The sequence below is a fragment of the Arachis hypogaea genome, chromosome 11 (assembly GCF_003086295.3).
Source record: "Arachis hypogaea cultivar Tifrunner chromosome 11, arahy.Tifrunner.gnm2.J5K5, whole genome shotgun sequence".
Taxonomy (NCBI): domain Eukaryota; kingdom Viridiplantae; phylum Streptophyta; class Magnoliopsida; order Fabales; family Fabaceae; genus Arachis; species Arachis hypogaea.
The window spans coordinates 149,098,812-149,159,759 of record NC_092046.1 but is presented as its reverse complement, the minus strand read 5'-3'; the positions used below and the strand labels follow the sequence as shown (position 1 = coordinate 149,159,759).

The window sequence follows — 60,948 nt, the reverse complement described above, 5'->3', positions numbered from 1 at the left end:
TTTTTATTAATTATTTTTAATACAAAACTTAAAAAAAATATATAAAAGAGATGTATATACAAAAATAATGTTTATAGTATTTCTGTTAAATTACTACTTAGCAGGACATCATCACAATAATCATGTTCAAGGCACATAAAGCTCTTATATTATAAGTGTAGGCAGCAAATTAAAAAGAATAATGACTAATGAAGAAAGACATTGTTAAGTTAGGAATACGCAACTCATAGTTGCTTTGTATGCATATCTATCGCATCAGCTAGTTGATGTGAGGTGGGTTTAGTGGGATTTGGCATATCATATCATGTTTCAGAATTGACACATTCATATCAACCTATCAGACCGGATGGGATGTAATAATAAAATTGATAACTGACAACTGCTATAACACACTGCATTTGAGAGAAGTTTGTTTTTTAGTGCAAAATTAAAATAATGAATGTTATGGTATCTATTAAGTTGTACTTAAATTACTAAAAAATGTAAATAAATAATATTTAATAAATTTTAAATAATTTATTTTTTATTTTAAAAAATAAATTAAATAATTTAGACACCACAACAAAAACACTATAAAATTCACCCATTAAAATTATGGGAGAATGAATTCTAAGAAATACTAGGAAGTGACATTTCATAATATTTTTAACTTGCTTAGCTTAAAGATTTTGGTACGAAACTCGTTTGTTCAAATAAGATACCAATAATGAAGTAGCTAAAGTGCTCCTTCTTTCACCAACCCTAATTAGTTAATTTACCATTTGTGTATCATGTGTACTGAATTTTATGCAACTATTCAGCATTGTTCTTTTAGAATATTATCACAGCTGCGAAAAATATATATTAGAGTAAAGTAACAATTATATCCTCAAGGATTTCGATCGACTTCAGATTAATTAGTTCTTAAAAAAAAAAAATATCAATTAGGTCCTTCATAATAGTGTGGACATCATATATTTTCTTCCGTTAATGGATAATACGAAACAAAATTGAGTTGTTCATGTATTTTATTATTTACATATGGTTCGTGTTTTGTTGCTACACTAGTGTGAAAATATAGTTTTAGATAATAAAACATTCATTATTTTTTGAATTTCTATATAATATTTATTAATTGTTCTCGATTTATCACGAATCCTATCAATACAGATAAAATTTTACTCCAAAAAAGTTATTATCTAAGTAATTATCTTTTATAAATAAACACGTCACATTAATTAACACTACATATAAATATCACCGTTAAATTTTATGTGATAAATTAATAGAATGGCACAACATATCCACCATGCTATTGTAAAAAATCAAATTGATATTTTAAAAAAAAAAAAACTAATTAGTTTGAAGTCAAAAACTTCAAGAGCATAATTATTACCTTAGTCTATGTATTAATATATAAGTTTGTAACCAACAAAGTCTCGAGATTTTTTTTTTTTAATCTCAATACCACTGAAGATTCAATCAAATGATAATACACTTATCTCAAAATAATAAGAAAACCATTACATTTTAAAAAAAATAAAATCTTAATAACGGCTTGTTCAAAACAAAAAAGGTAGATACTCATATGAAAAAGTTTATAGATAAAAATAATAGTTAAAATATAACAAACAATTTAGTTAAATATCTAAAATTATCTAACAGTTTTTAATTATAATTTTTTTATGAAAATATTTTCACGTGAAAAGTTATGGATTAAAAAATATATTTTGATGATATTTAAAATTGTATGAATAAACAAAATTACTCAACACATGCAACTAATGTTTATTCAGTATAGTTACAAAATTAAGAATTTATAAAAAAGAATTGAAAATAATAGTAAAAATGATTAGAGGCGAAGTAGTAGTAGAGTGATGTTATATTAGGGGTGTACATGGTCGGGCCACACTGGGTTTGTCTTAATTCAGACCCGACCCGAAATATAGACCGGACCTAATTTTTAAACCCTAATCCGATCCTAAACCCGATGAAACATATGCACCTTCAGGCCGGGTGAAAACCGGGCCTTTAGCATGTAAAAATCTCCTAATCTTCATCCATTATTTCACAATTCACATAGTAAAATTCACTTAAAAAAATATAACAAGAACTAACCATTCTCTAAATTTATAGCATAACCATAATCAATACTAATATTGTCTAATAACACCAAATATTTAAATCAATACAAATAACACAATATTATGCATTAGTCTAAAGTCTTATACATTTTAAACATAAAACATTAACTTATAATCTTATAATGACTAATAACACAAAATATTAAGGTTTATAATATTTAAATTTCACATAAGAATAGCCATTATCCATCACTAATAACACAAAATATTAATTGTGTATGATGATCGGGCCGAGTTCGGGTGACCCGAACTATGGCCCGAAGCCGACCCAAAATAATGACCGGATCTATTTTGAGACCCTTACACGGCCCTAGACCCGATGAAATCACACTAAGTTAGCCCTTAAAGTCTTCGGGCCGGGTTGGGTCATGTACACCCCTATTAGTCTATACATAGATGCTAATTAAATAGTGAGGACCATGTCTTGAATGCTTTGCAAATTGAAATGATAAAGAAGAGGGGACCAGAGTTTGTGAATGGAGTAATTAATAGTAGCTTACAAGTAATTTGATGGAGGCAAACACTAGTGTCCTCAAATTAAATAAAGTAATCACAGCAGAGAGATTAGTATAGTAATTAAGTGCATCAAAGCTTCTAAGATGGGGAGAAGCCCTTGTTGCTCAAAAGATGAGGACTTGAAAAGAGGTGCTTGGACTGCTGAAGAAGACAAAATCCTCATAGACTACATTAGGGTCCATGGCCATGGAAGATGGAGAAACCTCCCCCAAAAAGCAGGTACTTAATTAGTTACTGCATAGTACATACTTCATTATTATTGTCAATGTTTTTTATAATTTGGTATATATATATGTATGTGAATGTTGGTTGACACAAACAGGTTTAAAAAGATGTGGCAAAAGTTGTAGACTGCGATGGTTGAACTATCTAGGACCAGACATCAAAAGAGGCAATATATCCTCTGATGAAGAAGAACTCATCATCAGACTTCACAACCTCCTGGGAAATAGGTACCTACCTTATTAGCTTATTAATTTCTCGAATAATACTACACATCTAAGTCTTTTTGTTAACCAAATCTAACTAAGTTGGTCTAACATAACAAAAATCAGTTATAACTAGCATTACTTATAACTTATTATTTAATTTGGTTGGACTTAGTTCATAAAAAGATTTGGATGTGTAGCATTACTCTAATTTCTCTCCCCATCACCATTAATCACTATTATATATAACTTCATTCATAGGTGGTCTCTAATAGCTGGGAGGCTTCCGGGGAGAACAGACAATGAGATCAAGAACTATTGGAACACCAACTTGAGTAAGAGGATGAAAGATAACAAGGATCACAACAAAGAAACAACCACCTCTTCTTCGAATCCAAAACACCCTCAAACAGAACCAACCCCTTTTAAGATTGACTTACCTGTAATCCGAACAAAGGCTACAAAGTGCTCAAAGCCATTACTTATAAATAACAATGCACAACAATCAACACCAATACCTTTGCTTCTGGATGCTTCTGCTGCTGCTGCTGGTTCTGAAGCCAACAACAATAAGAATATCGTTTCATCAATAGCAAGTAACCACAAAGAACTACTCTCAAAGAACTACAATAGTAATGATGAGTTTTTGCCCTTCTTCAGTGAAGATGATGACAAAGAAATACTCTCAATGACAGATTTGCTAATAGACGATTATTGTAATCTTACCGATGCTGATGGCGGCTTAAATGATCTTCTCATCAACTCTGATGTCTCTGATCTCTGTTATGAGGTATTATTATCGCCTTATTCGGACCAACCCACCACCATCTTCTCCGATGACATCCTCAATCAATGGACACATAGCTATTTCGATGATGCTGATGATCACATTAATCATGATGATGACTCAATCGTCGACCGTCATTGTCACCAGTCAAATGACAAGGAGATAGAATAACGGCAATGCCTCCGCGAAGAATTGTTATTCACACTCCCATGTTTTTAGCAAGAAAAATTAGGTGATATATTTACTACCCTTTCTCTCTTTTAAACCCTTCTCTCACTATTTGTAAACATTGTTTTTCTTTGAATGTACTTCCAAAAAATATTTAGGTTTCATTCACAAGTATCATGTTATATATATATTTGGTAGGATGAGATAATTAGGGAATCTGCAATTTGAATGAAAATGGTACAACATATATCACATGGTTGGGATAGCAACATATCACCAAGCATTAGATACCATAACATGAAAGATCAAGCTGTTGCTGCAGATACAACTAAGAATTTCTCCTGTACCTAGTACCTACATTTATACCACTAACTTAAGCTTAAGTTTAAAATTGTTTTAAAATATTTAACACCCGTAACCTGCTCAAATCTGATTTGCAGATTTTCTCCCTCAACTTTGTTCTAAATATTCAATTTTGAACTCTAAAGTTTGCTAAATGTGTGTTAGTTTTCATGCAAACTACTTTCTATATAAATTAAAGAAACTTGATGTAGATCAGAAAAAGCATGATCATGATTTGCAGCCAGAACAATTGGGAAAAATAGTTACTCCTCCAAATACATGCATAATACCTTATTAAATGAGCACATAGAAACTCAAGGACATTGATCAAACAGTTGGAGTGCATGTTCAATCAAAGGCTAGCAGATTGAGTAGGTGGAACAACATAATCAACCACCACCACACTCTCTATGTGATCCCTAACCTTATCCTTCTCAGCATTCACCACATCCTCATTTGAAACCACCGCCTCCAGTTCCTCCACCCCCGGAAAAACCCCCAGGGACGCAATCGAGTAACCCTTCGCCCTCGCCGGCGAGAAATTCTCACCGACACTCAGCTGACTGATCTGCTTGAATCTCTCCGTCATCCCTCCGATAACCCCCAAGATCTCGTCCTTGGAGTGATCGCCGGCGTTCTCCTTAAGCTTCAGGAAGCTCACGCGGATGGCCGATCCCGGCGGGGTGAGTAGGTGGTCGGCGGGGAGGGCAGGGGAGACCCAATCGACGGCCATGATGTCATCGATAATGGGAAGGACATTTCCCTTGACGACACTGACGTGGCTAGGGTGGGCGGAGTAGGCGTCGAGGTCCTGCTTTGTGGCGTAGCGGCTGTGGAGCATGTGAGTGAAGGTTAGGGTGGAGGAGCGGCTGCGGAGGACGGGGCCCACCGTGAGATGGAGTACCTGGTCGAGGGAGAGGAGGGAGCTGAGACCGTTGACCATCGCAGAGACCTTGGAAGGCTTAGTGTCATCTTTGACCTTGAAGAGCACGATGTGCTCCACCACTGACTGGGTTGGTGTTGATGATGACGTCATCTTGATTGAGGGTCTAGATGCTGATGCAGATGAGTAGGAGTGGGGTTTTAGATGCTGACGGAGAAGGTGTTTGGAGGATGAGAAAGCCGGCACTGACAGATGAGTTCTGACACCCAGCATTTTACAGCTTAGCGTAATTGCAACTGGGTGATTTCTCCACCTTTTTATTTCCGACCACACCTTAGGCCCATGGAATATTTCATGGGCTCATGGAATCCCTGTAAATCCGGTGTAATATATTGGGCCCCAGCCCATGCTCATAAAACAGCTCTAGTTGCAGAGGCTAAGAAGGCAATTACTACTTCCTAATTAGACTGAAACCTTGTCCAAGTTTATTCATTAAGTAAGCAAATACTATACCATTTAATATTAAAATATTATTACAGCAAAGCACCAATACACTAATTAGAAGCTGTGAGTGAAGGTACCACAAAATCAACGACCATAACGCACTCAAGATAGTCCTTAATCTTATGATTCTTGTGTATATCTACATGAGAATCCGAAGCCTCCAATTCCTTCAAGCCAGGAAAAACCACAAGCAAAGCCATGGAGAATCCTTTGGCTCTGCCAGGAGAAAAATTGTCCCCGCAAGTCACCTGAACAGCGCCTTTGGTTTTCAGCTCCTCTTGAATTTCCATTACTGCCCTCAGAATCTCATCAACACGATCTTCCAAACCCTCCTTCAACTTGAAGAACGTGACCTGAACGGCCGATCCCGGTGCCAGAATTACCGATTCACCCCGGAGGTTTTCATTGGCGACCCAATCAAGAGCCATGATGTCTTGGCACAAGGGAGCGTTGACCTTGACGACTGCCACGTGGCTGGGGTGCACCGTGTATTCCTCAAGGTCGTGCTTGGAGTTGTAGCGGGCGTGGAGGATGTGAGTGAAGTTCAAGGAAGCTTGTGTGGATCGGAAGCTTAGGAGTGGGGCCATGGTGAGGTGAAGGGTCTGATCGAGGGAGTTCAGGGAGTTGATTCGGTTGACCATGGCGTCCACCTCCGAAGGGGCAACATCGTCCTTCACCTTGAACAACACCACATGCTCGATTATATTGTTTGACATCGTTGCTGTATCAGCCTGTGAGATTGGTTGATCCTGAATCCTTATCACTATAAACGTCTACGTTTTCTTCACTTCCTCATATTTTGTGGTCTCAACTAATATTTGTGATTGTGGGTTATAATAATAATAATTTACATTATATTATAATTTATACATGTTACTAAAATTTCGATAAAGGTGCTGCTTAGACTTTAACAATAAACTAAGAATTTTCCCCCCTTTTTTTATATAATATAATAAGTAACACAAAATTGCTTTACTTCTCTTTTTTTTTTGTCGACTCACACACCCACTCACACACACTAACCTAGCCACCTGCTAAGATTCGAACTCTTGTGGCTTTGGATTGAGGCAAATACTTTTGCCATTGAACCACATGCCTCGGCCACAAAATTGCTTTACTTCTATTTCGGGCATCTTTTGTAAATGATTTCGGTTAAGTTGGGCCTTGACTACAAGAAGTGGATTTTGGACTATCTAAGTCCTCAAAGCTAAAAGATGAATTTTGGAAAGAAAAAACGCGTTCATATTAGCTCACAAACAATTATGCGGCCCAACAAAACTATGGTTAACAAAGTTGAACTTAAAATGCCATCCGATGGTCAGTAATTGTTATTTCAGTAGGTAGTTTTGGTCTTATATCTTTTGTTGTTTGTGCTTTTTGTGTGGGTTGGGCTGCCCATACTTTTGACCAAAAATACACTTAAAATGCCATTATTCAACTAGTCCAAAACAAAATTTCGTTTACAAATAAGATTAGAAAAATATTAGATAGTCATGAGAATTTATTATTTTTTACCATCAAAATCAAAATTATTAACTCAGTTTTTTTAGTTTGATTTCTTTAGTTTAGTAACTCAACATTATACTTTTAGCATTTATCGTAAAATTAAGCTATCTGACAAAATAAAATAAAATTAAGCTTATGATATACAATCTCAGCACATGATTAGACAAAACATAGTTCTTATGTCAAATCCCCCCTTTTTAGTTACATTTGAAATTGATGTATTAAATTATTGTGAAACTGAGGTAATATTTCTTTTTCTTTGGAGGGATCCCTCATGCCCACTGGCCCTAAACTACTGAAGCATTTGTGTTGAAATGTGGACGTGTCTCTAACTGAGATAACCAATTCTGGTGATTTCAGATAATCATTGTTATCACTGAGACTTTTAAATTAGTTAAAATTACAATATATGTCAGCATATGATGCACGGTTACGTCCTTTGATACCCTTTCTTTTTCATTGTTTTCTTGTGCCGCAGCAGCATACAGCCATAGCAAATCGTGAAAGCAAAAGAAGCCTTCATTGATTAGGTGCAAATTGCAAAAAACAAAGCACCTGCTGTCGGAAAATGCTACACTACTAGGCTTAGAGCATAGGTATTTTCTTTGGATAATTTCTTAAATTTTTAAATAGTATTAAGTGGTGCTCATTTTATTTTATTTATCAAATTAAGTGGTTGTTATAATTTATTTGGTTCAAAGATTAATATCATGATCTCTTGGAAAAACATTGGCGTTTTCAACTTCTTGTTATAATAAGTTAGGTTAGCTGAAACCTTACATCAAGCATCGAAGGTTGATCAACATATCATGATTGATTGGTGATTATAACATGTCAAAGTAATGTTGAAATGAATATTGCAGTCGTACTTATGAGTTACTTATGACACTGTTTGCTAACAGTGCCACTGAAAGGGGAAGAGAGGGTCTCACCCTCTTTTGTGAAGCCAAAGTAGCGGAGAGTGTGAAGAACAGCAGAGGGTGGCATCCGTGTGGGGAAGCGTATCCACTCACTCAATCTCGAACTCCCATTGGTGTCGTCGCCGTGAGCGTCACACACTTCATTCATGGACCCCACTTTCTTCAACATTCTTCTTTCTTCATTGCCTAATCAAATAATGTTTCCACAGCTAAAGAAAATATCATTCAATTATTTTATTATATTTAAATTTCCTAATTTTTTAATAAACAAATTATTTTCAAGTTTTTAGGTGATATTTACATAAATTGTTTTTTATATGATGATAAAAATAGTATTATAATTCAATATTGATATTTAAAATATATTATAGTATTGTAGATATGCAGAAAATATCGAGAATGAAATTTTTTGGAAATCCGATCCGATCCGATTACAAACGGTTTGGATTTGCGATTTTTTAAATAAAAAAATTAAATACAAATAACAAGTCTAGGGGTGGCAAACGGGCCTAAACCCGCCGGGCCGGCCCGCGTAACCCGCCAAAAAAGGCGGGCCGGGCTGGAAAATTGGGACCGCCAAATAGCAAAAGCCCGCTTAACCCGCATCGCTTAAACCGCTGGTTTTGGCGGGCTTTGGCGGGGCGGGGCGGGCTTCCCCGCCGGGCTTAGTCTTTTTTTAGCAAGGGGTATTTTTATAATTTTTTTTACCAAAACCCAACTTCCCCAACCCAACTTACAAGAGAATGAAGATGAAAATTGGGTGTTTTAGATTATGTTTGTTTTGTTTTAGAGACAATATTGTTAATTATGTTTTGGATTATGTTTATTTTGCTTTGGAAACAATATTTATAATTACAAAGACTTTAATGTTTGTGAATACAAAAATTATAATTTGTTTATACTTTTAGAAATTATAATAGTTAAAAGTAAAAAACAAAAGAGATTTTTTTATATCTTTATATATATTATTTAATAGTTAAAAGTAAAAAAAAAAAGAGGATATTTGGCGGGCTTAGCCCGCCGGCCCGCCAGCCCGCCGTTAGGCGGGGCGGGTTAGGATTCTGGGACCGCCTCACTAGGCGGGGCGGGGCGGGCTTCTGGCGGGGCGGGGCGGGACGGGGCGGGCTTCCCCGCTTGCCACCCCTAAACAAGTCTCAACATCAAATTTTAAATAATCAACAATGACATAACAAGTCTTAACAATATCTTAAAAAACTAATGATAACATAACAATAGAAATAAAATTATAGGTTAGTTAAAATAAATAAATAAATAACATTTTTAACATAAAATATTTATTAAATAATAATACATGAATAATACAAAAATGTATAACAAATTGAATATGTTATAAGTATAATTGTAAATATAATAATAAAATAATAATATTATAGCACATTGTGCGATTTAGATTGGATTGAATAGGTTATAAAAAGTAGATCTAAAATTCAATCCAATCCAATGATTTGCAAAAAATATAATCTAATTAAATCCAAATTAATACAATTTTAATCGATTTTTGATTTGAATAGAATTGAATTAATTTAAATTTTAACACCCCTAATAAAGAGTTTGTTGCGATAGCATGTGAAATTGAATTATTATATATAAAAAATAAAATTTGAATTTTTAATACATACTTAAACTTACAAATAAATTGATTATTTGATCAATTCAAGTTAGTTGTTAAGAAACTTTTAGTCTCTTACTAATTGAGCTGAAAATGACGAAACTCGCTGTTAGCTGGCGAAACGGGATCGCATCATCATAGAAAACTTGACATCAGGAATGAGCCACGTGGCAATAAGAAAAAAGGAAAATATCAAGGAGTGATGCTTCAGAGCTAGGAAAGGACTTGAGAATAAGGACAAATTCTTGTACCAGAACTTTTAAAAATCCAGTTTTACCAACAAACATGATGAGTACTTCTTGAGATTACCTATTTAATTTTTTTTATAATTTTTTAAAATTTTTAAATTTTTCAGTGCTCGATAAATTTTTAAATATTTAATACTTTTAACAAATATGTTTAACTAAACTCCTCCGTGTAATTATTGTTAAGAGCAAATATTGATGAGGTGTAAAGTTTGATTCACACATTTTTTTCTACTTATCTTTGTATTTTAATTTCCTAGGAAACTTTGTGTCTGTAATAATTTTAGTTAGGTTTGGTGTTTTGTTCTATTTTCATGTTTTATTTTGCAATTTAAATTTTTCAGGAAGGAATTATAGAGATTAAAATTTGACATATTTTTACTAAATTCTTAAAATTTGGTATTTAGTTTAATTTTTGTTTTTTTATAAATAGAGTCTCATCACTGAATGTAGTAACTGATCACTCGTTGATTATTAACAAATATATATAAGTGGATGTTGCTATGTAAATAAATATTTTAGTTTGTGATATAAATTAAAAATAGTCAGATATGAAACATAATTTCTTATCAAATATATAAAATACAAATAATATTAAATTGTAGAATCACTATATATTTATGTGATAATACTTACAACTATAAATATAACATATACAGATTTAAACTACTTAGCGTAGTACTTTGAAAAGTACGGGTATAATTATGGCACATTTTAAATTGGTTTGAAAGAAAAATTAATCTAATTCAAAGCATATAATTCAGATTGGAATAGTGTATTCAGTATAAAAATAAATATTTTTTAAGAATTAAAAATTAGGTTTAAAAATACAAAAGTGAATTTTTTTTTATGAAATATAAACTATTACACACATAAAAGTTAGGTTTTCGTATAAATCTATCCTATACTTTTACAATTTTAATAAGTATACTCTAGGATATTTGTCAAAAGAATTGAAGGAAACAAATTAATTAAGTTAATAAATAAAACGGAGTTGCTAGTATATTTAAGAGCAAATTAGCAGCTCAAGCAAAATGAACAAAAAATTTTATAGAAAACAACACGAAAATAAACTTCAAATATCGGCTCATTTTTTTCTATATGGCAGCAGCGTGTGTGTTGTGCGTGGATGTGAAGAACATAGGTGTTAGATATGGGTGTGAGACAGTTTGTTTTAAAATAGTAAAAAGAAAAATTAGATTATTCGATTTCTTTGTTAAAAAAAATTTACCTTCGAATCGAACAGTTCGAGTTGTGTGGGAGAGAGAATTTGAATTTTGGTTAAACTAATCGGACCGTCCGATTTGTACATTCTAAATTTTTTTAATTATTTAAACACAAATCAAAATGTCGGACGGTCCAATTTTTGTTCATGATATCACAGTTGTATAAAATATTTATACACTCCATAATTACGTTCTACACTATTTTTCTCTTCATATCTATAAAAAAATGTGTCAAATATCAGATGGTGAAAAATTGAAAATAAACAAGCATACAATATGTATATAAAATATGAACATTGTAGTTCTATGCAAATTGATTCGTCCTCTGCGGCTTCACCGATTTGATGCTAGTTAAATCATACAGCTCACATATTCCCAATTATGAGTTAAAAAATGCAGTAGCATAAAACTGTCAAATACTTATATTCATGTTTCTTATCCATTATTATATCCTCTAAGACCACAATGAGACCTTACACAAGCTTCCTTCCTAATCAAGTATTACCATTCAAGTTAATTATCTCACCCTCTCAACGACCTTCTTGGAATATTTTCTTGTAAACCTGCCAAATTAAAATGCGACTCAAATACTTAATGTTACAGTACAATTTATTATTTGTAGTTAGTAAATAATAAATAATATTTAAAAATATAATAAATTATAATAATATTATATAATTAATAAATATTATTATTTTGAGTTAATATTTAGTTAATAATAATCTGTATTTATTTTTATAAGAATTTATACATAAAAAATATATAATTTATACTAATATTTATAAATTTACACACACGAATTAATATTATTTATATTTATATTTATTATAATTTATATCTATAAATTAATAAAATTTATTCATTTAAAATAAATTAATATTTATACTGATCAAATATTAATCAAAATAGCTAAAAACTAATAGTCCCAATAATATTTGGCTAAACTATTAGATTGAAAATATTAAAGTTTAAGCCTTTTTTTATTCAATAAAATGATTGTAAAATTTATGTTTAATTATTTTGTGGGTCTTTATTATTTCACTAAATTTTTAATTAGATTTTTATTATTATTATTTTTTTATTAAATTCCCATACCATGTCAAATTTGTAATTAAGTTTTTGTCATAATAAAAATATTGGTATCCATCAGGTCAGAAGTTTAATGACTAATTCTTTGGGTACTGCAGAGGCAAAGTGGGCGATCCTCCCAAGCAAGCAAGCTCCATTCCTATCTTCCAGTGAGTATCGAACCCGGGAGAGATGGTTAAAAGACACAGACCCTCATCCATCTGTGCCAACTTACGTTGGTAATTCTAGCGTTTTTATTAAGATAATGTTTTGACCCAATCCAATAAGAACCGAAAGTCTATCCGACGGGCTCGCAACCCGATGGGTACCTGACCTGCTTAAGCCAAGGTGTCCCTAGGATGACATCATCCCATAGTGGAGGTTTAGACAACTGGCGAAAATTTTTTGAGGAATGGGCCTGAGCAAAAAGGCCCACCTGAAAAGCAAGAATAAAGGGAAAGGACATATTCCTCCTTCCAGGTACGTCACATTTTTATCCTAATTAGCTGCATTCTCGTACGGACACATACTTTAGTATTGGAGTGTCATTACAAGTAGTTCCACTCGCCAATCAACCAACAAATCCCACCTGCTTTCCATTTTGCAGATTCACGTTTTGGACCTGATCTCATCATACACAACCTTTCATCTTAACGAACTTTCGAAAAATCGAACAAATAGAAATTTAATTACAAAATCTTAGTATAAATATTTAATTTAAAAAAAATATAAAAATCTAATTAAAATTTAGTAAAATGATAGGAAGAGATAAAATAATTAAACCTAAAATTTAATCGTTTTGAGTATAAATCAAATTAGAGGAATAATAATTTTGATTGAATTAGTCTGAAAATTACTCATAAAAAAGTTGATACAAGGTAGAGCAGCATAAGAGGAGGTCCCTCTGGGTGGGAGTGAGGGTGTGACATAGGGAAATTATAAAAGGGGAAAAAACAGGTGGATATTCATTATAGAATAGTGCTAAATATTAAGGCACAGAGGGGTCCGAGCGTGACTGTCAAATCTACATTCTCTCTCTTTCTTTCTCTCTCTCTCTCTCTCTCTCTCAAATTCATTCACAGGGCACACAAACACACAACACCCTTCGCTTCACAGATTCGATTCAATCGCCGATCTTTATCAATTATCACTCTCTTCTTCCTCCTCGGGAATCCCTCGTCTTCCTCTTTCAATCTCTGTCCCTTCTCCCTCACTACTATAATGTTCCAGATTTTCAAGGTATGTACGCTTTCGATTTCTCTCTCTCTCTCTCATTCATTCACTCCTATACTAATAATTAATTAATTATTATTGTTTATTATACTATTAACGATAAGCCTTCCGAATCATTTCATATTTTATTTCTTAATATCCATATTCCAAAACAAACAACAGTGAACATGGTAATTATGCTTAGCTAAAAATGCGATTTTTGTTCTCTAGCCTTTTGTTTCCATTATTCTGTGTTCTCAATCTCCGTTTCACACACTCTTTGGTTTTATCAGTTCCGCTCTTTCTTTTTTTCCTTCTCTTCATCATCCTCGTGACTCTTTCAATACAATACTTTTTTTTGTGAGATCTCTTCAATTGCATTTAGTTACTTTTGAGATGCCTTGGAACCTTCGGAACTCAATCAGGTTCTTTTTTTATTTGTTTATTTTTTCTCTTGAACCGATTTCCTGTTACCTGTTCAAAGGAATTTATGCTGCTGCAAGTGCAAGTTTTCCAAGTACAATTGAGAAACAGTTTCAGTTCCCGGTATTGAAAATGTTGTCTTGGGGATTTTATATTTTTGGTTTAATTTTGTTTTTCCTGAATTTTTAGTATTGACAAGTTGAGATTATTAAATTAGATTTTTTTTTTTTTGGGTTGGTTTTATTCAATGTGTGTGCATATGTATGGAACATTTGGACAGTTAATTTGGTTTTATTTTTGTTTTGTTTTTGGTAATTTTGCTCGAAAAGGGTTAATGATGCTGTCTCTGCAGTAGTACCTTCGTATAGCCTCATCTCCTTCTGCATCATTGACTGTTTTTTTTTTTTTTTTTTTTTTCCCTCTCAGATTCTTCTTTGGAAGTCTGTGCTTTAGGTAGGTATTTCCTGAGTACAATAAAAAAGGTTCCTTTTATGGAAAATGGGATCTGCTTTTTAGTTTATTTTTATCTTTTTCATCTCATTGTAATAATGATACAATATAAAAAACAAAAATAATACCACTGTAGTAATTAATAGTAACACCATCAATCAGTAATTATTATAGTAGTAATAACAAAAACTAACAATGACAACATGTAATAATAACAATAACAATAAGTTATATAATCTGATTCCTCTGAAAAAGTGGCCTTATGGTGGTCATGATTTCTTCAACAGAGCTTGTCTCGTCTGCACAGTGCCTTAAACAATTCCAAAACTGCTTGTGTTTTGTCTCTCTGTATTGGTTAGTGCAGGCAGGTGCAGATAGTAGGATATGATTATGCATAAATAAAATATTAACATTTAATATTATATTATTCAATTTTTTATTTTCTAGCACTTCCAATCTTTGCTACATCCTTATTATTACTCCTTCATTGATGCAGGGCTGGTTCTGATTTACTTGATTAACCTTTTGACTGGGAGAAACAAAGAATGGAGGGTGACACATTCTCTGGGCTTGGCAATGGTACTCAAATTGATAGCAAGATTTTGCAGTCATTTCAGAAGAGCTTTGTTCAAGTGCAGAACATCTTGGATCAGAACAGGGTTCTCATCAATGAGATAAACCAGAATCATGAGTCCAAGGTGCCTGACAACCTAAGCAGGAACGTTGGCCTTATTAGGGAGCTCAACAACAACATAAGAAGAGTGGTTGACCTCTATGCTGATCTTTCAAGCAACTTTACCAAATCCATGGAAGTTTCTTCTGAAGGGGATTCCAGTGGTGCTGTGAAATCAGATGGTAAAGCCACCCAAAAGCGACACAGGCCTACTTAGGCACCTTATTTTCTTTTTCTTTTTCTTCTATGTTTTCTTTCTTGCTTGGTGGAGTAGTAGAACAACATTAGGCTGAAGCTCATCATCACTTCTTACAACTCAAAATAAGAAAAAAAAAAAAAAAAAGAAGAATGATTTTCCAGAATTCCTCCCATAACTTGGTAACTGTTGATCTTATAGAAATCGACCATGTGTGTGTTACTAATGTAATCATGCCGTGTTGTTTAAAAGCTAAATGCAAATGCCTTTTCTTTTCATCATTCCATCCATTTTTATTCTTATTTTAAATTTATTTTATTTTTCTCTTTTGAACATGTGATGGAATATAATGTAATCTGATCTGCTTTTTCTCGTTTATGTTTGTTGTATGATTAGGTAGATTGCATGAGATAAGGGCTTTTAGCTTCAATAAACCTTTTTCTGATTTCCTCCTTGTTTAGAAAGACCTACATTAATTTTTGCCCTCAGTACTTTTCCCCCCCTTCTTCTGTAAGGACCATCCCTTATCTACTTTTGATGGGAACTCTTCATAGTACCTTTATTCGCTTTGCAATTTCAACTTCAACCCCAAAATGTTGTTTCTAGTTCTATACTTACCTAAGAAGAACTGAAAGTGAGAAAGAGGGTTGCAGATACTGTTTTAGGCCTATTCCCATGTTCCCAGTGCCTCTCTTCTTTTTACTAAGAAAACTCTAACCTGGTTTTACTAATCATATGTTTCCTGTGGGGTGTGACAACTGAGAACTGCATACATATCTGTGAAGATGCTCTGTAACATTTGGAAGAAATCAAAGCAGCTTTAAATTTTGAAAGAAAAAAAAAAGAAAAAGAAAAACCTTGGTTAAGTTCCCTATCATGCACCACCACAAGAACAGAATCTCAGATAAGAGATGAAAGGTCTTTTGACTAGGTGTAAGTTTTTATTAATTTCTTTATTTCTTATACCCAATGACTAGTGTTAGGTATGAAATAAATAAAAGTCTTCTAAGATTAAAAAGTAAAAAATACAAAGCACTAGAGTCCCCTAGATGCAGATGTGTGTAAACAGTGATGCCCAACAACATGACAAGGGACCCAAATGGTTCTTCTCTTTTGGCGATGGAACTAAACTTGAACTTCTCCATGCTTATCCCTTCCTGCTCAGGTTCTTTTTTCACTTATTTTTTACTTTCCAAATTTTCTCCCCCTCCTTTTTATTCTCTTTATGTTATTGATGTCCTATATGACAACCTTATACTTTGATAATTCCCTGGCATATGTATTTTCTCTCTCTTTCTTTGTTTCTCCCTGATTGCGCATATGTCTTTGTTGTTGGTGGACCCAGTTAATTGTAGTTTAATTTTCCTGATCTTAGGAGATAAAAAGGCCCACATGAGTGATTGCTGACAATGGCCTCTTTCTGATTTACATTTTGCACATTCATGGAGTGCACCTTTTCCTCCTTTTGTACATTCATCCTATGCCAATACTCTGCATCATTAATTATCAACATAACTCCTCCTCCTTCTTTTTCCCTTCATTCATTTCATATTTATTGTATCCTCGTTATAAGATACTGTAGAATATTATAATTTTCACTTTAAATGTAATCTATATACTTCGTTTTATAATAATAAACTAAAATAATGATTAAAAGAAGGGAAAGTATGAGAACCAATGAAATATTTGTATAATGTGTACAATGGAAGTTTATGGAGTATTAGAGATATAATTATTAGTGTTACCTTTTTCCATCAGTTGAAACTTTTGGGATGAGTAATATCATGACATGGTATTAGAGTGTTAGATCCGAAAGGTTAAGAGTTTGATTCTTGGTGAACCCCAAAATCAGTTTAAGTTTTTGGGAAGATGTTTATTATCCCTAGTATTCGGATGGTTAAATAGTATGGATGATGTTCATTTTGTAACTCAATAGCTCATTGTACACATTGTACAAGAAGAATGTTAGGGGGCCAGCAATTTTTGTGATTTGTAACTATCAATAATGGTTTTAATGGTGTGAGATTTCATCCAGTGACTCATTTTTCTTTATTGGTTATATGCTGACCAAAATTTAAGAAAGTTACTGGCCCCCTAGACTTTTCCTTTATACAAATAGTCCATTGTCTCCTTAGCGGGATCCTTAAAATAATTGTTAGATCATCCACCCCCTCTTTTTATTTTCCTCTTTATAATTGGGTGGACAATCATTTTAACCATGACCTCACGGGGCTCTTGGACTACCACTGAGAAACCCAAAAACTATGATAATTTACATATCATCATATCTATATACAATTATTGAGAGTGTGACTTAAGAAAGGTTAATTGTAACATTTAAAGCTTTAATTGGTCCATGCATTGAAATCTCTATGGGGAATACGACTACAAGAGTTGCTTTCTTCTTACAAAGGTTCAGGTTCATGATAGATGTGGATGTGGGAGTCTTATCCCTAGGTATCAATTCAAGAACTAGTGGATTTCTTTTTACATTATTTTTTGTTTCAAAAGATAAGATGCTGATATAATTAACAAATAGAAATGACTCATATCATGACCAAACGGTGGAGAAGGACCAAATGAGAATAATGGTAACAAATTGGGTGACTCAAAATTTGTTTTTAGTAATTAATTAATTCCTCATCAGCCGCCAATAAGGGAAGATAACGTAGCAGCTAATAATATTAAACCCAAAATCCAATTTCCAACAAAAGAGGAAAAAAAAAATCCCTAGTATTAGTAGGGGGAGCAATGTAAAAAAAAAAAAAAAAGTAACAATAAAAGAAAAATATAATATTATATGTTTGAGGTAATTCCAATAATCAAAGGGGAAGAATATCACACACAAATAAATGGATTGGTCCCAATGGCAAGCCAAGACAAATTAGACATTGTGTAGTACATGACATGTGCGGTGGGAATCTACTTTTGCCTTTCTTTCTCTTTGTTCCTTGCATTTCCAGCAAATAGGTTGGAAAGGAGGCTCAACTCTAGTTTGCCCCATGAAAGCCATTTTATAATAATGGAACTTTGCATATATCTACATCATTTGTTGGACCCAATTAAAGTAATACAAAGTGGTATAATAAACTAATGATCCCACACCCCATGCCACAAATGTTTAATTATGCCCGAATGAGCACTATAATAATTTGACGATAATTTTTAATATGTAATCATCCCCTTTCTACTTTCTTTAATTTCCTTCCCTCTTTCTCTCTTTAACTAAAGTCCATTGAGTTGATGCTTCACAAAGCCACTCTCTTCACATAGTATTTGGAATATATAGATAAATTTTTTTGTTTAAAAATTGGATATATACTTTAAGAATAACAATAAACTTTAGAATGTTGACCTCACCTTACACTTCTCTCTCTGTTAGGTGATCCGTTAACGTCGCAAAGTTGCATGAGTGATACTATATGGGAAATGGTTTGGTACAAAGATCGTGTCTCACTGAGGTTTCACCTGCCAACTGGTAACGAAACTCATCATCTTCTCTCATCTGTTGTCGTTTTATTTTATTCCTTTTTTTTTTATCTCGTAATAATTAAAGCGCATCGCTATCACCTTAGCTAGTATCCCTGATTGCATGTGGATGCTTACTTAAATTCATAAAGTAAACCACTGTTTAGTAATTCCAATTTGCGCAGAGTAAACTTGTGTCTATGTGTGTGTCATCAATTAATTAACTAATTAATCTAATGCATAACTAAGATTATCCTTGTGTATGTACGATATGAAATAGGAAGATAAAATAATAGATATCCTTTATTTGAGATAATCTCGTTCTTTAATAATATATATCATTGCCTTGCTTCGTTCGTAAATCATATTCAGCTGAAACCTGTGTTTTCACTTGAAAAGTTATATGTAGTTTTATCTAAGATAAAGTTCAAAGGAGAATTTAAGCGTTTTTTTTTTTTTTGAAATAAAGGAGTTCAGCACAACAAGGTGGAGCAACAAAAGAACCAAAAACTAACAGTAATAATAAACAATCCATAGTCATTTCCGGCATTGCCATCAACAACCATTTGGATCAACTCTACTCCAATCTTTACAACTCGTAAGCGAACTACTAATAATTTCTGCAATTCCTACTTCTTGAATCTTAAAGATTCTCGTTCCTTTTCATCCATATATGCCAAACAATAGCAAAAGATCTAATTAGCCACCTATTACGTTCCTCCTTCCTTACAGTCACTCCCGTCCAACTTTTAAAATGTTGTTTAATTGTTCTTAAAACAACCCACAATTTATCATAGTCAAACAACCATGCAACAATAAACGTTATTTGTAGAGAAATTTCAAATTTCAAAACCTTTGTTGATTTATCTTATTTAAATTTAAATGATTTATATATATATTAACAATCATCATATATGGTTTACTCTTTTTCCATTTCTTCCATATTTTTGCTAAACTTTTTATTGGTCATATGATTAATATTTTTTATCTATGAAGTTAATTTTTTTAGTGTGAAAGTATAGAGAAAGTATAAATCAACTCATTCTTTTTAACATAAATAATCTGTGGTTTAACATTTTAAACTTTTTATAATTAGCAACGTTAAATTTAAATATAATCATTAATTTAAATACAAATCCAAAATATCAAAACACTTCTCTTTACTGGGTTTCCATACTGTGCGTTAAGCCCAATTAATCGCCCAATACAACCACAAATGATGAGGCCCACTAATGGCCCAATAGCCACAAATGATGAGGCCCATTAATGGCCCAATACAACCACAAATGATGAGGCCCTTTAGGCTCTGCATATATAACAGATACCTCCGCTCCAACAAAACCCCATCGCGTGTAAATTAGGGTTTGCACTTTGCAGAGAGGCACTCATCCACAGGTAGCCACCGCTGGTGTATCGATCCGTACCTCTAATTCTCCACCATGGCGGCGATTCAGATGAGCAAGAAGCGAAAGGTCTAAATTCTCTCACTTTCTCCATTCGTAAATGGAATTCACCTTTTATTTACATTCGATCTAAAACTATGTTATGCAGTTCGTAGCTGACGGAGTTTTCTTCGCGGAGCTGAATGAGGTTCTTACCAGAGAGCTTGCTGAGGATGGCTACTCCGGTGTTGAGGTTAGAGTTACCCCAATGCGTACCGAGATCATTATCAGAGCTACCAGAACCCAAGCAGTTCTTGGTGCGTGCTTCCATTATCTCTCTTCTGATTTTTTTCCTTCCAAATATTTTTTCTTCGGATTTTGTTATTTAATATTGTCGTATACAAAATGTAGGTGAGAAGGGAAGGAGAATCAGGGAGCTAACATCGGTGGTGCAGAAGAGATTTAAGTTTCCTGAGAACAGTGTTGAATTGTATGCTGAGAGGGTCAACAACAGGGGCTTGTGCGCTATTGCTCAAGCCGAATCCCTTCGGTACAAGCTTCTTGGTGGCCTTGCTGTAAGAAGGTATATAATGTTAATCAGTGTTATTTAGATGTGTATATTTAAATCAAATCCTATGCTATGTATTACTTGATGTTTTTCGTCATGGATCAATCTGCTTTTTTGTACATCAAAATGTACTGGCTGCTTTCTCTGATTTCTCTGGTTTGATTTGGTGATTGTAGAATAGCATCCTTTGTCATCTTTAAAGCAAATTTGGTGCCTGCTCCACCAAGTTTGTGTCGGAAGATGACTAAATCATTATGTCCTCCATATCATCTATATTCATGAAATTCTATTATATTCATGTTGTAATGCTGGGGGGATAAATCTTTTAATATTAACTCTTTAGCTACTGCTTCTTTTGCTATGTCATTATATTGCTCTGATTGGTTTGTTACATTGTAAATTTTGTTTTATTTTTTGAATGAATTATGTTGTGTATTTATTTGGATCTTCAGTTCTTTTAGATGTTAGGGGCTGGTGTTAGACAGGTTGCTGTATGCACATTTTCTAATTAATAGGATACTTCCCTTGCTGTTTATATGTACCACTAAACAATATGAAATTTATTTCTAAAACTACTTTTGCAGGGCCTGCTATGGTGTTTTGAGGTTTGTTATGGAAAATGGTGCCAAGGGATGCGAGGTTTGTTCTTGACAGCATCTGATTTCAGGTTTCCTTGTTGCTATACTTAGGTTGCGATAACATTTTGATTCTGCGCAGGTCATCGTTAGTGGCAAGTTGAGAGCTCAGCGAGCTAAATCCATGAAGTTCAAGGACGGGTACATGATTTCCTCAGGGCAACCAGTCAAGGACTACATTGATTCTGCTGTAAGACATGTACTCCTTAGGCAGGTCAGTATATACTCTTTTAGACTAGTCTTCCTTTGATTGCATTGATAGAGTATGCATTTTGTTTTTGTTATGAAGGGATTTGGATAAGAAATGTTGTTTCTATTTCTTTTAGGGTGTTCTTGGTATTAAGGTGAAGATCATGCTTGATTGGGATCCTAAAGGGAAGCTTGGTCCCAAAACTCCCCTTCCTGATATTGTCACTATTCACCCACCGAAGGAGGAAGAAGAATACAACAGGATTCCTGCCGCAGCTGCCGTTCCAGCCTTGGCAAATGATATTGAGGCCCCTGCGGTCCCGGTTGCATGAAATGTTCTTTAATATTTTGGAGTAGTGGTTTTCTTTAAAGACACATTCAAAGTTTTTAAGTTGCTTAAGTTGTTTCAGAAATTTTGTTATATACTCTGCCAAGAAACAAGTTTTGAATGAAAAATTAATCGTTTTGCCTTTAGCAGCGGTGCCCTTTTTCTGTTTGTAGTTGGCCACGTCTCTTAAAATATATGTTTACAATTTTCTTCCGTTTTAATAATACAAGTGAACATATGTCGTATAAATAATACATACTTCGATTGGGAATTTGCCGCTTCTGAAGTATTATGGTTATGTTTAAACCCCGGAATTTGTATATTTATCATGTTTTTAACGCAGTTTTAGACAAGTTGAACAGGGAGTATTATAACAGTGATTGTTAATTATATATGATCCCTGCCTTACAAGTTTCGCAAGCAAAATTAATACTATATACTATATAGAAACTACAAACCACCTAAATGAAACCTCCCTGTGTCTCTCTATTATGCAACACGCAAGTCATTTACACAAGATCGATTACTTGATAATGCAAAATAAAACTACTTGTTAATAATCTTTCTATTTGTAAAGACTAAATTTTATTTGGCTTTCTCATTTAGCTTTAAAATTTTCTGAAATAATTCTCTTAATCTTCCAAACATTAAATTAAGAAAATGCCTTAGGACTAATAGTCATCAATAATTAATGTTTAAAAGTATAGAATAAACTATCTTGCTAAATTATTAGATTAAAAAAATTGAATTGATGGTTAAGTGATGGCTAAATACAATGCATTTTTCTTAAATTAATAGCAACTTATGTTTTGTCTGAATAAAAAAAATCATGGACTTGAAACTTTGAAACTGGGTTGTTGGGCTTGAGCAGCCCAAAAGTGATGGCGCGAATAAAGTTCGAGTCGGCTTGCTTACGTCACCACGCTTCATTTCAAAAACCGCGCCAGATCCAAAACTGATCTATTCTGCTCTTCCTCCAAAATCAATCAATCTCTCTTTCTCTCTCAGTCGGAGGATGCCGGTGAATCTGACGGCGGACGCGATCCCGGCGATCGTAGCAGGCGACGTTAACTCGAAGCCACTGTTGCAGGTTCTGGAAATCAAGTTGATTTCGAACAGCAAGCAGCAGGAGAGGTACCGGCTTCTGCTATCCGATGCGGTTTCTTCTCAGCACGCTATGCTTGCCACTCAGCTCAACGATCGGGTCACAACCGGACAAGTTAAGAAAGGTTCAGTCGTTCAGCTCATCGAGTACATTTGCAGTCCTATTCAAAACCGCAAGTCAGATTCTCTCTTTCTCTCCCTCGTTCTTGCTCCTAATTCTATATTTGATTACCTCTAATTAATTACTACAGTTATCATTAAATATATCTTTAAGGAATAAGGATTAACCTCGAAGTGGATTATAATCAAATATCAATATGGCTTTGAACGTGATGTTCGATGGAAAAACTTGATCTCTCCGAGATTTGGATAATAATAACTAGATTTGTATGGTTTTAGCTTACACGAGGTACTTGCTTTTCAATTTGAAGAGGATACTGTCGTTTGAACAGTTCCAGAAGATTTATCAAATGGTTTACGTTTTTTTTGGACGCAAGAGTTTGCTTAATTTTGGATTAACTAGGATGTGTAAGAGAAGGACATTTAAAATATGGCAAGAGTTCAAACTGGTTGGTGAAGATATTTAGATGCACTTGTAGTTCCTGGTAATTTTTGAGAAATACTTGAATTGAAAACCTCTTTACCAGATAGATACTAAATAATTTTAAAAAATGATGTGACCAAATGAGTTGCAACTTTGATCCTAAAATATTTCGGCATTCGGTTCTAATATTCTGTAGTTTTGCGAGGCAGAAAGAATTCAACCTCATTACAGTTGGCAAAACCTCATTTGCTATTGAAGTTTTTGCGTATATGCTCGAGTCATAAACATGTTGAACTAGGAACCGAGCCTCTTCAAAATTGCAACAATAGGTTTCTCAAACGCACTAGTTTATAAATATAAACTGTTTGTTTTGCTGATGGTGGTTCTGATGTGATCTGTGGATTGAAAATTGTCTTCCTTGACAGGATTGTTGTGGTGCTGAACATGGAAACTATAATACCAGAATGCGAGATCATTGGAAATCCAATATCATTTGTGGAATCTGATTTACCAGCCCAGGGTGCTTCACTAAGTAATACAATGCAGAACTTGTCCAAGAGTAGTTATTATCAGCTGCCACCGCAAAATACAAGTTATAATGTCCAGAATTTCCAGCTGCCACCGAAGAATGCAAGTTCCTATGTGCAAAATTTCCGGCCAACTGTTCAAACTGCTTACAAACCGCCACCAGTTTACAAAGGCCAAGGTGCAATTCTGAGGAATGAGGCCCCGTCACGTGTTATTCCTATATCCGCTCTGAATCCTTATCAAGGTCGGTGGGCCATCAAGGCAAGGGTGACTGCAAAGGGGGATCTGCGCCGCTATAATAATGCCCGGGGAGATGGTAAAGTCTTCTCCTTTGATCTCCTTGACTCTGAAGGTGGTGAAATACGAGTGACCTGTTTTAATGCTGTTGTTGATCGATTCTATGATGCGATTGAGGTTGGAAGAGTTTACTTGATATCTAAAGGTAGCCTAAAACCTGCACAGAAGAACTTTAACCATTTGAAGAATGACTGGGAAATTCTTTTGGAGTCGACATCAACTCTTGAACTTTTCCCCGAGGAAGATGGTTCTATACCTAAACAGCAATTTTCGTTTAAGCCTATCAATGATATTGAGAACGTTGACAATAACTCCATACTTGATGTTATTGGGGTTGTGACTTGTGTGAATCCATCAGTTCCCATCTTGAGGAAGAATGGAATGGAAACCCAGAAAAGAATTTTGAATCTGAAGGACTGGACTGGAAGGAGTGTTGAACTGACCCTTTGGGGTGAATTTTGCAACAAGGAAGGGAAAAATTTGCAAGAAATGGTCGATGCTGGATTGTTTCCCATTCTGGCAGTCAAAGCTGGGAAGGTCAATGACTTTAGTGGAAAATCCATAGGGACTATCTCTGCCACACAGTTTTTCATAAATCCTGATTTTCCTGAGGCACGTAGCTTAAGAGAATGGTTTGATCGAGTGGGAAAAGATTCTGCTTCTCTGTCCATTTCTAAGGATATCATACCCGGAGGATCTAAGAATGATGTACGTAAAACTCTGTCTCAGATCAAGGATGAAGGTCTTGGGCGTTCGGATAAGCCAGATTGGATAACAGTGAGGGCAGCTGTATCTTTCATCAAGACAGATTCGTTCTGTTACACAGCTTGCCCTCTGAAGATTGGAGAGCGACAGTGCAATAAGAAAGTGACCAAATCAGGAAACTCGAGGTGGCAGTGTGATAGGTGCAACCAAGAGTTTGATGAGTGCGATTACCGGTTTCTTCTTCAAGCTCAAATTCTGGATCACACTGGAATTGCTTGGGTAACTGCTTTTCAGGAAACAGGGGAAGAGATTATGGGCTTCTCGGCGAAGGAATTGTACTTATTGAAGCATGAACAAGAGGATGATGAGAAGTTCATAGGAATAATCAAGAGTAGACTGTTCAATGAGTTTGTCTTGAGGCTGAAAATCAAAGAGGAATTATATGGTGATGAACAGAGGTTGAAGATTACAGTAGCAAAGGCAGATAAGGTGGATTACTCTTCGGAGTGTAAGTACGTGCTTGATTTGATTTCGAAATTCGGTAGGCAGTAATTGACTAATTGTAATCTGAATTCCGCCATGTTTCTTCACACACAACCCCCTCTACCACTATTAGCGATTTAGCGTTCAATTTAACATAGAACCAGTCAGCATGAAAGACGGGCTCATTACAAGGTTGAGATTTAGATATTAATTCAAGTTCTGAATTTCTGCATTTCATGATTGGGAGATATGCCTTAATATGAGATGAGATATGAAGGTAATAATATATTTGACAATTATCATTCTGCAGTCTAACTTCAATATTTCTAATATTATATGTAAGAGTGTTATCTACCTCGCGTATGCTTGTAGATTTGTTCCCATGCAGCAGAATAAGAATAAGAAAAAGAAATTACGCTGTAAGAATAAGAAAGCTTGTGGAGATGAATAGTAATATAGTATATATTACACACAGAGTTCAATATCATTAATGGAAGATCAAGACAGAGATGCATATCATAAAATGAGTGAAAATCTAACACTCCCCAGAGGGCCTCATAAGTTCGCTCAGCTTCGCTTAACAGGATCGAAATTCGCAACACCGATGACGGCACCAACGATTGCTACAGCCACAACTCCACCAGCTGCGATGCTGAGCAAGAAGTTCTTGAGAGAAGGAGTGACAGCAGCTTCAGCCACATCAGGAACCATCATCGACGCCGTCAATGCAGCCGCCGTCAGCCCCGTCACGACCTTCTCCTTCATGGATGCCCTCACCTGAACCCTTCCACTGGGTTTTGATGCTGCCACGGCCTTTGAATTACGCAGTGGGAGTGGCTTGAAGAATGTCTCGGAGCTTGGCACCACCCTCTTCTGGCCTGCGTAAGTTAGTGGCATGGCCATCGAAACTGCTGAAGTTGAAGCCATTCCTTTTCTCTCTCCTTCTTCTGCTTCCCCTGCTTTGGTTTACTTTGGTGAAATGAAAATGCTTTGAAGAGTGAGGAAACTGATATGTGATTTGAGAGAGACGGTGGTGGAGAATGAGAGGCTGAAATCTCTGGCATATTTGCCTGTCCGACGTGGCAGCTTCTCCATTGAAAATAATTGGATAACGTTATCTTGTTGGCTCTATTCACCACGTATATCTCTTCCAAGATCCAAAGAATAATCTGGGCGTTTTTAATTGGATTTCAAGTTCCAAACCCTACAATCCTCGTTTTTTGTAAGAATATTTGTTTTGTCCAAAGTTTTGTTGGGCTGAATATTTTGTTGTTTGGGCTCCTGGTAAATACCTATATTCATTGTCCCTTCTTAGAAAATTGGGACGCTGTCTAATTTAGTCCGCTTGTTAGTTAGAATTAGGTTACTTCTAAGCAAGCTCATATTTATCCTTGAATTCAAACGTTGATTTGTGACAAAGGCAAGAGTGTTGAGTATATTTTCTCATAATAAGGAATGTAGAATAATATCTGCTAGAGATCCATTGAATATCTTTTCCCCCTGCTTATATAATGAATCCTAACATTTTAGTTAACTTGTTGTTTGTAATTTAAAACATTGTGTAGATTAGTTAAATTGAGATGGCTAAAGTTGTTCTTAACATTTGATTTTTAGTATCGGGGAAAGGGTATAATACTATAATGTTGGTCAACCGACTTGTGTTGTCTTTAGTAATTTCGTATTTTGAATGCCCTTTTCTGATATCTAATTTTAAATATTTATCATCAGAATATCCCTTTTGGAAATAGACATTACGCGGAGGATATCAATCATAAACGACCAGTAACATGTTCATTGGTAAATACTAAGTACTAAAGTACAAAGTTACTTTCTCAATGGATCCAAGACCAATTTCAAATGCTAATAATTAGACAGTATTACCAATTCCGCAGGCAACGGAACAGAATGTGCAAGAGGGACAGCAGACTCATCTATTGTTTGCCACTTCTCACTTCTCACCCATCTTTAATTTGATCACTTATCTCTCCACCCCTTGGCTAATGGTTAATAGCACTTTTTACACTTCTTAGACTGCGTTTATTTTTTAAGAACAGGACAGAACAGACACCAAGAATAGGATAAGATATTGATGGATAGAGACACAAAATTTTGTGTTCTTGTATTCTATTTGGTGATAAACTAGAACAAATTATGAAAATTTAATTTATTCTTATTTTTTTTCATTCAAAAAATTTAAGATAAAAAATATAACAATAAAAAATATAATTGTGAAAAATTAACAAGAATAATAAAAGAAAAAATAAAAAATAAGTTGTGTCCCTTGCTAGTGTCTTCGTGTCCTTCCTGTCAGAATGGACACAAAATATACTAATTCAGTATCTCTAGACATATTATTTCTGTTCATATCTCTTCTGAATTTTGTGTCTCAATGTCTTATCTCTATAAATAAACACAATCTTAGTGTCTTCGTCTCTAACAAAAAATGAACACCCCCATGCCATATTTTATGGTAGTTAATAGATATATCTTTTTAACTGAATTATTTAGACTTCTTTTAAATTAATAAATATACGCTCAAAAAGATGATTAAAAAGGTTTATAAAAGACTATATGATTAACTCTTTATGATAGTAACTTGAAATAAAGAGGAGGAAAAGGAGGGGGAAAAATAATAATATCTTTTCCATGGCAACATAACCACCACGGCATTTTATAGTATAAAGTATAAACAACTAAACATTATTTTAATTTAATAAAAAAGCCTAATCCCTCTAAAATTGTGCCATCTAGATATTATAATTGTTGCTACATGATTTTTGATTTAATATCTAGTTGTTAACTTGTCATATCTAATGAAAAACACAATATATTCTCCAAGTTGGTCTTCCCTATAATCCTCTTCACTCCCAAGTCCCAAAAAAAAAATGGGTGACGTTCTAAGCCCCTACACACTTTCACCCCCACCATCTTCATCATCTTCTTCAACAAAGTCCAACATTATCATGCTATATTATGGCCTGGCAGTTGTTGGAACCGCCGCAATAGCGCTAGCACTTTACAACTACTGCGTCATCAGAAGATGCAGCCGGCAACAACAACCGCATCCCGAAACAACAAGTGGGTTGGTCGAGGTTGTCGTGTCAAGAAACATGAGCTTCGAGAATTCGCAAAGTAACTTGCTCTCAAGCTTCAAGTACAAGAAAGAAGAAGCAGAGAAAAAGGAGAAAGCCCAAAAAGAAGAAGAAGAAGAAGGTGATGATGATGGTTCTTATGATGAGTGCCCAGTTTGTTTATCGGTTTTCGAAGAAGGTGAAGAAGTGAGGAAGCTTCCGAGATGCAAGCACTCTTTTCATGCTCAGTGTATAGATATGTGGCTTCACTCTCATTTTGATTGCCCTGTTTGCCGTACACCGGTGGGGCCTTTCTTCCGCCGTTTTCCGCCGGAGACTAATAATAATTCCGTTGAGGAGTTGCCGGAATCCGGTGGTGTGTGAGGTATAAGGGTGGTGGGGCCTGGCCAGCTTTGGGGAAATTGGGACGAGTCGTTGACAAAGCAGCCCACTTGTTTTCTCGTTGGAATGTTACGTGACAATGGGGAGATTCATGGATATATATATACACACACTCCCATTTTTTCTCTTTTACTTTCTTTTTTTTTTTTTTTTTACATAGTATGTGTTAAATTGATTAATTGATATGTTAATTTTGATTTATTATTTATATATCATCGTTAAGAGTAATTGTCATGTTGCTAATAGAATAAGTACATGGAGCCAATGGCCTAAGCTAATATTGTGTACACTAGAGGTTTAGGAAGTATTAGAGATATAACCATTAATGTTACATTATCCTGTCAGGTTATGTTTTTGGGATGAGTGGTTTCATGATATAGTATTAGAGTTCTAGATCTGAAAGGTCAAGAGTTCGATCAGTACTCGTTGCTAATATTGTATTTGATCTTTATTTTTGGATGGAAGTTATATTACTTGAGCCATTAATAGTAGTAAAAGAACTTATACTAGCAGCATCTTAGTCCGTAGCAAATATATAAATAGATTAGGTATAGCATTAGCATTAGTGTCACAGTGAGCTTAGTTGATCCCTTTTTTTCTTTGTGCATTTTTCCATTTGGGTTAAAATATCAATATCGCAAGTTGAATATAGACCATTCATTTCGTACATCATGCGTCCATGTCTTACTTTTTTCCATTTTGTTTTGGTTATATTTGTCTGCTTCTGCTGCTGATTCTAGTTGGTAATTTGGTTTTTGGTATACAATCAAGGCAATTTGTATGATCAAATTTTAACAGTGGCAATTTTTTTCCCATGCAAGGCAATTATTGTCCTCCTACATTTATTAAGAACCTGCGTATATTTTGTGAGGTTATCATCAAGGTTGTGGTGAAAATCAATATTTTCTTTGGTCAGAATTCGCTGTATCCTTTTATTTACCTCTTTTTATAAACAAAAATTCACTCTTATTTTTCCTCTTTTGGGTGTCTCTATCTAATTCTTGTTTGCCGAAGCACTACACACAGAATTAAAAGGACAAAAGTAACTGAGCCGAGCACCAGATTGGTGATAAAAAGGGTGTCCTTCAAAAGGAAGGAAAAAAGAGTGATAAGAAAGCTCTGATTGCGAAGTGGGAACCTACCATATATATATATAATTTAACCATGCTCATATTTGGCGCAAATTAGTTCATTTTCATAATAATGATCTACTCGTTTTCTTTCGGTAGATGGGACCAAAGTTAATTTGAAACTCATTAGTCATTGGACATGTATCTTATATGACAGCTTGCGTGGTACTCGTGCACGCGAAAATCAGCACAAGTCAAAACTAACAGGTTAATGCTAGTTTGCTACATAGAAATTGTTCAAATGAGACTGTCAAAAGAATGGGGGGAAAATGTTCAAATGATGCAGCATTGATGCATTAGTGGGAACATATACAAGAATTACTCGGGGATTTAATATTTAAAAACCCTTTTTGTTCATGATCTTCTGTTCAATTCAATTATACTAAATGGGTAGTATGGTACACACGACCTCCATCATTCACAGTAAAACTGGAGACCCTGGATCAGAATCAAAATTACATCTTTCTTAAATTGTCTAATCTTGCCTGTAAATCACTATCTATCCCGGCATCATCATTCGCAGCAGTTTCAACTTGAGGCACCTTAGTCTTTGCAGCTGGCGCTGCAACAGACGATGACGGAGCATTCACAAGCTGCATATCAAATCAGAATTCATCAGGCAATGTCATGGTGACAAACTCAATTACTTTGAACCTGTTAAACTAGGTGGAACAGGCAATAAGGCATAATATAATAATATATACCTCTTGGTTCATGTCAATTCCGATCTCATCGAGAACCTGGTTCACTAGTTCTTCGGTTTCTTCTTCTTCCTCGTCCCCTTCCATAGCATCATCTATTGCATCTCCCATCACCTCAGTTACCAATTCCATCTTCTCGTTCTGTCTCTCAAATTCTTGCATGATTTTCTGCAAAGATGGCAAGTTCATCTGCCTATTCATCTGTCCCATTGCCTTGGTCACACCTTTCATTGCCTCACCCATGGCTTGTGTTGACTTCAAAGTCTGAAAAATGGTAATAACGATTTTATCATTCTCTAAGGAGCATGAAAATGCCATGAACTCTTACAACTACACAAACAATGACATACTTGAATCCTGAGTGATACGCCCTGAAGCTGCGATTTAAGCTTATAAAACTTTTCAATTTGATGCCTTGTTCTAACAAGATCTTTTGCCATCACTCTAACAGCACCCTGGAAAACAATTGCATGCATTAAAAATAGCTAAGCTAGCACAACTAATGCTACAACAAATAGTATCAAAACACAATCATCATACCATCTGGCCTTGTTTTGCACTTTTCTTTATCTCTAAAATCAATTTCTTCTCCTGTGATTGTAATCCTTGTCTCTCTCGCTCTATTTCTCTAATTGATTTGTCCAACATTCTCTTATTTTCCCGCAGCAATTCTGAAAAGTAACAATTAACATCATATAATAAGAAATCAACACATAGTAAGTAAATACCACCAGATCAAAACAATGTTGGATCTGCCATCATTCTAAGAGTTCCACTCTTGCATAAAATTTTGACAAGTAAATATATTGTGATGCCTTACTAGCATAATATCAAGGACAAAAAGGTTTCAACATAATCAATTAAAGCACTCTGCAAATTTTGAATAATCATCCAAGGAATTTGAGCAACCTCAATTAAGAATTAGAGGCCTCCAAGGACCAAGGTACAATTCAATGTAAAAAAATATAAAATTCACACATTTTTTATTTTAATAATTCCATAATCAAAGTGAAGTAATCAAGTAACATATAAAATTCATAGATTTTAGTAATTCGAGAATCAAAGTTAAGGAACGTACCTGCGGGGGTTTTTCTTTTTCCGAAGATGAAACTCATGGCTCCAAAATCAGCAACCGCAGGAAGCAGAAACCGAATAGAGGTTATATGATATCACAGAGAAGCAAACAAAAACCTTGATTTTACTGCTATCAGATAAGAAGCTTCTTCTTTTTTGTTGTTTGGGGTTCTTCAAGTTTTGATGACGATGCTTTTGGTAGAATTCTCCAGCTTTCGTAAGTTGTAAGCGTTTTTTTTTTTTTTGGTCAGAAGTTGTAAGCGTTAAACAACTACGAAGGAATCGAGTCAGGCATTAATGGGCCTACTACAAATATTCATTCGAGCCCATATATGGTTTGGGCTTTTTTGATATTTTTATGTCTCCATTATAATAACCCAATTTTTTCAACAAAAAATCTAAAGATTTGCACTCGGGAAGAGGATCTCATGAATCGCGGTACAAAGAAAGTTAAAACACGTGACGATGCTGAACTAGGTGATAACGTTAACCGAATTCAACCAGCTATGGATGTGGAGTTGGGTAATGAAAATCAACAACCGTCTTTTGACAACGCAAAGAGTCTTCTATAAGGATTCTCTAGTGGCTCTTGGGAGTTCGTCTATGGCTGAGGACGATATCGATGAGAACGATCCAAATTCAGAAGACAAGTGGTATAAAGATGATGAATCGAATGGAAAGGAAGATAAGCCATTTGACCCTTGTCTGGTTATTCTCGTCTCAAAAGAAGAATTCGATGAATGGTGCAAGCCATAGCAAGCAGCGCTGATCATGAAGGTTTTTGGGAAAAGAGTCAATCTTGGCTTTATAAAACATCGTTTAAATAGAGATTGGGTAAGAAAAGGTAAGATCAATGTTATAAAAATGGATCGTGATTATTTTCTTATTCAGTTTACAGAGGAGGAAGACTACTCACATGTCTTGCTTGGGGGTACCGTGGATGGTGGGAGGACCCTACCTTATTGTTCAGAGGTGGCTACCTTTCTTTTTGAAATCCGAAAAAGTAGTGAAAAAAGTGACAGCTTGGGTCCGAATACCCAATCTACCAATACAGCTCTACAACCACAGGTTCTTATGGAGAGTTGGATCTGCTATTGGCACAATACTGAAGGTCGACAGAGCAACATCATTACATTCTCGAGGGAGGTTCGCCAGAATTTGTGTCGAAATTGACTTAACCAAAAAGCTGGTACCTAGGATCTCGGTGCTGGGGAGCATGTTGAACATTGAGTATGAGGGTCTTGATGAGCGGATTTCTTGACGATTTAGAATTTCTCTAATGAAGTCTCGTTGTAAAGTATAGTTTCCAAACCAATCAATAATCCTTTCATACAAAAGATTGTTTGTCACTAGTACAAACCCCTATATTTATAAACCGAAGTATTGAACCTCGGGTCGTTCTCCCTAAGAATTGCAATGAAGCGTCTTGTTATTGGTTATGAGGTATGTTTGGGGTTTTTGAGATTTTAGACAAGAAATATAAATGACGATGAAAGTAAACTAATAACTAAAAAGGCTCTTGGCAAGATATGAGAATTAGAAGTCTTATCCTAGTTATCCTCCTCAATTGTGACCACAAATTGTTCATTGCTACCACTTAGTTAACCTCTAACCATGGAGGAAAGTCAAGTGAATGAATCAACTTGATTCCACAAGTCCTAGCCAACTCCCAAGGGAAAGACTAGCGTTAGTGGTATCCAAATCAATTAGCAACTTCTAATTATCGATCAACAAAGGAATTAGATAACTCAAGCGTCACTAATTACTCCACCTAGGCCAAGAGGAATAAAAATCTATACTAGAATCCAACCAAGCATTTCATCAAACACTTGGGAGGCACAAAAGAAAAGCATAGTAAATTGATAACAAGAATAGAATCTAACAATAATTGAATGTAAGAAATCAACAACAACAATAAAAGAAAACGAGATCTACAAGAATTACCTCAAATTACATTAAAAGAAAATAGAATGAACAAAAGTAGATCTACAAATAAAATAGAAGAACTCAAATAACAACAATAGAAGAATGATGAATGTAACAACAAAGAATTAAGAAGAAGAAGAAGAAGAAGAAAGCATGAATTACAACCTAGATCTAAGAACTAAACCTAATCCTAAACCTAATTCTAGAGAGAAGTGAGAGCTTCTCTCTCTAAAACTAAACTAAACTAGCCTAATGTGTGTGTATGAATCTCTACATGCCTTCCCCTTCATTCCTTGGTCTCCTTAGCCTTTTTCCGCCAAAAACTCAGCTCCAAATGGAGTCAGAAACCCCCCAAAATTGCCAGGCACGAGTTCCTCTTTAAAAATCACGTGCGGCCTTCGGCGCGTACGTGCCCCTGGGGTATGTCGCAATCCGCGTGGATGCGTACAGTGCGCGCGTGCGCCCATGGCTTTTTCAAATCTTTGATTTTTCATGATTTCTCCACTTTATATGCTTTCCTTTCACTCCTTTGATTCCTTCTTGGCCCTTTTCCAACCTGAAGTCACTAGCAAACACACCAAGGCATCATCTAGTGAAAATCAAAGGTGAATAAAAAATTATAAAATTAAAGGTGTAAAAAGCATATTTTCACATCTAAGCACAAGTACGGAGACAATCACGAAATCATGCTATTTCATTGAATAAATGTGGGTAAAAGGTGATAAAATCCCCCTAAAATCAATACAAGATAAACCCTAAATATGGGATTTATCAGGTCTCCACTTCATCCGTTTTTCTTGTGGGATGTACGGGCACATTGCAGAGGAATGTAGCGAGAGAACGGAGCACAAGGAAGAACTCCGAGAGGAAGAAAACACCGCGGATGATATGGTCTCCGACAAGGAGGCCGACGCTAACGGAGGACAAGAGTCAAATGAAGAAAGAATCCAAAAGGATACGGCTAATGTGCAAAAATCAAGGGATAATCAAGACCCACCCAATTTCGGGCCGTGGATGATGGTTAGAAAACCACAAAAAAGGAAACAAGACAAACATGCGCCAGTGAACAGATATGCTCAATATGGGAAGGTCTCTATTTCAAATAAAGATAGGGCTATAGTTCCGGCGGAAATTACAATGGAAAAAGGATCACGTTATAATGCCTTGTACGAGGGAAATGGGGAAGAGGAAATTGAGGATACTATAGACGTGGAAGATGGGATTAAAGAGAACATGCAAAATGGGCTGGACATGGTTCCAAACCAAAAAAAATGGGGCCTTCAAAATGCCTACAAGCAAGGTTCTAAGGCCAGGTGCAGGAAAGAACCGGTAATGTGGAAAAAAGACTAGCCCAAAGATTGGGCTCATGCCAAGCAATAGACAACCCAAGTCAAAAGGGAAGGAAGCCTTGGGGACTCAAACACCTACCAATGACAACATAATTACCTATAAGAAGACCCGCTCATCCTCAAGGAATCCTGAAACCATTGCTATTGAGAAGGAGATGCTGGATAACATGAGAAGGTTACATCAAGAGTAAATTGAAGCACACGAAGCTACGAGGATGGCAAACCAGATCCTTGAGAACCATGAGGTGAATGAGGATTTCGCTTCTCTAGGGAGAGGAAGATCTGTTTTTTATGAAGGGAATAGTAGTCGGACCCAACATGGGCCCCAAGGAGACCCTTCTGACGAAAACATGGTAACTTTGGTGGATGATAATGATAAGGAAGATAGTGTTATGCTAGATAAGCCTCTAGTGGCTGATGGGATTGATGACCAGTGTTAATTTGAAATTTTTCTCTATCTTTCTCCTTTTTTTCTAATGAATATTATCACCTGGAATTGCCAGGGTGCGGGTGGTAGGTCGTTTCCCACTCTTATAAGGGATCTTAAAAAATAATATGAAGCAAGTATTGTCATTCTTCTTGAAATCCATATCAGTGGTGATCGGGAGAAGGTAGTGTGGGAGAAGTTAGGTTTTGATGGGGAAGTTCATTGAAGAAGCAAGAGGCTTCTCTGGGGGTATCTGGTGCCTCTGGAATAGCAATCTTTGGCATCTTGAGATTATCCGACACAATGCGCAGCTTGTGCACATGAAAGTGGCGAAAGAAAATTCGAGGCCTTGGCTACTTTCGGTTGTGTAAGATAGCCCTCAAAAAGCTAATAAGAGACACTTATGAAACAACATCAGGGAGTTAAGTAGTACATCCAACCTGCCTTGGGTTCTTTTAGGGGATTTTAATGCTCTTATCCACGACTACGAGCATCAGGGGGAATGGAAATAATACAAGTACAGCTTATATGGATTTTAAATCTTGTGTTGTTGATTGTGGTTTCTTTTATCTTAGTTTCACCGGCTAGCCTTTTACCTGGAAGAGGGAAAATCTGTTAGAAAGGCTCGATCATGCTATCTGTAATCTTGAATGGCAAACCTCCCTTCCGGAATCAAGAGTAAAGCATCTTCCAAGCTTTAAATCTGATTAACCCCTTTATCTTCAATTAGATTTCACGTGTCTTGTTAATAAAGGTAGGAGACCTTTTAGATTCTTGGCTGTTTGGCTGGCACACCCTGAGTTTGCTAATGTGGTTAATGAACACTTGAATTTTAATAACTCCTGGTCTGGTTGTATTGCTGACTTCCAAAAGTCCCTGAAAGAGTGGAACTCCAATGTGTTCGGTAACATTCATCACAAGAAAAGTAAAATACTAAGAAGGTTATAAGGAATTTTAGCTAACATGAATCTTAATTGTAATCTTTTTCTCCAGAACTTGCAAAAATCTTTGTGGAAAGAATATGAAGAGATCCTCATCTAGGAAGAGATCCTTTGGTTCCAAAAATTGAGATGTAACTGGCTCGAGTTTGGTGACCATAACACTAAGTATTTCTATGGCACCACTATGGTTAGGAGGAGGAAAAACAGGATTAAATATCTCCAGGACAGTGATAGAAATTGGATTTCAAACAAAATTGAGTTGAAAAACATGGCCACCTCCTTCTATAGCAACTTATTTACTGATGGTATTTTGGAGATTAAATTCACTCTGGATGGGTGTTTTCCCGCAATTTCTCAAGTCGATAAGAAGCTTATTGGGAAAAACTGTACTAGCTTGAAAATCGAGGAAGCAATTTTTCGAATGGAGGCCCTCAAGACTCCAGGGAAAGATGGGATTTAGGCTATCTTCTATCAAAAACACTAGGATAAAGTTGGTGCCAATTTATGCAAGCTTGTCCAATATGTTTTTGCTAATCCAAGTAAAGTAGGGGAGATAAATGATACGTTGATTACTCTTATTCCAAAAGTTGAACCTGTTTCCAACTTGAAACAGATGAGACCCATTAGCCTTTGTAATGTCTCTTATAAAGTTATTACCAAGCTTCTTGCTACCCGTCTTAGGAAAATCATGGATCATCTCGTAAGTCCATCCCAATGTAGTTTTATGCCCGGAAGACAGAGTTCTAACAATATTATTATCTCGCAAGAAGTTATTCATTCGATGCGGAATAAGAAAGGGCCAAAAGGTTGGATGGCAATTAAGATTGATCTTGAGAAGGCGTATGATAGGTTAAAGTGGTCCTTCATCAAAGATACTTTGGAGGATATTGGTCTGCAGGGTCACATTGTTAACCTTATCTACATGTGTGTATCTTCAGCTAGTATGCGGATTCTCTAGAATGGGGAGGCCCTTGAAGAATTCCTCCCGACCAGGAGAATTCACCAAGGGGACCCCTTATCCTCGTACTTTTTGTGCTCCGATGGAAAGATTGTCTCAAGTCTCAAGTTATAAATGCTGCAGTGGAACATGATTTCTAGAAACCAATTAGCTTTAACAAAAACAACCCGAAGCTTTCTCATTTATGCTTCGCTGATGATCTGATAATTTTCTTAGAAGCTAGTGTGGAGCAAGTTGGTGCTATAAAAAAAATTTAAAGCCTTTTGCGAGAGCTCTGGCAAGAAGATTAGTAATGATAAAACCAGAATTTTCTTCTCCAAGAACGTCGGGCATAGTGCCAGAAGTGAAATCAGTGAGTTTTTGAACTTCACTAGAACAGATGACCTTGAAAAATATCTTGGTGTTCGATTTATTCATTCGAGAATTACAAAAGACATCTACAAGGACATCGAGGCCAAAATCAATGCGAGGCTTAACAATTGGAAAGCTACATCCCTATATTTGGCAGGCAGAACCACCCTGGTGAGATCGGTCCTTTTTACTATCCCTAGTTATACTATGTAAACTGTTGTTCTACCTGTATCTACTTGTAATTTTATTAACCGTAAATGTAGGAATTTCATATGGGGGGATTCTGAGAATTCAAGGAAAATTCATCTCCCTAATTGAAAGACTGTCGGCAAGCCCAAAAGATCTGGGGGATTGGGCATCAGACAAGCAAGGGAGCTTAATCAAGCTTATATGATGAAGATTGGTTGGGGCCTACTTGAAAGGAAGGACTCCCTCTGGGCTATAGTGTTGCGAGCTAAGTATAGATATGGCAACGACATTATGCTCAATGTTATGAGAAAAAGTAGCGACTCAAACCTTTGGAAGAGAGTTTGCTCTACCTGGAAAGACGTCCAAAGCAATTCCATTTGGCGTATTGGTGATGGATCTCGCATAAAGTTTTGGGAGCACAATTGGGTCCCTAATTTTGGAAGCCTTAATCAACACGCATCTCATGTAACTAATCTAGTCGATTATGGTTATGCTCTGATGGATTTCCTAACTGTTTCAGGTGAGTGGGATAACGAGAAATTGAAAGGATGGCTCCCGGACCAAGTAGTTCAAAGGATTATATCCCTATCCCTACATTCGCCTTGGAAGCAAAAAGATCATCTTGTCTGGGCACAAACCTGATCCGGAACGTAACCCAGGATAAGATGGAAGATCAAAGAAAGGGACTCCTCAACCTAACTTGTCAACGCCATAGTTTGGAAATTGAATCAAAGGGACTCCTCAACCTTCTACCTAATTCCCCGATGCAACAAGAGAGGTGATACGTGCTTCAAATGTACGTAAAATAAAGAGTTCAAGTGTTATTTAGAAGATATTATTAGTTTACATTTTTAGAATATTTTAATTTATTTTGATGTATTTTTATTTTGTTTATTTAATTACTAAATTGGGCCTTATATTTATGGGTTTTAGGGTTTTCTTTGTTTTAACCTAATAAGAGGTTATAAATACCTCCTTAGCTATTGTAGTCGTAATATAGAATGATTTAGAGGTTTAAAAACCCTTTTTTTGGTTTCGTGATGAAACTATGGTGTGGACAATTGAGGTTGAAGAGTCCCTCTCTTGTTGCATCGGGGAATTGGGTAGAAGGTTGAGAAGTCCCTTTGATTCAATTTCCAAACTATGGCGTTGACAAGTTAGGTTGAGGAGTCCCTTTTTTGTTGCGTCGAGAAATTAGATAGAAAGTAGAGTGATTCTCTTTGTACTGAATTTCAACTTATCTTTTTTGTTTCTATTTTAATTTCAATGTATCTTTTTATTCAGTTTGAATCCTTATTTTCTTATTTATCTTTTATTTCCATATCATTTGGTATCAGAGCTCAGGTATTAGATTAATTCTTATTAATCTATATTTGTTCTTCTTTTATCATAAAAAAAAGTCCAGTGTCTCTTTGTGTCTTTCTTTAAGTTCTTGTGTTCTTGTTTTTTTGTTTGCGTTTTATTATTGTTAATTTTATTGTTTACAAAAAAAAAAAACATACAGTGCAAAAAAAAGAAAAGAAAAAAATATACAAGAAAGAAAAGAAAAAAAATTATCTTCTTTATAATTATTGTGCTTTTCATATACTATTTTACCTACAAGATTCGAGGACGAATCTTTTTTGAAGAGGAGGAGAATTATACGTGCTTCAAATGTTCGTGAAATGAAGAGTTCAAGTGTTATTTAGAAGATATTATTAGTTTACATTTTTATAATATTTTAATTTATTTTAATGTATTTTGATTTTGTTTATTTAATTACTAAATTGGGCCTTATATTTATGGGTTTTAGGGTTTTCTTTGTTTTAACCTAATAAGAGGTTATAAATACCTCCTTAGCTATTATAATCGTAATATAGAATGATTTAGAGGTTTAAAAATCTTTTTTTTAGTTTCATGATGAAACCATGGTGTGAACAATTGAGGTTGAGGAGTCCCTAAAATATTTTAAAAAATATTGGGTATATAAGTGAATAGTGTACATAAGTTTACGATGTAACGTCTAAAATTGGAGACGGTCTAATTTATTATTTTATCTTAAAAAATTATATTTGATATTTTAAATTTTAAATTTTTATTATACTATTTTAAATAAATTTAATTATTTGTTTATTACAAAAAATTGTTCATATGTTATATTTTTGTTGTTAATTATTTAATTAAAGAATAAAAATTAACATATATATGAAGAGTGATTTACTGATTAACTCTTAGTGTATATCGAATATTTTTGTAGTTTGAAATATGAGAATATAGAATACCCTTCTGGTTTTTCTCATTCAGAAATAAAAAAGTTAATTTTAAAGATAAATTAATCTCTAATTAGGACTGGTAATGAATAGAGTAGGATAGGGTTCGGACTCTATCTTAATTGTATCTGTGGGTTGAAATTTTTTTTAAAATTCTACCTTATTCTATTCGCGGGTTGAGAATCTCTCAACTCTAACTCTACTCGCATCCTAAAGTTCTAAACCCTATCCTATTCAACTCTATCTGTAAAAAAAAAAATTCAAGTAAATATAAAATTCAACTATTTCAAATTTCATACATATTAATAAAATAAAAAATAAAAATTTAAATTTAAATTAAAATAAAAAAATAATATAATTTTAAAGAAATTCAACATAAAATTATAAATAATATGATCATCAATTAACTTAATGATTATTTTAAATTTTTATAAAAAAAATGATAAATTCAACGCTCATTTTTTTTATTACATACATAACTTTTACATATATATATATATTATATAATATATTAAAAATATATAGAATAAAATAAAATATATCGTGAATTTGTACCCTATGGGGTTGGATAGATAATTCTATCTAAATAAATTAGTTCAAATTAGATATTAATAAATAAAATATATATTGCCAGCTTTATCTCCAATGTTTGGGTGCATTGCAAGTGTTTATAAATTATTATAAGTTTATAGTATAGCAACGCCAACAATAATAGGGTGGGGACATAAAAAGCAGGTGTAAGAATCACACGTGGGCACGTGATGGATGGTTTGGCTTTTTGAAAAGCTAGCTAAGTGGGGAAACGAGAGCTCTCCAACTTAACCACGTGTGAATCTGTCTTACATGCATTCGCCCTTCTTTCTGCCCCAATTCTTGATTTGTAGCCCATAAACCACACTCATTTCTTTATTTTTTCCATCATCAGCTAAAAACATGCGTACTTTTTTACATTTTAAAATACCAATCACATGGCTAATTTGAGTTGGTTAAATGATAAACTCACTTGTTTATTTAAATAAATATTAAAAATTTAAATTTTATTTTATATATATAGTAATTTATTGACTAATAATAAATTTTTAAATAAAATTTAGATCTACGAATCTTTTAAAACAAAAAAAAAAGAGCTTGAGATTTTTAAGTTCCTTTTTTGTATTGTTCACAAGTCACCAAGTAGATCACAAAGAAGACTTTAGATGACTTATTTTATTTTTTTAAATGTTATTTCTTACTAACATATTACAATTTGATATTTTTGCAATACAATTAAATAGAGAAACTAATAAATTTAATTAAAATCAAATAAAAATTTAAAATTTAAAAAATTAAAATTCAAAATACAATATTAATAAAAACTTCAAAAGCTCTCATTTGTGCTCGATAATGGATACCCATTGGTAAACTTGTAAAATATTAAAAATCACATTTTAGATCATGTAATTAGTTCATGAAAAAAGTAGGATTAATAAGTTATCCACTATAATTAATTAATAGCGTGAAATACCAACTCGATTCGTGACTATTTTGTTAAATGACAATATGATTTTTCACGAAAAAAGTAGTCTACTTTAATTTTTGTCTTTTATTTTTGTGATATAATGTATTTTTTTGTTTTTGATATTTTTTTATTAAGTTCAAATGAAAAATACTGAGCTATCACGTTATATAATGTGACATGTCAATATTTTTTTATTCGAATTTGACGGAAAAACACATAAAGAGACTGCGTTGTGTTGTGAAAATAAAGAATAAAAATTGAAATGATCGTATTGTGGTTCGAAATAATGGTGAAAAAAATTAGTATAATTATTTCTAATTAATTAACAGAGTAATTTTGCAGTTTTGTGTTTGGGAGTTAGGCAAAGAAAGGCCCAACCAATCCAAGGTGGTGAGGTACTTGCTGTACCAACCAATTATTATTTTGCTTTTTATGGCTAAATTCCATTCACCGTCTAGTATTGGCATTGCATATACAAGATCGGATACTCTTCTAATAATTTCCACATGCCAAAACACTATGAAAAAATACGTCCATTTTGATAATTGTACGCCAAACAGAAATCAGAAAGTTGATGATATCACCGCTTTTTCTTTTTGGAAAGTGAATTTCCAAGATAATCAAATGAAGATATTGTTTCAGAAAACTTGAATTTTCTAGTTTTTATATAGGAAAAGTACATGCTAACAATTTTTTCAAATTCTGGTCAGTATATAACTAACAAAAAAAAGTGTGTCATTGAATAAAATTTCATAGCAATCTCACACTATTAAAATCATCATTGATAACTATTTGATGACTATAAATCACAAAAATTACTGACTCCCTAACACTCTTCTTTTATATATGTATCAATAATGTTAGAGAAATAATAAAAAATCAGTTTTAATAATTTAAATTTATTTTATTTAATATTTATTAATTCTAATAATAATTAATAAACATTAAATAAAATAAATTTAGAGAGTTCACACTGATTTTTATTATTTTTCCAATATTATTGTATGTATGTGTATATATATGAACTTTTAAACTTTGAAGAAATAATCTGAAACATTGTCCCAAAAACAATCAATTAATCGATTATATATATATTGGATTGCTAATTTATTTGATACACTAAAATAGAAGTAAAATCAAACATTAAAGTGTATGCTAGTTGTATGCATTGGCCTTTATATATAAATACACAATATATGCGTGGCAAGTTGGTGAAGTTTGCACCCTAAATACCAAAGAAAATGCCAAAGGATTCAAATGTATTTGTGAATGCATGTCATATAGATATAGCTGGTATGTGGTCCTTGGCTTCAGTGATAATATTATGTAAAGTGATATGGTGCATGCTTCCACATGAATTTGCTATACGCATTTATGGCATTTGCATTGGATAGTTCATATATACATGCCACAGGCTCTGCATGGTTGGTGAGAAACATCCCCCAATTCTTCTCACTGGCAATATGTCTTATTTAATTTCAATTGAATTGATGATTTGATTGGTTGCACTTTTTTAATTAACTAATTCTGTATTACTAAAGAATTAATTTTGTCAATTTTTATTTTGATATGATATCGTCATTTTTTTTTATAAATTCATATAAATATATAATATCAAAAAATATGTATAGAGTGATATTATCAAATATAAATATAAGAACGTTAATATTATTTTTCCCTAATATTGTATGTCATGTTTAGAAGGGAGAATGATTTAATTAATTTCTTTGTGCAATTATTTGAACTTTTTCCCTGGTGAAGCTTTCATAATGCAAGAGTAGTTTCGAATTCGTCGATTATATATGATTCCAATTACATCCAATGATTCTCTTAAATATTATTAAAAGAGGACAACTTTTAATTGAACTTTTATTACTTTTAGAGTAAGAAAAATAAATGTGCCAACAAATAGTAACGCATCAAGAAATTTTAATACAGAGAAAATGAATTTTAGATAAAATTTTTAATTTTTTATTATATATTTCATTATATAAAAATAATTGAAGCATAATATGTAGTTATTGAATTAGTTTTATTCATATATAAAAAAAATCCTTTTTTTATAAGGGTAAAGTATATTTTTTGTCCCTAAAATTTGACAAAAAGTTTTAAAAATACCTCTAAGTTTTATTTTGTTTTAATTTTGTCCCAAAAGTTTTCAATTTGCATCAAATATACCCTGACGGCTAATTTTTCAAAAAATTTAAGAATAATTCAACAACAATTTCATAAGAACAACCCTCAATACAAGCAAATCAAGCATAATTTTCATGCATTATTGTTAGATTGGTCTTAAATATTTTTGAAAATTTAGCCGTCAAGAGTATATTTGATGTAAATCGAAAACTTTTGGAACAAAATTGAAACAAAATAAAATTTAGGGATATTTTTAAAACTTTTGTCAAACTTTAGGGACAAAAAATATACTTTACCCTTTTATAATTTTATTTTTGACGTAACAATTACATAAAAGAAACAACAATATCAATAATACATTATAAAATTATAACATATCAGTACTTTATAGTATGTTTAGTTAAAAAATATCATATATCTTATTAATTAAAATTAATTATTTTAAAAATATTTAAAATTTAAAAACAAATCATAAACTATTAATTACTTAAAAGACACCATATCTTTATATAATATAAGATATAAATATCAAAGTAAAATAATAGCTGAAATTAAATAAGTTAAGATAAAAAAATAAGGTAATTATTTTTAAGAATATAAATATAAAAAAATTAGTATTTTTTTATAAAAAAAAATATCTAATTAAGATACAGAATGTAATTACCAAAACATAATTATATAAATCATTATTAATATTCTATATAATAATATAAATGTTAAATATATTAATATTAAAAGAATAAATAAATTTGTAAAAAATAAACATAAAAATAAGTATATAAAAACTAATTTAAAAATATAAAAATTTAAATGTATAATATTAAATTAATTAAATAAAAAATATTAATAAATTAAATAATTAAAACATAAATTTATTATATAATAAAAAATAATACATATCAAACTACTAAATTATATAATATTTTTTTATTTTCTTAAACACATATCTCATATAATTCTTTAAAATTTGAGGAAAACCAACACCACTATTCGCCCTGCCAACAAATGATATGTACTCATATTTAGTAGACAAACAAAACTTTTAATAATGTGGCAAATTATGGTTAGGGGTCACTTTATGTAGCTATATAACAGTGAATTATGCTTTTACTACTTTAGCATTTTCTCAAACTATTATTATTATTTGTGAAAAACAGGTTTTATCACTGCCTATATTATTTCTCTCATAGTGGTGTGAACAGTTACTTTGAAACTAACAAGCAATTCGAGCTGTTTAGCTTTAGCATATTATTCATATTTTCTTTTTGTGTGTAAATAACTAAATATCATCACTGTTTAAGCTATTATGCCTTATGATATCATATCATATCTTCCAATTATGTGTGTTGACTTCTCCAATATATAATCAAGGCCCTACTAGTTTATATGGCGAGCTAGCAAATTAGCTACAATTTTGGCTTTACCATCAAAGAATATATCATCGGTTTCAATTTCACACTGTAATTGCGAATTTCAAACGGGGCCAAAAGAATTGTGAGGTTTGTAATCATTTTATTTAAATCTTCCATGACGATAAAGTGGGGAAGATTTTTTACTAATACCATGTCTCACTGAGGCTCATTTTTTTGGATATAAGAAGCATGTGTGTTGTGTATTATTGTGAAAAATGTGGGTGCTAAACATAGATGTGGGAACAACTTTTTTCTAAAACAGAGATGTTCTTTGTAAAAAAAATTAAGATTAATAATTGGAAAGTCCGATTAGTGTAGAAGAGGAAATTTAAATTTTGATAAAGGTAATCGAACCCTCCGATTTGTGTACTAAAAAATTGGACGGTCCAATTTTTGCTTCTAACACCACTGTTACGTAAAGCACCTATACATTCCATATATGCGTTCTACACCATTTTCTCTCGCACAACTAAATTAAAAAGTGCCCTCACTAATGCCATGTGCTAAGCCAGTGGGGAAGAAAAAGCATCTTATTTTTTTTACTTTTCAATTCTCATCGGGTAGGGAAAAATATAAACAAATTTACGGGGTCTGCTTTTCCTTTATCTCTTTTCAGTTTCTCATTGTTTTCTTTGACAATTTGTACGAGCTGAGTGTGATCATGAGCTTCTCTAAATTCATCAGCATATATGAATAATAAAAACTGAAAATGAGTGCAGATTAATTAATGAATGAAGAATGGATTATTTTTAATTACAATTTTTGGAGGGTACTACTACTACATACTAAAAATAAAATAACTAACTAAAAACGCAAAGCATTAGCAATTGCTTTATTTGTTTCTAAATTGGTGGTTTCATAAACAGGAAGCTCTTCATTGAATCTAATTCCTGCAGCTGATGATCCAATAAGGTGATCCAACTCAAACAAATCTGAACTTGAACAACTCATACCATCATCATCATCATCATCATCATCATTCTCTGTACTGTTATTGTTCTTTTTAGGGTCATTCTCGTAAATACACTTGTGGCCGCATGGTTGAGAATCTTCACCAAGGATGACACTAACAGGGTAGAATCTCACAGACCTTTTCACACCGCCATTCTTGTTGTTGTTGTTACTGGTTTTTCCTTTCGAAGATGGAGGAGGAGGAGGAGTCTTGTTGCTCATCATGCAAGACCTTGTTGAAAATGAAGAAGCAGAAGAGGAAGAGAAACACGGTGGTGACTTTGATTTACTACTACTACTACTGTGGTGGTCGAAGCTAACATCTTCTACTGCACCAACGTAACACATCTTTGCCTTCTTAACATTCTCCGAGCTGAAGATTGAGCTCAGGAAGCTAGCGATTCTGCTACCCGTACCCGGTGAAATTGGTTGCTTCACTCTCTGGTTCAACTCGCCGTAGATCTTCATGGCCCTTAACTTTGTCCTCGCGAAACTACCGCCGCCGCCGCCGCCACCTTCTCGTCTCTTATGCTGTTTGTTGTATGTGGATGTGTCAGTTTCCGAGGAGGAAGAAGAGGAGGAAGAAGAAGAAGTGTGCTTGTCGATCCAATCCTCTAACATGACGGCACGGCGTAGGTCCATGCGCTCTTTAATGGTTCTTCTCTCTACCCCGCCATGGTGGTTGTGTTTGGTGGTGGTGGCGGTAGTGTAGGGAGTAGCCATAGTGATACCCAGTTGTTGATGTTGATCAAGGTGGGATTTTGATTCGTCGATAGAATGGTAAATGGCGTCGAGAAGAGAGGAAGAGAATGAAGGAGTTCTCCTCCTTTGTGGGAAGGATGAGGCAGCTACTTGAACCATGGTGGTGGTGGTGGTGGATCTCTGCCTTGTATGCAGCATCTTCTCTGCGCCCGAAGTTATAGGGGAAGAGAGAGAGAGAGAGAGTGGCGTGTGCGTGCGTGCGTGAAAGGGGTAGTTAAAGAGGGTAAAGTGAAAAGGCTGTAGCAATGTCTGCTGATAGAATGTCAAAAGCTTCAAGTGTCATATGGGAATCCTCAGAGAAAGAGAAAGATATATGAGAGCAGAGACACACACTGAAAGATGCAGATTAAAGAAAAATCGAGAAAGTTTAGGGTTAGCAGATTTTGTAGATTTTAGTTATTAATTAGTCATCAATAATATTTTTAAGAGAAAGTATGAGAAGCTAATGGAATACTTGTACAATGTGTACAATGGAGGTTTATAGAGTATTAGAGATATAACCATTAGTGTTACCTTTTTCCATTAACTGAAGCTTTAAGATGAGTGATATCATGATATGGTATTAGAGCGTTAGATTCAAAAGGTCAAAAGTTCGATCCTTGGTGAATCCCAAAATCAATTTTATCTTTTGGGAAGATGTTTATTATCTTTAGTATTCGGATGGTTATTCTAAATAGTATGAGATCATTTTGTAACTCAATAACCCATTGTACACATTGTACAAATAGTTCATTGTCGATCCTATTTTTAATGGTGTAAAATTATATCTAATAATATAAAATTATTCAATTTTTTTTATAGTTAAGTACTGACCAAAATTTAACAAAATACTGACCCAAGCACTGCTCAAAAGAAATCAGAAAGATGAGAGAGAGAGACAGTGAGAGGGTAAAAAAGTCACCAACAATGCAGTCACTGCCGCGCGTGCGGCTGATCGTTTCAGATTTCTGACTTATCTCACCGCATTCAGCCACTCTCTCTCTCTTTTTTTTTGTTTGACGTGTGTAGGGTCGGATAATTTCGATCCGACCCGAATAGAGGCGCAGAAACAGCAGTCCCATTGAAACCTTCTTCCTCTTCTAAAAGCCTTTTATGCTTTCCTTTTTTTCGGATAAACCCCATTGGCCTTTTACTTTTAATGTTTGAAATATGGGTATGGATAAGGAAAGGCCCATAACTCTACACGCAAGGTCTGTGCCTTTACCATTGGACCAAAACACATTTGTGAAAGACCAAAGAAAAAATTGAATAATATTAGTTGATAAGGAAAAACATAATTATCTTTTATTGTTATAAATTGAATAATACAATTTTTTTTCGTTTTATATTTCTTTTTTCTTATGTTATTTCTCTTTTTTAGTTTGCTAAACATGTGTATTAGGTGATAAATTTTTAAAACACTAAAATATATCATGTCCTTTGCATTTTCTTTAGTTTTTCTAGTTTTGATCTAATTGTATTTATTAATTATATCACTTTTTTTTAACAATTCATACTTTTTTAATATTATTTAGTTATAATATTAAAAATATATGATATTATCATGATTCATAAAAAATAAAATTAAAAAATTGAATGTTAATTTCAACTATTAAAATATCATATTCAATCTGCATTTCATCTAAGAATTTCATATTTGTACTTTAGTCTTTAAATATAATCTAAAAAAAATGGCTATTTAAAGAACAAAAATTAGGATGATTCTATAAAGTCAAATAAACAAATTTGAATTGAGTATTTTCATAACTTTACTTAATGTCTAATTTATGTATAAATTTTTTATTTTATATTTATTAAATTTAAAATTAATTTATATTTTCTATAAAATATATATCCATTTTGCTCCAGCGCAACAGACGCGTCTAATAATAATAAATAAGGAAAAGTCTAGGGAGCGAACAGTTTTATTGAAATCTGGCCAGCACTTAACCAGCAAAAGCAAAGTCAGTAATCTCACATCCTTAGATGAAATCTCACACCATTAAAATTATCAATGATGGCTACAAATCACAAAATTTGCTGCCTCCTAACACTCCTCTAATAATAATAATAATAATAATAATAATATACATACTAGACTTTTTAAAAGCGTTTAAATAAGCAATTGTTATCCCTTGATCCACCAATAATATTATTAATTAACGAAACTATATATTTATTTTCCCAGCCACATCCAACAGAACAGCCTGAAGTGTGAGTAGGGAGATATGTAAATAGCCAAAAACAGGGCTTGAGAGGCGCGAGTATAGTACCTCTACTGACATCTTCATCACCTATAACTGTAATCATACTTAGAAGAATAGGCAAAACAATTTAATAAGAAAAAGCATCATGCATGATCAGCATTCAGCAGTAGTTCTCACAAGTATTGTTCATGTATTCTAGCACGATTCTCCTCCCACCATAATCTAGCATGCATCTCCCCAAATTTTTCTCGGCTGCACAACACAAGATGAAACACCTAAGAAGTAAATTCTATGGACAAATGCTTAATAAGGCATGTTCCTTAACATTAGTATTACTGTACCTGAACCTAACTCGTCTGAGCTCCTTTTTGCCACCTGGCAATGCTCTGATGGTAATATAAACACCAGGTTCATCTTGCTCAACCCATTCGGTATCCAAATCGGTTGCATTGCTGATTGATAGATCGCCGGATTGATCAGCCTCTCTGGATGAGCTACTTCTGATTGAAGCATCCATTGACGATATCTCAGTCTTGGCAGCACTAATGGTTGAGACTTTTGGAGTTGAGTTAACACCATTTAATTCATGCAGCTTCCGGGATTGCATCGATTGATGATCGAAGGAATCCGAGGAAGAGTATCCCACTCCCATACCTGTTGGACGGTGCAAATTGCGAGTTAGTCTTTCCCTACTTAGTGGTGGTGTTACTGGGCTCTCCTCTGCTGGTTCAAGCTTTGAGTTCTGTTATCAACAAAGCAAAACAATCATTGGTTAATCAATATGGCATTGAATAATGCAAGGGGAGAACTGAAGTAGCAGCAATCAGTGAGAGTACTAATTTTTTTTGTTATTAAATATTTCCATTAAATTTGTCTCATCTCTCATGTGAAAGATCAGAGAAACTATTAAATAAGAGAAATGTTTGGTAACAAAAAAAAAATTAGCCAAAAACAGCCATAAGCCCATAACTTGCCTTATTTAGTATTTATTAATTGTTGCGACAATTAATGAATACTAAATAAGGCAAGTTCTGGCTGTATTTTTTGTCTCCCTAGCATTACCCAATAAATTACCTCATCTTCGGACCTTGGCGGCGTTGGAAGAGGGAATGCTTGACGGTTAAGCCTTTGAACATTGTAAAGTTCCATCACCCTGTCATAGTTCTCCGCCCACCATCTTTGAGCTTGCAATTTGTTAAACATCTCGCGACTATGCATACATACAAAACAAACCAAAATGCAATGCAATTCAATATACTTTTTACTGTAGTCCTCCTGCTAACATTTTAACTATATGTACATCATAACATCATATCAAGTTCGGAGAGGAGAGGAGCAATGCAATCATGTATTATGAAACAGTAAACCGAAACACTTTCTCTTATCCTTTCTTTTTTTCAATGTTGGGTAGGCAGGTGGAATAATAACTCTCTCATGCTGTAATATAATGAAGTTATTTTTGCCATGTTGTGTATAAATGATTCCCTTGAATATCAACTAACTACTGATTTGTTGTTATTATTACGTTATTTTGTTGACCAAATTACCTTTCTAGAAGAATTTGTTGAATATTTAGTGGTTTATGACACACAGTAATCAATTACGCCAAGTTACTCAACTTACTTTTTGACAAAGAATTCTCATGAATAAATAAAATATAAAAATGTCTAGGCAATCGGTGCCCTGAATAAAGCTGTGCTACAGCCAAATTTGACCTTAATTTGGCGTTTCCTGGGCAATCAAAAAGCTGGTGGGTCACAACATAATTAGTGGCAACTATATTATTTCATATATACCCAACAAAACTTGAGCTAATATTAGTAGCACAGTAGCATTAAAAAACAATCTGATTTATTGAGTTTGTATTTTTCATAGACCACCCAATAGTAAAATATTGGTAGCTAACTAGCCATTACATCAAAATTCGTCAAGTGGGACCAACAACCTATATGGGTTTCAGTTTATATTTCATGTGCACCTTGTAGTTTCATATTTTTGTCTTGCGTAGTCTTTCACTCTTGAGCATAAGTGGTACCAGACGAAATTTAAAAATAAAGGAAGCAGAAGAAATTAAATGGCTCCGACAAATCGACAAAGACTCGGAAAAAGGGGGTCCAAACACAATCAAGAATCAATTGACCCACCAGCGGGGCACCACCACCTTACAGGGGCCACACAAAAGTTTCTCCTTTTTTGATTGCTTTTGACAAGGGCGTGAAAAATTTCCTGAAAAATGTAGGACCCTTTACCTACACTCTTTCGCGTATATTTACGGAAGAGATTGAATTTGCATGCTTCCTTCATTATCATTGCATGGGGATATTTGGACTTTGAAATATTTAAATGGCCACAGTTACAACCGAGCATATTATAGGATCTTCGCTACTACAATAAAAGTCCTTTTTTTATATATCAATTAGACACAACCTTAGACTAGTACTGCATCAATATAACTTAATTTGAACAATTAGTTATATAACATTATAACTTGTGAGGTTTGTTTAACTTGATATGCACCAATATCTATTCAAAAACTATTTTGGTGAAAACTCAGGTACAGTCGACTTTACGTAAAGTTGATAGGTGACAACTGTTAAATGAAAATTTAGTCAAATCAGTCAAATTATTTAACGACTTAGTTATCAACTTCACGTGAAGTCAAACTATTTTTTATTAGCACTTGTGTTATATGTATTCATCCATCCTAGTACACATCTTAGAAAAAAGTGAGCCTCTTGATATACAAAAGAAAAAAAATTCTCAACAAAAACTACTGTTAAAACTGTATCCAAAGCTTGTTTAGGCATTTTTAACATGTTATGTATATCTTTTAACCACTGCATATATCCACTTTAACATGCGACCATTCATATAATCGTAACTTTTTTTTGACAATATATTAAGATTTTCCTTTCCTGAAATAATTTTTAATGACATTCTCATAATATACAAATTTACATCAACAGAAGAAACAATCAAAACAATAATAACTTGAATATTTCAATCAGCAAGCAACCTCTTGTGAAACCAGAAGATGGAGTGCAAGTGTAACTAAGAAGGCGAAAGTGTGAGAATTGGGAAATTGACCTCCCCCAAAAGCAAAAGACACTGATTATTATTATTATTATTATCAATTATCATTAACATCATGATAACGGGCTAATTATAAGGTGGATCCAAACAATAAACAAATACCAGAAAGGAAAAAGTAAAACGGCAACGAAAGCAACGATACGACAGAGAGAGAGAGAGTACTAATCACCTGAAACGAATGCGCTTGAGATCGTTGCCGCCACGTGGAAGCGACACGAAGGTGATCAAAACGCCGGGCTCCACGTTCGCCACCCACTCCTTTGGTTCATTCTCTTCGACGAACAGAACCACCGGCTCCAACCGCCGTCCGCTGGCGGAGTTCGGCGTGCCTTCCCCACTCGACGACGATATCCCCTTCAGCCTCGCCTCCATCTCCTTCCCCCAACCTCTCGTCGAGCTCCCTGTCCTCCGGTACGACCACCTGAACCTCTCCGAGTCCGTCTCCGGCGACGACTCCCCGTTTCTCCTCACCAGTCTCCCCGCCGGCCCCGCCGTGCACGGCGCGCAATGCTTGTACGCCCCCGACGCCTTCAGCGCCATGTCCTTTATCTGAATAACAAACATGACGATGCAAATTACACACTCACTGAACTGAAACAGAGTCTTGTTCAATTTTTGAGTTACCTGGGAAGTGAGAGATTTCATGGACTGGTTTTTGTTGTTGGGATCGGAATCATCGGTCTTATTCAGAGACTCGTTGTTGCTGCCCGTGCCTGATTTCTTGGGACGTGCTATGCATGTAAGCATTTTCGAGTTCTTCTCCACGATTGAATCAGCTCACAAAAACTAAACACGCAGAAGAACGAGAATTCAGAAAACCGATATTCTGCTACTGCAACTACCCGCCATGAGCTCCAACTTTAACGCCGAACGAAACCAGAGATTCTACTAAGAAAAAACCGGAATGGAGGGAATGAAATTTTATTTCTGGAGAAAATAAAAATCGAAAAGATGGAAGAGGGAGGCGTGGGCCGGAGTTAGTGGTGGATGCTGGTGGTAGACAGTGGCGACGGTGTGTTAATTTTAAAAATATAATGTGTTTTGATTTTCTGGTTGTTGTGTTTTGATTTGGAGATGCTTGGTAGTGGCTATAATGGTAATGGGGGCTAGAGGGGAGACTTTCATTGCTGTTCCTGTTGCTGTTGCTGTGGATTTCACTCTTTTTCTTAATTCTTAACCTGCAACCGGAAGTCAACTGGCTCTGCCAACTTCTGCCGTTGCTGTTTTTTCAACTTCGTTGACACTTCACACGCCGTATAATATAGTCCCAAACGGTTTTGCACGTTGCACACTTTTTTGTCCGGTTTTCCTTTCATCTTTGGTCCTAAGCTGTATTATGAGAAAAAATGTTTGGGCTTCGCTTCAGTCCTATTCGGTTTTGGGTTCTTTTTGGGCTTTAAGCCCAGTTTCAATAATAAAAACAAGCAGAACTTAAATAACAAAAAAGAAAAAGCTCTATACTTTCTGTCTTTCTGAGCTGTGCCAATAATCTTTTAAATGAGAGGCCTAGATTTTAGATAGCACAACTCGAATTATTTATTTATGCCTTGTTACGCATTGTGCTAAGTAGTTGGGGTGGTGGTCGATACCATTACCAGCTCGAAACTACTAGACCCTTTGGGGCTGCTCTTCCAGGAAAAAGAAAAGAGAAAGAAAAGTCCCCAAAGTTGAAAGTACACACAAGAAAACAGGCAAACCTTTCCAAACACAAAAACACTTTGAAAACTGCGTCCCCCGTACTCGATTGCGTTTGCACCGTTGATTTTCCGCCATTGGTTCGCGCGCATTCCTCACAAACAGCACAGCAGCGTCAATTATTCTAAACAAGCGACGCACAGCAACACCCATTTCGTGATCACGCCACGTGTCCAGATCTTAAAACCTCATTTCTAAAATCCGGGACCCGCACCGTATCCACAAGTGCGCTGGAACATAGTAAACGAATACGATCCTGCAGCACCACCTCCACCTCCACCACAATCAATCCAGTGCTTCCACCTGGTGCCGGCGGCGCATGCTTTTATACGCCTCCGGCGTTCAGGTCCTCGTCGGAGGCTCCAGAATCCTCGCCCTCATTGAATCCACCAGCTCAAAGCGTCTCAGCCTCAATTAAATGAACGTGCAGATTTTGAATAACATTTAAGGCTTCTTTTAATAGTTTTTCCTTGTATTTTCCAATTTGTGCACTTCTCGATACTTGTCTTCTGCGGAGGAAAACGATGTCGTTTCTGCGCCGCAGAAAGGCATCCCTGAATCCGGGTCCGCCTGATTCGGATCACGAGGAGGACGAGAAGGAAAAGAAGAAGCTGAAGCGGCAGCAGAAGAAGAAGAGGAGGAAGGAGAAAGAGAAAGAGAAGGAGAAGGAGAAGGAGAAGGAGGAGGAAGAGAAAGTAGAAAAGGCGAATTCGAAAGGTTGCCGCGTAGCTCCGAAGGCGAAAAAGTGGTCGTGCGTGGATAGCTGCTGCTGGTTCATCGGAGTGATATGCTCCCTCTGGTGGTTCCTTCTATTTCTGTACAATGCAATGCCGGCGTCTTTCCCTCAGTACGTGGCGGAGGCCATAACGGGACCGTACCCGGACCCTCCCGGCGTGAAGCTGAGGAAGGAAGGCTTGACGGCGAACCACCCGGTGGTTTTCGTGCCAGGAATAGTAACCGGTGGGTTGGAGCTCTGGGAGGGCCGTCAGTGTGCCGATGGATTGTTCAGGCAGAGGTTGTGGGGTGGCACCTTTGGGGAACTGTATAAAAGGTAATTTATCATTATTGTTCCTATTACTTTTGGTGGGTTCAGATTTGGATACGTTTTGGTTGAGTTGCATCATTGCATGAATGGAATTTTGATAACAATACGTAAGTTTGTTCGTTAAGTAATACTAAGTAACTTCCACCAAACCATGTTTTTGGTTCTTGAAAAGAAACCTTTCATAGAGAATTTAATATTTCCGTAGGTTAATTTACTGGTTCTTATTGACAATCATGACTGTATGAATGATAACTTGCAATCTACAGCGAGCTATTTCTCATGTTGGAAACTTGGAATGATATTACTAGGCATGTTCTTTATATTTCTGAAAGAATATATTCTTCATTTTATAGAGTTAATGGATTTATATGGCCTTTGTATAATTCAGTTCCTTACAAGGCAAAGTTTTCTTTCTTTCCCTACTAGCATTGAACTCTAATGACTCCAGTGGAGTTTATCAATAGTGGTACTTTATAATTCTTTCCTTTACCTTCTACAGACCATTATGCTGGGTTGAGCATATGTCTCTGGATAATGAAACAGGACTGGATCGCCCGGGCATTAGAGTTAGGCCTGTGTCTGGACTTGTGGCAGCTGACTATTTTGCGCCTGGTTATTTTGTCTGGGCAGTTCTTATTGCTAATTTGGCCCGTGTCGGGTACGAGGAGAAAAACATGTACATGGCTGCATATGATTGGAGAATTTCGTTTCAAAATACAGAGGTAATTCTTTGCTAACGTGGTATTTCTTGAATCTACTTTCAATTTTTTGTTGAAATAATTGTTTACAAAGCTTAAGGTTTTCGGTGCTCCCCATCTTTCTTACTGTTATTGTCGGCTTCATTTGGTCAGGTCAGAGATCGAACTTTGAGCAGGATAAAAAATAATATAGAACTCATGGTGGCTACAAATGGTGGTAAAAAGGTTGTCGTAATTCCCCATTCAATGGGTGTTCTATACTTTCTGCATTTTATGAAGTGGGTTGAGGCACCACCACCAATGGGTGGAGGGGGTGGATCAGATTGGTGTGCCAAGCATATTAAAGCAGTGATGAACATTGGGGGACCTTTTCTTGGTGTTCCCAAATCTGTCGCTGGGCTCTTCTCCATTGAAGCCCGGGATATTGCTGTGGCAAGGTTTTTGTTTTCCCTACTATAATGTAAATTTTCGGTCCTGTATGTGTGTGTGTGTGTCTTCTTTGGCAAAATTTATTCTCTCAACCAGTAGGTTTTGGGATGGTTGTGCGGTTCCTACTTCCTTTTTTGAAAGAACACTAAGTTTCTATTCTGTTCTCTCTTAGAAGATTTCAAGTTTCCATCAATATTCTTTACAATACGCTTCCCTTAGTTACCCCCCCCCCCCTTCCTTCCCTTTTAAATTATGACATGATTGATCATTTTTCTGGATTTCCTTGGTATAGACAGGATTTCTTTTCTCACTGTTCTTGTTAAAGCAAACATTTCTATGTTTTTTCTTTTATGACTTTGCTTGGATGAAATTGTGAATCTTTCATACATTGCACGCGTAAAATATTTATTAGGGTGTCCTTATTGAACATCTATTCTTTTGCAGGGCCTTTGCACCAGGTGTTTTGGACAAGGATGTTTTTGGTCTTCAAACTTTAGAGCATCTAATGCGTATGACCCGAACATGGGATTCAACCATGTCAATGATACCAAAAGGAGGAGATACTATATGGGGTGGCCTGGATTGGTCACCTGAAGGATACTATAACTGCAGTGCAAAGAAACACAAGACCAATGATAGTATCAAACCATGTCAAAATGACAAAAAGAGTCAGTCAATGAAACATGTGAATTATGGAAGACTCATATCCTTCGGGAAAGATGCAGCTGAGTTACATTCCTCTAAGCTTGACATGTTGGATTTCAGGGTAATGATCCTAATTACACATTGTGTAAATTGTTTAGAAAATATTCCTCGTTTCTTCCTTCTTTTTCCCTTCTCCAAACCTTCCAAGTTCCAACATCAAATATCCTGATTTGTCATTTTGAGTATCAGTAATTGAAATTTATAGTTCTAGGTATTTAGCTAAGGGTGTCAAGTTTGTCTTGCAAAATTAAATCATATAGAACTATCCAACTTTTTAAATTGCTCTGTATTCCTACAAGAAGCAGATATTTCATTTTCCCTCCTGTTGAAGTCTTACTTCTTTTCTTTTTCCTTTTTTTTTTTTGACGGGAAGTTGAAGTGTTACTTCATTCACTCCTATATGAATGGTATTAACGGATGGAAATATTTCTGCATCTGTCTATTGAATGTTGATATTCTTGAAGTTGTCGATACTTTCAAACCTCATGCAGTTGGCATCACCTTACTTGATTTACATTCTTTTGAGTTTCATACTTTTTATTACTTGTGCAATTGACAGGGTTCTCTTAAGGGGAGGAGGAGCCATATGAACACGTCTACTTGTGATATTTGGACAGAGTATCATGAAATGGGTGTTGAGGGAATCAGAGCTGTTTCAGATTATAAAGCTTACACTGCTGATGCAGTTTTGGATCTCCTTCGTTTTGTTGCACCCAAGATGATGAAGCGCGGAGATGCGCATTTTTCTCATGGAATTGCTGACAATTTGGATGACCCAAAATACAAGCATTACAAATATTGGTCTAATCCCTTAGAAACAAGGTGAGATTCTCTACTTAATTGCTTTAGTGAACATTTTGTAGAAGTTGCACACAAGAAGACTGCCAATCTAGAATCTGACTATTGTTGGCACTTAGCTACTACGTAAATTAATCATTTTATTACCTTGGTTGGTGGCATTGATGGATTCTTGCTTTTGCTATCTTCTATAATGTCGTATCCTGCTGTCTTTTAAAATCCGTTGTTTATTCATACTACTTCTCTTTGTGGTTTGTGTTATATTTTTGTCCTGCTGCTGCAGATTACCACATGCTCCAGATATGGAGATTTACTCTATGTATGGGGTCGGGATCCCAACGGAAAGAGCCTATGTTTATAAGTCAACTTCCCAATCGGAATGCTACATTCCGTTTCAGATTGACACATCAGCAAATGGTGGAGATGAGGACCCTTGTTTAAAGGATGGAGTTTATAGTGCCAATGGGGATGAAACCGTTCCCGTTTTAAGCGCTGGTTTCATGTGTGCAAAAGGTTGGCGGGGAAAAACCCGCTTTAATCCTTCAGGCATCCAAACGTTCATAAGGGAGTATGAACACGCTCCTCCAGCTAATCTTCTAGAAGGAAGGGGAACCCAGAGTGGTGCTCATGTTGATATATTGGGGAACTTCGCACTTATTGAAGATATTATACGAGTAGCAGCAGGAGCCTCTGGTGAGGACTTAGGTGGAGATAGAGTTCACTCAGAGATTTTCAAATGGTCTGAAAATATTAATTTAAAGCTCTAGTTTCACATGGTAACTTCCTCACTATAACCTACATAATTCTGCTATTGCATTCTTGAATTTGGTGTTCCATTTCATGTGATTCAAAACTTGGTATCTTTCAAGACTTGATGCTTATTGTTACTTATAGGCTCATTGATTTTTTTACCAGTTTATAGATAAGAAAATCGTTGGCTCTGGAATGACATATAAGTGGAGTCAATATTTTAGCTTTAACAAATGTTGGCATATTGACTGATTGGTTCTCACTGATTTTGTACAGTCCAAGATCGAATCCTTTTTGCTTCAATCACATGGCTTTGAGGTAGAGCTGATGGTTACTGAGCTATGTGGCTGATAGACCAGTGGTGATGACAGCCGCAGCTTGATTTTTGACTCGGGTAGTGTCTATAGCGTTTCATCATTTTGGGAAAATGCCGAATCTATTTATAACCCTTTCACCCCCAAAGAAAAATGGGGGAGAAAATTTGTATACCGAGGCTACAATTTTGTCGATTCCATTAATTCATCTTATCATTGTCAATTGCCAGTGAGTGCTTGAGTAGTGAGCTCCCTTGTGCGCATCGAAAAGATTATGAGCTTATACAAAAGTAAATAAATAAATAGAAAGATAAAGGTTAAGATTCTGTACCCTAGACCCTAGTCCAACAAATAGGTTCATATAATATACCGGAAACTCAAAGTTTATGTTTATCCACATCTACTTGATATAATCCCAAACTAAAGAAATATCAAATTTGGTCCAATTCACATAATCAGATAATGTCTAGCTTTCTTTGTTTCCTTTTTGTTTTGGTGGGGAAGGATAATGTTATGCTTTCTTTGTTTTCTACACAACAATGTCGCTCGTTATCCGTTAATGGCTAATCAGGAATCGTAATCCCCGTATTGGATTAAGGCCAGTTTGGATAACCAACTTAATTAAGTTCTTTTTTTATAAAATAACTTAAATAATAAATGATTTTGTTAAAAGTAATTTATAAATAAGTTATTTTGTGTTTGGATTTTTAATTTTAAAAGTGTTTATTTTATAAAAATATAATGAAAAGTAGAAGTATTATGAGAGAAATCATTTTTTTTAACTTCTCTATAAGCTTCAAAATAGCTTCTTAAAAAATTGTAATTTGGTTTTGAAAATTGCACCAAACATTAATACTACCACTTTTTATAAGTCAAAAGTTAAAAAAAGCTACTTCTAGAATTTTCCAAACGGACCCTAAATATAGTTGGAGAAGTTTAACTTTCTTTTAGCTCAACGTTTTTAATACATCACTATCCTTTAATAAAATAAAAAATGTTATATGACTAAATCAATTATCATGTAGTTATGTATAAATATATGTTATTTATTTTATTTTTAATGACTATTTTAGTAATTAATTTTTTTGTGTATGAATAGTATAATTGTTAAAAAAAAAACTAAGAAATAAAAGAGTATATAAGACTTTTTTTTTCTTCTCAAATTGACTAAACCCCAATTATAATGCTTTGCGTGGAAATTAATTCATTATAATATTAAAATTCTCTGTTATATTTTCATTTTTTCTCATCTATTATTTATGATCTCAAGTTGCTTCAATCAAAATAAATCATAACCTAATTTAGTGATTAATTAAAAATCCGACCAATTAAATGAGAGTGAATTTAAGACTTACACCGACTAAAACCAAACCAAAAAGGAAAAAATTAATGTAACTTCAATTCAATGAACAAATTCTTAATGATTCATTGGTTTAGGCATTTTCATTCTATTTTTAAAAAAATGAAAACAATTTTTAAAATATGATTAGTTATACATTTTTCAAAATGGGTTCATTAAAAATATTTTTGAAAATATATACAAAGTTTAAAAGTCATTTTCAATACCCTTAGTTTAAAATGGTTGAAAATGTTTTTCTATAGAAAACATGGAGTTTTCGTTTGTCACCAAAAAAAAAAAAAGGAAACAGTATTTTGCTATTTTCGTTCCTTACATTAGAATAGAAGGTGTGTTTCGAACCTTGCTCGTACATTTTTTATTCAACGCCTGCGCATACTTCATCTATTTCCACCGTTCTTTTAATGCAAATACAGACAATTATTATAGTTGACTAGAAAAGCTTTTGGAATAAGAAATTAAGAACTACCTTCTTTTTATTTTATTTTTCACTTTTTTTATTTATTATCTATTCACTTTTAAAAAAATTCTATGTTAATTTTCTCTTATTTCTTATCTCTTTAATTCTTTTAAAATTCAATGTTATTTAATTAATTAGTTTAAATAATATCATTGTATATAAATATAAAATCTATTTAATAAAGATATTGTCATTTTGAAATATTATTGAAAAAAATTTTGAATTTAAACTTTTCAACCAAAGTAGCTAATTTAATAAAATTTATTATTTTTTATTAATATTTTTAGTTATTAATTTAATTTTTCAACCAATATTTTTAAATATTATTAGTTAATTTAATAATAAAAAATAATAAATTCG

General features: G+C 34.4%; 12 protein-coding genes across 16 annotated transcripts; 6 read left to right on the top strand and 6 right to left on the bottom strand.

Annotated features, from left to right (window-relative positions):
* Window positions 1–2,687: 2,687 nt before the first annotated feature.
* On the top strand, window positions 2,688–5,535 carry LOC112723686 (transcription factor TT2). Its single transcript, XM_025775133.3, has 3 exons — window positions 2,688–2,858; window positions 2,962–3,091; window positions 3,329–5,535. The coding sequence occupies exons 1-3, from the start codon at window positions 2,723–2,725 to the stop codon at window positions 4,023–4,025; spliced, it is 963 nt and encodes a 320-aa protein (XP_025630918.1). The 5' UTR covers window positions 2,688–2,722; the 3' UTR covers window positions 4,026–5,535.
* LOC112723687 (stress-response A/B barrel domain-containing protein UP3) lies at window positions 4,574–5,551 on the bottom strand. Its single transcript, XM_072208009.1, has one exon. It carries the CDS (start codon window positions 5,518–5,520, stop codon window positions 4,717–4,719), a length of 804 nt encoding a protein of 267 aa, XP_072064110.1. The 5' UTR covers window positions 5,521–5,551; the 3' UTR covers window positions 4,574–4,716.
* Window positions 5,552–5,801: 250 nt separating this feature from the next.
* On the bottom strand, window positions 5,802–6,467 carry LOC112722167 (stress-response A/B barrel domain-containing protein UP3). Its single transcript, XM_025773136.1, has one exon. The coding sequence runs from the start codon at window positions 6,465–6,467 to the stop codon at window positions 5,802–5,804; it is 666 nt and encodes a 221-aa protein (XP_025628921.1).
* Window positions 6,468–13,346: 6,879 nt separating this feature from the next.
* Window positions 13,347–15,581, top strand: LOC112723685 (protein ELF4-LIKE 4). Of its 5 annotated transcripts, none has more exons than XM_025775128.3 (3): window positions 13,347–13,585; window positions 14,408–14,434; window positions 14,928–15,581. In XM_025775128.3, the coding sequence occupies exon 3, from the start codon at window positions 14,977–14,979 to the stop codon at window positions 15,319–15,321; it is 345 nt and encodes a 114-aa protein (XP_025630913.1). In that variant the 5' UTR covers window positions 13,347–13,585; window positions 14,408–14,434; window positions 14,928–14,976; the 3' UTR covers window positions 15,322–15,581. The 5 variants fall into 5 exon arrangements, with proteins under 5 accessions (XP_025630913.1, XP_025630917.1, XP_025630914.1 ...); XM_025775129.3 differs by lacking the exon at window positions 13,347–13,585 and adding an exon at window positions 13,740–13,983; XM_025775132.3 differs by lacking the exon at window positions 14,408–14,434 and having other exon boundaries at window positions 13,413–13,585.
* Window positions 15,582–19,237: 3,656 nt separating this feature from the next.
* LOC112723683 (small ribosomal subunit protein uS3y) lies at window positions 19,238–22,016 on the top strand. Its single transcript, XM_025775126.3, has 6 exons — window positions 19,238–20,240; window positions 20,320–20,467; window positions 20,562–20,733; window positions 21,303–21,357; window positions 21,436–21,567; window positions 21,680–22,016. Exons 1-6 carry the CDS (start codon window positions 20,208–20,210, stop codon window positions 21,872–21,874), a joined length of 735 nt encoding a protein of 244 aa, XP_025630911.1. The 5' UTR covers window positions 19,238–20,207; the 3' UTR covers window positions 21,875–22,016.
* Window positions 22,017–22,735: 719 nt separating this feature from the next.
* On the top strand, window positions 22,736–26,523 carry LOC112723682 (replication protein A 70 kDa DNA-binding subunit A-like). Its single transcript, XM_025775125.3, has 2 exons — window positions 22,736–23,151; window positions 23,944–26,523. Exons 1-2 carry the CDS (start codon window positions 22,886–22,888, stop codon window positions 25,598–25,600), a joined length of 1,923 nt encoding a protein of 640 aa, XP_025630910.1. The 5' UTR covers window positions 22,736–22,885; the 3' UTR covers window positions 25,601–26,523.
* On the bottom strand, window positions 25,958–26,458 carry LOC112723684 (uncharacterized). The gene has a single exon (XM_025775127.2). The coding sequence runs from the start codon at window positions 26,456–26,458 to the stop codon at window positions 26,099–26,101; it is 360 nt and encodes a 119-aa protein (XP_025630912.1). The 3' UTR covers window positions 25,958–26,098.
* Window positions 26,524–28,161: 1,638 nt separating the features above from the next.
* LOC112723681 (RING-H2 finger protein ATL52) lies at window positions 28,162–29,232 on the top strand. The gene has a single exon (XM_025775124.3). It carries the CDS (start codon window positions 28,417–28,419, stop codon window positions 28,984–28,986), a length of 570 nt encoding a protein of 189 aa, XP_025630909.1. The 5' UTR covers window positions 28,162–28,416; the 3' UTR covers window positions 28,987–29,232.
* Window positions 29,233–30,404: 1,172 nt separating this feature from the next.
* Window positions 30,405–32,193, bottom strand: LOC112723680 (vacuolar protein sorting-associated protein 2 homolog 1). Its single transcript, XM_025775123.3, has 5 exons — window positions 31,914–32,193; window positions 31,376–31,506; window positions 31,186–31,290; window positions 30,839–31,099; window positions 30,405–30,727 (listed from the first exon to the last, which is right to left on the bottom strand). Exons 1-5 carry the CDS (start codon window positions 31,948–31,950, stop codon window positions 30,590–30,592), a joined length of 672 nt encoding a protein of 223 aa, XP_025630908.1. The 5' UTR covers window positions 31,951–32,193; the 3' UTR covers window positions 30,405–30,589.
* A 13,872-nt stretch (window positions 32,194–46,065) lies between these two features.
* LOC112723679 (protein BIG GRAIN 1-like A) lies at window positions 46,066–47,411 on the bottom strand. Its single transcript, XM_025775121.3, has one exon. It carries the CDS (start codon window positions 47,194–47,196, stop codon window positions 46,150–46,152), a length of 1,047 nt encoding a protein of 348 aa, XP_025630906.1. The 5' UTR covers window positions 47,197–47,411; the 3' UTR covers window positions 46,066–46,149.
* Window positions 47,412–48,946: 1,535 nt separating this feature from the next.
* LOC112723678 (protein Brevis radix-like 4) lies at window positions 48,947–53,397 on the bottom strand. Its single transcript, XM_025775120.3, has 5 exons — window positions 52,962–53,397; window positions 52,507–52,886; window positions 50,319–50,454; window positions 49,586–49,986; window positions 48,947–49,496 (listed from the first exon to the last, which is right to left on the bottom strand). The coding sequence occupies exons 1-5, from the start codon at window positions 53,082–53,084 to the stop codon at window positions 49,418–49,420; spliced, it is 1,119 nt and encodes a 372-aa protein (XP_025630905.1). The 5' UTR covers window positions 53,085–53,397; the 3' UTR covers window positions 48,947–49,417.
* Window positions 53,398–53,887: 490 nt separating this feature from the next.
* On the top strand, window positions 53,888–58,994 carry LOC112723677 (phospholipid:diacylglycerol acyltransferase 1). Its single transcript, XM_025775119.3, has 7 exons — window positions 53,888–55,083; window positions 55,577–55,799; window positions 55,929–56,212; window positions 56,649–56,970; window positions 57,469–57,731; window positions 57,991–58,483; window positions 58,734–58,994. The coding sequence occupies exons 1-6, from the start codon at window positions 54,557–54,559 to the stop codon at window positions 58,472–58,474; spliced, it is 2,103 nt and encodes a 700-aa protein (XP_025630904.1). The 5' UTR covers window positions 53,888–54,556; the 3' UTR covers window positions 58,475–58,483; window positions 58,734–58,994.
* Window positions 58,995–60,948: the final 1,954 nt, after the last annotated feature.

What these genes read in the sequence shown, in the direction of transcription:
- LOC112723686 (XM_025775133.3), top strand. Translation starts at nt 2,723, where the DNA reads ATGGGGAGAAGCCCTTGTTGCTCAAAAGATGAGGACTTGAAAAGAGGT. An exon ending in AAACCTCCCCCAAAAAGCAG is followed by an intron (nt 2,859 to 2,961) that starts GTACTTAATTAG and finishes TGACACAAACAG; the next exon opens with GTTTAAAAAGATGTGGCAAA. An exon ending in CACAACCTCCTGGGAAATAG is followed by an intron (nt 3,092 to 3,328) that starts GTACCTACCTTA and finishes CTTCATTCATAG; the next exon opens with GTGGTCTCTAATAGCTGGGA.
- LOC112723687 (XM_072208009.1), bottom strand. Translation starts at nt 5,520, where the DNA reads ATGCTGGGTGTCAGAACTCATCTGTCAGTGCCGGCTTTCTCATCCTCC.
- LOC112722167 (XM_025773136.1), bottom strand. Translation starts at nt 6,467, where the DNA reads ATGTCAAACAATATAATCGAGCATGTGGTGTTGTTCAAGGTGAAGGAC.
- LOC112723685 (XM_025775128.3), top strand. Translation starts at nt 14,977, where the DNA reads ATGGAGGGTGACACATTCTCTGGGCTTGGCAATGGTACTCAAATTGAT.
- LOC112723683 (XM_025775126.3), top strand. Translation starts at nt 20,208, where the DNA reads ATGGCGGCGATTCAGATGAGCAAGAAGCGAAAG. An exon ending in AGATGAGCAAGAAGCGAAAG is followed by an intron (nt 20,241 to 20,319) that starts GTCTAAATTCTC and finishes TATGTTATGCAG; the next exon opens with TTCGTAGCTGACGGAGTTTT. An exon ending in GGTGGCCTTGCTGTAAGAAG is followed by an intron (nt 20,734 to 21,302) that starts GTATATAATGTT and finishes CTACTTTTGCAG; the next exon opens with GGCCTGCTATGGTGTTTTGA.
- LOC112723682 (XM_025775125.3), top strand. Translation starts at nt 22,886, where the DNA reads ATGCCGGTGAATCTGACGGCGGACGCGATCCCGGCGATCGTAGCAGGC. An exon ending in AGTCCTATTCAAAACCGCAA is followed by an intron (nt 23,152 to 23,943) that starts GTCAGATTCTCT and finishes CTTCCTTGACAG; the next exon opens with GATTGTTGTGGTGCTGAACA.
- LOC112723684 (XM_025775127.2), bottom strand. Translation starts at nt 26,458, where the DNA reads ATGGCTTCAACTTCAGCAGTTTCGATGGCCATGCCACTAACTTACGCA.
- LOC112723681 (XM_025775124.3), top strand. Translation starts at nt 28,417, where the DNA reads ATGGGTGACGTTCTAAGCCCCTACACACTTTCACCCCCACCATCTTCA.
- LOC112723680 (XM_025775123.3), bottom strand. Translation starts at nt 31,950, where the DNA reads ATGAGTTTCATCTTCGGAAAAAGAAAAACCCCCGCAG. An exon ending in AAAAAGAAAAACCCCCGCAG is followed by an intron (nt 31,507 to 31,913) that starts GTACGTTCCTTA and finishes GTTACTTTTCAG; the next exon opens with AATTGCTGCGGGAAAATAAG. An exon ending in GAATTGACATGAACCAAGAG is followed by an intron (nt 30,728 to 30,838) that starts GTATATATTATT and finishes TTTGATATGCAG; the next exon opens with CTTGTGAATGCTCCGTCATC.
- LOC112723679 (XM_025775121.3), bottom strand. Translation starts at nt 47,196, where the DNA reads ATGCTGCATACAAGGCAGAGATCCACCACCACCACCACCATGGTTCAA.
- LOC112723678 (XM_025775120.3), bottom strand. Translation starts at nt 53,084, where the DNA reads ATGCTTACATGCATAGCACGTCCCAAGAAATCAGGCACGGGCAGCAAC. An exon ending in TGAAATCTCTCACTTCCCAG is followed by an intron (nt 52,887 to 52,961) that starts GTAACTCAAAAA and finishes TTTGTTATTCAG; the next exon opens with ATAAAGGACATGGCGCTGAA. An exon ending in CTCAGACGAGTTAGGTTCAG is followed by an intron (nt 49,497 to 49,585) that starts GTACAGTAATAC and finishes TGTGTTGTGCAG; the next exon opens with CCGAGAAAAATTTGGGGAGA.
- LOC112723677 (XM_025775119.3), top strand. Translation starts at nt 54,557, where the DNA reads ATGTCGTTTCTGCGCCGCAGAAAGGCATCCCTGAATCCGGGTCCGCCT. An exon ending in TTTGGGGAACTGTATAAAAG is followed by an intron (nt 55,084 to 55,576) that starts GTAATTTATCAT and finishes TACCTTCTACAG; the next exon opens with ACCATTATGCTGGGTTGAGC. An exon ending in CGGGATATTGCTGTGGCAAG is followed by an intron (nt 56,213 to 56,648) that starts GTTTTTGTTTTC and finishes ATTCTTTTGCAG; the next exon opens with GGCCTTTGCACCAGGTGTTT.